This window comes from Corapipo altera, unplaced genomic scaffold (assembly GCF_003945725.1).
Source record: "Corapipo altera isolate COAL_440 unplaced genomic scaffold, ASM394572v1 22b, whole genome shotgun sequence".
Taxonomy (NCBI): Eukaryota; Metazoa; Chordata; class Aves; order Passeriformes; family Pipridae; genus Corapipo; species Corapipo altera.
Window position 1 is genome coordinate 16,309,348 of NW_020884876.1, and position 54,943 is coordinate 16,364,290.

The 54,943-nt window shown below is 35.4% G+C and overlaps 2 long non-coding RNA genes across 3 annotated transcripts; both read left to right on the top strand.

Moving 5' to 3' along the window:
- The first annotated feature begins 1,120 nt into the window (after positions 1 to 1,120).
- LOC113943914 lies at positions 1,121 to 7,842 on the top strand. Its single transcript, XR_003526502.1, has 5 exons — positions 1,121 to 1,209; positions 3,757 to 3,918; positions 4,231 to 4,347; positions 6,261 to 6,422; positions 7,678 to 7,842. It is a non-coding gene; the product is annotated as an uncharacterized LOC113943914 (long non-coding RNA).
- Positions 7,843 to 49,073: 41,231 nt separating this feature from the next.
- LOC113943793 lies at positions 49,074 to 52,122 on the top strand. Of its 2 annotated transcripts, none has more exons than XR_003526453.1 (3): positions 49,074 to 49,409; positions 50,166 to 50,252; positions 52,012 to 52,122. It is a non-coding gene; the product is annotated as an uncharacterized LOC113943793 (long non-coding RNA). The 2 variants fall into 2 exon arrangements; XR_003526454.1 differs by lacking the exon at positions 52,012 to 52,122 and adding an exon at positions 51,193 to 51,229.
- The last annotated feature ends 2,821 nt before the right edge of the window (positions 52,123 to 54,943 follow it).

Consider the following 54,943-nt stretch of genomic DNA (forward strand, 5'->3'; position numbering starts at 1 on the left):
TAACAGAGGACCACAAATTTTTTGCATACTCAACCCTCATAAATCAGGAACAACTCTTGTCACCCCGAAGTTTAGTAAAGAGAGACCGTCTCTGCAACAACAGGCAACATTGCCATGATACTGTGGAGAGATAAGAACATTTAAAATAAATAAAATTATATGAAATATTCTTTTTCATAAATGAAGGCAATTTAGAATAGGGAAGAACTAATGAAGTGTAACAGATCTGAAATTAGCAGTCAGATCACACTGATGCTGTGACTGGTTGTGGTTCAACTAAAACAATGTTACTAAAATACTAGCAGGAGATGTAACTGAAAATCAGTGCTAAAAGAGAAAAGATATCAAGAAATTTTGACTAGAGAAGAGCATTTTTTTCTACGGTAATAGTTCTCAAACAATCATGTGGCAACAGTTGACATTAGGCAAGCTGGTACACGAGGAAGTCTTGACACATCATACAGTGTGAGCTCTGCTGTCTCTGATTGATGTATCCACTAAGGCAGACAAAAATATTTTCCTGCTATCGCTTTTCTATGTAAACAGCTGCTGTAATTGATAGTAATGACAGCTAAGTTGGGAAAACATTCATGAAAATTTTCTATTTAACAATGAATCTATGTTGCTGCTAAATACACCTGTTCCTGCTGCTCTAAGTTGGTTTTCTTGGTGGTATGCTGATTGCAGGTACAACTTGAGAGGTTTGAGAAGCTAAGTTCTGCTTCATGTGTATTTTTTGTCCTTTGGAGTTTGTGAGAATAGTCACCTTTGACTCATTTCTGTGATTCGGTGAACAACATGCATTACAATATACCAATAGAGACTACTTACAAAAGGATACAAAATGTAGTTAAGTACTCAGCATGTATTCATTGTGCTTAGTCCTCTAAGCTTCAGGCTGCAAATAGCTCAAAAATAACAGTATTTTGTAGGAATTGTCCCTCTTTTCAGTGTCTCTATTGCTTTCTGATAATTACCGAAACAGCAAACCTGTTTGTCTGAAATACTGGCAGGATTTACTTTTGCCTGAAACGTTGTTGATGGATGCAATAGGTATCTAAGGTAATCTGCTAGTAACATTTTCTTGTAATATACTATTCTCTCTCTTTTTTTCAGCTAATTTCTCCAACCTAGTAGTTTTGATATTATTACTAGGCCTTGGGATATTTTACCAGTGCAAAATAATAGCTGCTGGAGAAAGAAAAGCAGGTCAGCTTGCTTCCAGTTGCATTTGAGGGGAGGGGGGCAGAAGCAATGCATTTTCTAGTGCTTTCATCAAAGTGTATTAATTAAAGGTCTCAAATGATATAATTTCTTCTGATTTCCTTAAGAGATTGTTTCAAAGCTAAATATCTTGCATGACCATATGTTTAGTTTATTTTCTTTCTTTTATTTTACTTTTCTTTTTTTCTCCTCTCCTGGGCCCTAGTCACTCTTCCTACTCACATGGTCCTCTTAATCTCTTCCTTGCCTTAAGCAATGAAAGATTTACTTCCTTCAATAACAGTATGTTATTGTCCTAAACCATTACTTTTTAATTTCTATTTTAGCTGTAGTATATGTGTCTTCCTTTTTCCAGTTTCTAAAGTAGCTTTCATATTTTGGCTTAATGTCATTTTTTGAATTCTCTTTGAACTGCTAATGACTTATTGTCAAGGTAATAATAGGATTGTACGTGGGATCCTTGCCATGCCACATATGCAATTACTATTGTAATCTGCACCTTATATTAAAATCTAAGAGATGTATCTTGCTTCTATTCAACAAAAGAGATTCATTGCCAGTTCTATTACAAATCTTTCAAAGTATCTTCTTCCTGTTAAATAGCCATTTATATTAGTTCTGTATAGTGGATCAATTCTTACAACACTGTAGAATGCATGGCTAATGGAGTGGGCCTTGTGAAAAGATCATTTATTCAGGTTTTACAGGGAATCTTGTATGTTTCTTGGTGTGTAAGATATTTTAAAATAAAAGTAACAGTAAATATTAGGAAGCTAGCAGAGAATATTTTCAGGACTCATGAAATTTTTCTGATAATATAATCAGTAAAGACTTTGCAACTGTGATTTCTGAGTGTAATTGTTAGAGGTTAGAATTAAGTATTTATTTTAAATTTATTGTACCTAACAACCTTATTTTTCTAATTATCAGTCTTCATGGTACATTCAAAACACTGATAAATACTTGCACCATATGGTGCAAGTACATACCATATGTATGGTATTACATACATATTCAAACTTGTATCCCATCAATTAATGATAGTTTTACATTACATGATAATCACCATAATGAGATTTTTTTTCCTCATTTTGATACAAGCCAAGCAATGTGAACTTCCATACATGCCTCACTTCAAGTACTATTCAGTTCCACTGATTTTCTTACGTTTTATTCATATTAGACAAGTACTTTTACTCTTTATAAGACAGATTTACTTGCATTTTTAAAAATAATTAAATAAATGCAATTGACAAGATAATTGCCATAGATTCCAGAACAACTATTCTACCATTATAAATAAATAAATATTTCCTGGTCCAGTAGCATTTTACAGAAATAGTTGTGTCTGGTTCCATACCAGTTCCTGGAAAAATCTGTTTTCTTAAGACCATTTTAAAGGAAAAAGGTCCTTAGGCCAAGATTCAGGCTGAGAGTTTAAAAGAAAAGAAAAAAAATTGAAAAATCATTTGTGGATTTTCTGTGAATTTAAGATGTACTCTTTGGATTGAACTGTGTAGAAGAGTGGTCTGTATATTTGTGGAATTTAGGGAAGGGCTATAAAGAATTTCTTATTTGTAAAGGAGACCTTTCATGATAACCATGCTAGTCTGTGAATGAAAATTACAAATTCCCTCCTAATGATCCTATTCGTCTTCATAAAACTACAGGTATTAAAGGCAAAGGGAAGATGAGCTGCTTCTAGATTTATAATGTCATGGAAGGAGACACCTAATGTCATGGAGTAATGGATATAAAAGGTTAATCTGGGTCCGGAAATCCAAGTAGCATAGTAAAAGCAATGATTGCTAACTTCAAGTATTTCAAGAATTATGTGTTTCAGAAACTTTTCATAATCTTCATCTTCTTGCAGTGCTCAGTAGAGAAGGCAGCAATCTTCTGTGTATGTTAAAGTAGCTAAAAACACTTCATGGTGAACTACAGAATAATTAATCGTACCACGGGATTTGGAGTTTTTAAAGGTGTGTTTCTGAACCAGTAATCCATACCTGAAAGATTTTTCCGTGGTTTTTTTCCCTCTCATAAGCTTGGTTCCTAGTGCTCCAAATCCACACATAAAATAATAGAACTTTTGTTTTCATCTTGTGTATTTTCTGTTTCAAATCCTTTTATACAACTATTTTTTAATTAAGTTGCCTATTGAATTACTTTTTGGCACAGGATGATTTTGGATCCTGGTTTTTTTCAGGTTAGTTTATATGAACATAAATAACAGGGCAGCACTGGAGTGAGTGGACACTGACTCAGGACTTTAGATCAGTTTGCTATTTTCTTAAAAACTCCAACCCTTCTAATATAAAGTGAATAAATTTATTTCTACATTTTCTGTCCTCAGCATATCTGTCTTTATTCCATTCAGTCTTCACCAGAGGTGTTCACCAGTTGATGCACTTGCTATAAAATGTGAGAATGTAGTAACATCCACCAAAGCAAAAGCTCTGATCCCTTCACTCTGTAATGGGTTGTTGAACTCAAATACTGTAAAAGGTTTCTTTTTTTTCTCTCTAAAAGTAATCGTGTTCCTTATAACTGAGAAAAGAAACCAACCTATGTTACAAACAAGCATAACTTCAGAAATTCACTGCAGTCTACAAGTCCAAAATCCCAAAGGGACTCAAAGTGGGCCTGGAGACAGCAGAGGACCAGTGAATTAAGATAGGAAGCATTTTTGTGGTAAGCAGTCATTTCAAGGTTTTCTTTCCATTTTTCATACTCTGGGTTTTACGTTAAAAAAAAATCCACAACATATTTTCCACTCAACAGATCTGATTTTAAATGATTTTACTGCTTTAGTGGATGAGATTTAAAAAACAGCCAGTACCAGAATAACAGAGGTGTTTATGCTCTCAGGCAAAATTAAAAAAAAAATATAGTATAAAGGAAAATTGTAATGTCACAATGTTCATATGAAAATAATTTAGGTATGCTTTACGTCTTTACTGTTTCTGTAAAATGCTTATAATTGTTCATCCATTGTTTCTGCAGTTTAAAGAGCAAAAAATTAATAAAAACTAGAAACATTTGTCTGGGGAAAAAAGCAATGCCTGGAACACTTCCATGGAATTAAATTCAAGACCTGATTTTGATGGAAGATATCACAAGGTAACCACAACAACACTGGCTAATTGGGAATGTGGAGATCAGAGGTGCAACCAAATATCTCTAAGCCTTCAGGGACATGAAAGTGTATGGTATTCACACAACCCTAAAAAATTTAAATTGGGAACTGGCTGAACAGCAGGTCCCAGTGGGTCATAATCAGTGGCACAGGGCCTAGTTGGAGGCCTGTCACCAATGTTGTCCCCAAGGTTCAATACTGACTCAGTAGTACACTTTAAACTGCAGAGGAAACTCCATACACTTAGAAGTAAATAGGTTTTTAACATCACAGAGTGATAATTAGTTTTTCATATAATGGAACCTATAGAAAAATAAGACTCTTAGATTGAAACTTAGATTTAAATTGAAACAACAGTCATGAATGCTGCCAGACTTCATCAAAATAAAAGTAGTAGGACAGATCTCTAGGACAGATTTCTGACAGGTTCAAAATCTTTTTTAAGCTCAGTTGATTTATTTTTTTTCAATTCAGGCCGCTGTTAATAGACTCACCTCTATGCTACCAATTTTCTCTATTAAGTCTCCCCTTTCATTATTTTTTAATAAAAAGTACGTTTTAATTAGGAAGTCCATTAGTCAGAGTAGAATAAGAAAAACTTCACAAAAAATTTTAAAATTAATCATTTAAAATTTGTAACTCAGCTATTGTAACTGTACCTATTTTTATTCTGTGTGCCCAAGGTATAATCTTGTACCTATTATCTTTGTGCACAGCATGTATTTCTTGTTCTCTTAGGAAAACCATTATAGAAACTTAGCTCTACTTTGACAAATTTTATTTTATTTTATTTTATTTTATTTTATTTTATTTTATTTTATTTTATTTTTAAGTTTAGAACCTTCATCTTTCCCAGCAGAGGGAACCACTTACCTGCTCTGCAATTATTGCCTCTCTTAACAGCCCTTACCTGAGATATTGTTGAATATACTTTCTCTCCCTCTCTTTTTCAGTTGTGTAACTTAAAATTGTGTCTCTCCTTGGCTCTTAATCTATTAGGAGAAACTGGAAATTTGTGGAATTTCAAATTACACTTGATTTAGTTTCAATTGAAGTTTTACTATAGTAGTTGTCCTGAGATGTTATAGTGAAGGTATATAAAATATTAAGCTCAAACAAATGGAAAAAAAAGGTAGATCATAGTATGCATGATTTATCCTGTTTCTTATTTTTCTTTCTGTTTTTTATTTGTACTACTGTTGCAGAAAGTTTTATCTCCATCTCCTATAGGCTCTCAACCTCTCCACTTTAGCAGCACTATTCTAATAGCTAAGATTGTTTACTTCCCTGTTCATTAGTTCTTTTTAAAAAGAATAAAATTATTTACTTCTTAAATTTCACTTTTACCTCAATTATCATCAATTCCAAATCACTGTCTTTAGCAAAATTCAGGCTAATTTCTCTTTATTAAAACCGTGCTTGATATTGTAATCTAAGGCATAAGCCTAAAGGCCAATCAAGAAATGAAGACATTTAACTGGATTGAATAAAGCTATTTATATATGTTTACACCCAACTATAAATTTGGAAGCAAGGATTTTTCAATGGCAAAAGTCATTCAGGGAGAATGTTTAATTTGAGTGAAAATACAGCCATTTGATTGGGGATAAATTATTCTAAGAACAAGAGTAGAGTACAAGCAGGTTCAATCTTTCGCTGTACTGCACCTAACAGAACAATGGTGGTGTGGTGGCAATTAATAGTACTTCCCACAACTCACCAAGAAGGAAATAATAACCTAATCTGACCTTTACAAAAGGAACAAATGGTCAAAGTAGTTTTGTTACAGTAAAACAGTAAACTAGACAATTGGAGAATTATGTCATGGCAACTATTTAGGTTGTTAATGTGATAAATTTTAATTATCAAGATTATAAAATTTTCCTTATTTCCATAGAGAAGGTGCAATGTTGAATACCAAAAGATACTCAGCTATACTACTTAATTGGCGATGACTTGGAGTAGAATATTCCTGGAAATTTGAAAAGAAATAAAGAAGCAGATGGAGATTTTCCTCTGCAGAGGTCAGGAGTTTAAGGTAAAAACCCTTCTTCAAAAGGTGAGAAAAAGTAGACAGGGTTTTCCTTAATTCTCTAACAAGAAGTGGCAGGGATACAGAGAGAAAAAGAAGGAATTTTTAGTGATAAAATATAAAGGCAGACTGAAGTCAATAACCAGGATGTACACAGCAGCAAGTGGCTTTCTTTATGGGTTTTATTTATGTCTTTGTTGTTAAACTGAATTCTAGATTATTTCCGGTTTTGCACAGAAAGGAAACACAGGTAAAAATGGTATTGTGCTTGTTGAGAAGATGAGAGAATGAGAAAATACAGCAGAAAATGGATGGATAAAAGTGAATTTTACTGTGGACAAAAACAATAGTCAGGAAGCAGGCTTGGCAACTTCATTGAACATAATGAAGTTACTAGAAAAGGATAAGAAGGAAATCAATGGAAATAGACAATACCAAAGTAAGTGAGGTTATCAAGCTAAAAAATAACATGAAAGGCATAAAAAACTTACAGAAGTTTGTCTGTTCTAGAAGCTGAAATCAGTTAGTAAGGTATTAAAGGGACTAATATTGTAGCTTTTATGCCAGAGTGATAGTTACGAAACATATATTTTTAGGGTAGTGAAAGTGCTAAGAGTGCTATTTCCAGTATGGAGAGTAGGAAAACATTACAAATCATATTTTAGCCATCCAGAAATAATATGAATGAGATGGAAGCAATAGAAGAGTGGGAGGAGTAAGTTGATTTTTATTCTATCTCCTTGTTCTGTGATATTAAGGTGAAATTGTCATTTTACCTGAGCATCACATTCCCTACAGAAACATTGTGATAGTCTCTATCTTCACTGTCATCATTTCATAAAGAGCATGATTTTTTTTTTAAATCCTTTGGTGAGCACATTGCTGCAGCTGTAGCCTTGGTCTGTACCTTTGCACACATAAACTATGAAAGTGATTCAGCCACTGCTGCAGGACAGAATTCCTTAAACTTTCTCCTAGAGAAATTCCCCAAAAGGACCGAAAGGGTTTAGATTAAAAAATAACTTTCTTACATTTCTACTTTGGAATAAAAGACTATTAACTTTCAAAAAAAGTTAAAGCAATGAAGAAACAGAACAGAAATAGTACGTTAATGTGCTGCCCATTTCATCCCTGTAGACTGCAACTTACTTTTGTGTTTCAGTTCGATTAACTTCTAACTGAACAGCAGCAAAATTTGATCATTTACCCTCAGCTCCAGAGAAGCTTTTTATTCTGTTTTTGTGGTCTTGCTGCCAGACTCATCCTCTATGCTTCCTCTTAGCCTCTGCATGAGCTCCAGCCTTCAGGCTGGATCTCATTTGCCAGCTCAGCAATTTTTCCATCCCTGAAGGCACTCAGCAGCTCCTGGTGCAATGAGTGGCCCTTCCAAAGGGCTCTGTTGGAGCCAGCCTTTCCCTAAGGCGAGGACAGACATATGCTTGAGAACACTGACATACAGATTGACCAAAGATGGTCAAGTGAGCATGCAGAGTTGTCTACTATGCATTAAAACACTGTATGTTTCTTGATGGATACTTGATGTATTTTAATAGATTTGTTTCTATTTAATTCTTCAGTTGCCTTAAAATCACATTACCATACCCTTTACTTATTGGACAAGGCTTGATTTGAATTACTGGGAGGTCATATTTTATTAATAAAATGTAGCTAGTAAGTGATTCAAATTCATTTTAGCTTCTGGCTAAAGTAACCCTGATTTCACGGTGGTAGTTTTGCACGCAGCAGCATTGAAATTCTCTTCCTTACTGGAAACGTATTCTAGGACATGTATCATAGAATTAAAATTTAGATGTCTGGGCAGGTTTTCTAATGAAGGGTTAATACTGTACTCTTTTATTTCTTTGGTTTGCTCTTAAATTGCATCCTTGCTAGTGCTCCTTTATAAATCTTTTATCAAATGCTATACTGGTAAACCCCTTCCCACATGTCCTTCACAGTTTTGAGTGCTTTGCTTGTTTTGTGCTCTTGCAGCTTCTCTTCCTACAGGTTAAGCCCATCACATAGAGGCAATGGATAGCAGTACATGATGGTGATGGGAGGACTCAGAAAAAAAGAACATTTTTGTAAAGCTAAGAATCTCAGGCAAGAATGTAATTTCACTGTTGAAAAACACCAGTACAACAACCCAAACCCACAAAGCAAAACAAACTAAAGAAATGGTAGCCAACTCAACAAACCAATACTAATCTAGATGAATAAAGAACTAACACTATATAGACTGAGAACAGTAACTTTGCTATAAATTAATAAACTACATTCTTTTAGTTTTCTCTTTTAAATTTTTGTTCAATGTATTCCTAAAAATGGTTCTCTATAAAAGTTCACTGAGTTGTAAATATTTGGCATAAATTGCCTCCTTTCATGGTTCATCACAATGGTGTAGTTGAATGGTGAAAAATAAAAAATTTCTGTTGCTTCATGGAACAATCTCCATGTAAAATGGCTGACAGTATAGTTATAAAAAAAGAAATAGAGGAAAATAAAAACTGAATTGAGTTGTCATTGCTGTTAAAAGTGTTGCAGATAATATTTATTGGAAAAATAAAAATATTTCAAAGGGTTATATTTCACTGCATATTAAGATAGTCCAATGGTAATAAGAGAGACATAGGAGCATGCTCTAATTTTTGTAGAATGAATAATTCCCTAAAACAAGTAGAAATTATAAATCTCTCTCAGCAGTATGTTTTGCATCTTGTAGATCAGAAAATGCTCTTTAGTTGGATGACTTCAGTGCTAAAGAAGCTGTAAATAACGAAAAACAAAAGGAGTCAAGGAGTAGAAGAAAATAATAAATAGGAGAAACTCATCATTTTTCCTTCTAAGCCTGAATGAGGGTTAGTGTCTATCTAGGAGTCAAGGTGCTCAAGTTCTCATGAGGCAAAAGAGAGTAAATTGCCAGTTGCAGACAATGTGAATGCAATTTTACAAGAGGTGGGTGAATAGGGGACTCTCTTTGTGATTGATTGCTTTCTAAACCATCAAAAGGGTCTGAAATAGGGCAGCCCAGGGGTACATTTTGCACTTTACACATTCTGTTTGTGGCTGTCTCATTTTCATATAAAATTCACAGTAACGTATATTCAGTGTTTTTGTTAATTTTGTTAAACTTTCCATTGAATTTGTCTGGGGTTTTAGTATTTTATTAATTTTCTTTCTCTGAGGGAGGATTTTCTGGAGTATGGTGGTTCTCTGCTCTTATTCCTGACAACAATGGGAAAAATGCAAGTATTGCCCAAATACTACATTTCACCTACCTGCATGTATAAGCAGCCAAAGTCTCCAGCCTGCTCCACAGCCTCATAGAATTTCTATAATGTTTGTAAACTTAGAAAATGTATGTTATTGTTTACAAATTCAAATATGAAATGCAGATCACACCCTAATTGTAAGTAATAGTGTTTAAAGAGCTATAAGGTTTATTTGTAGAAAATCAAGTGAATGAAATTGAAATAACTTGGACTAGCTCACTTTCACTTGTTTACTTTCTGCTTCTTCTTGGACCAACTGTTCCTGGAAGTTTGGAGGAGTTAATGAAATTTAAATTGAAGTACTATACTTGATTAAGCAAAAAAAAGTAGTCTATGTTTTCTGTGAACTGGATTCAGAGACAGTTGTGGTAAATATATTTTCACCCACTTGATCCAACTTTGCACATTGCCTTTTAGCCTGTTCATGGGTTTTTTTCTCTGTAATTAGGCAAGTGTAAAATTTTGAGGACAATTAAAACATTACTATAAAAATAGAACTACAGTTTACATTTCTGCACAATTTTAGACTGCTGCATAATAATTTAGAAGGAAAACTTTTATCATAACGATAATAACACTAATAAATGGGGAGAAACAATCTAACCTGGTTCACAAATTACAATGTGAGACTATCATTAGATTTTACAAAATATTCCTACCATGCTTTATTTAGTTCAATTCTTAAGGAAAATCATAGACAGTGATTTGGAAAAGCTCCCCTCAGCAGTATAAACACAATCAATTGTCTCCTAAACAGAAATAAGAGCTGTTAAGTATGTTGTCAATGTATAATTTGCATTTTAATAGTGAAAGTACTCTGAAAAATTACAGTTTTCTGTCCTTTTAAAGTATGTATATAATACTTAAATGTTGTATAGTATTATTACTGGATCATAGAGATTTTCAGTTTTCTCTAATATCATTTGTTATGAGCATTAAAATTGTACTTCCAGCTCTTGCTGATTAACAGTCATATTTCTTCCTTTCAACAGCTAATGTCACTATGAAAATAAAATTATTTAGAATAAGTATCCCTTTGAAAGAAAAAAAAGAAAGTATTTCACTTTGACATATAATTTTCTTCTTGCAAATTTTCCTTGATGCATTCTTCATGGACCATGCTGTTCTCTTTCTCTTGACACAATGCCTAACAGTTTTCTACTACAATATTTCACTCCGTAACATAAAATTAAAATGTATCTAGAAAATAGAATGCATTCTTCATGATTAAACATTGTCTTTCTCATCCTAGAATTTCTCCCTTTATTCATATTCATGCATTTGAGATGACTTCTACAGAGCCTATTATGGTAGCATAAGATAGTGTAAATGGTACAAGCACAGACTGAAAGCATTCTACCTGGCTACACATACTGTCCTTTTGCCTGTTTTACTAACACTTAAATTGAAAAAAAGATAACAAAGTAGAAAATCATGACTTTAGACTTAATGTAAATGAAAATCACCACTTCATCTAGAAAAGGTCAAAGCAGATAAAGTGGTGAATGTTTGGAGGGAGTGAAAGAACAGTTACCTCTCTCACAAGGTCTGACACATCTTTTGTGCTCATTCAGGAGAAACATGTAAGTGTATTTAAGTTGCTTTTACTCAGAGGGTAACTTTTCTATGAAAGTTTCTTTTAACACAGTTCACAAAAGGCAGCTTTTTGCTTTTCTTTAGCAGTTTGGGATGGGGAAATCATAACTGCTTGTAAAATGTAGTGATCAGCTCCATGTTCTAAGGTTGAAATGGTTGCTAGCTGCTCAGTGGAAACCTATAAATACAATACTTTCTTCATCAACATGTTCCAAATAGCTCAGGAAATCTGTGGCACAGCCATATTTAAGCTTTCACATATGAGACCTATAACATAAGAGTAGTTTTCTTCGTGACACGATGGTTTTCCCCGTCCTTATTGCCTTCTAAAAAGGTAATAATACAGAATATTTGAGAGAATGCAAAATATTGGTTGCTGCGCAGTTACACAAGAGTAGAGTAAATGCTTTCAAAAAGGAAGTGATGTTACAGAAGATATACCACTGTGTGTGTTTTTAGATCCTGTGTGAATTTAAAAAAAAATAAATAAATTTAAAAAAAAAATGCACATAGATATTTCACAAATCATATTTCTTTATTAGGAAAGTAGAGCCTACATTTGGAATAGTTAACAACACTTATGAGCAAAAATGCTTCTTAATCCAAAGAAAAGATCATCCAGAGAATATGATAAAAGACCTTGGATGGTACATAAAAACTGATTTATTCTTACCTGTTTCTAAAAACCTTGCAGCTACAGTTGTATAGCAGAAATATTAGTTTATTTTTATTCAAGAAATGACACATCTACACTCCACTTTATCCCCAGGCTTAAACATATTATGCTTTAACTATCATTACACTGGCTCTTTCATCCCACAGCAGACATTACACTTTCATTTTATTTAGTTATACTGAGTGCTTATTTAATGACGGGTTTTTGTTTTGTTTGGATTTTGGGGGGAGGCTCTAGAGGGGAAAGGAGGAAGTCATGAGAGTATTCTCCCCTGCATTCAGACTGTTCTGTACTTTGAAAAAGTGATGTTAAATTCCTTTTAAAGAAACATCATTTTCAACTACAAATAAATACTCTTTTCCATGACAAAATAATATTTCACCTAGGGTAATAAAAGAATATTTGTGATAGTGAGCTGCCTTAGAATGAAATATTTCTATTTCTTGTTATAAATCTGTGTGTATGTTTTAAAAATATATGAGTTTATTATAATAATGGCACAGGTATCCACATTTTTACACAGAAATTGACAAATATACTTGTGTGTGTAAACAAATTCATTCATCCATGCACAAAAAAACTTTAGATCAATAATTGTATCATCTTTTGGTTTGTCACATACACACATACACACACATGCAAGTGTATGTATAAAAACAGAAGACTGAATATATATTTGTTTGTTTTAACAGGTGGTTGGTTGTTAACTCAAAATTATATGTAATATGCTGCACTGGAGTTACAGTCAGCAAAACCTTGTTGTTTAAATGACTTTAAAAGTTAGGGAAGGTTCAAGTCCAAGGATACTTGCCAGTGCAGGCTGACAATGAATATTTTCATTTTAATGATAACTTGTTTATCATCTTGTACATATTTTCAGATATTAACAGGCACTGCCTCTGGGGAAAAAATTACCTTGAAGACCCTATGGTAACCCAGAATCTTTATTTCCCAGTACTTTTAATTTAACATCTTGAGGTGGATATAGTAAACAAGGACTCTAGCTTACGCTTACAAATTGTATGTATATGATACTTTGGAGCTGTTTTTTCATGATGTTTATTCTTGTTGAAAAGCAAAATTATAGAAAGAGGTCCAAATAATAATATGTTAATAATCTTTGCCACAACATCTAGGAATTCAAATATTATTCTCCTAAAGTCTCAAGACACAAATAACATCTATCAGAAATCAATTTTATTATAGACAAGAATAATAATCTAAAAATTCCAGGTTGTGATGCCTAAAATGGCAGAAAAAAAATCTCAAACAATATTAGTATAGATAAGGTAGAGAGCAGTTCTCTAATGATAGCTTTCGGGTACATAGAGTACATAGGTGCACACCCACATACAGAATTCTCACACTTTTATAACTGTAACTAATTATTCATATCTAGTGGGTACATCCAACCCAAAGACCACTCTTGTCCTGGTACCACTTCCAGAACTGTCCTGTTGGAGACCCTCCAAGGGTTCTGGGCCCTCTATCTTGTTTTTTTCTGCAATATATCTTATTATTCTGGTTCAGGTGCTTGTCTCAAACAGTCCTCGCTAAAATATCCTGCCTTGAAAATACTGTTAAACAGAAATTCATTAGAATGTTGCACAAACTGTGAGAAAAGACTTTAGGAACTGTGTGAAGAAAACTATTCAGCTAAATTAAAATCTACAAAATGCCTAAACATCTTTAGGCATCAGTTGCACTGTCTAAGGCTTGATAACAAACAAGCAATATCTCTGATCTCCAAATATAGTTTTTGCTCTATATAAAACTTTATAGAAATAGAAAAAACCAATCGTACTCCTCTTTTAAAGCCTCCAATCTATTTCTCTACCAAGTCTTATTGCCAAAAGTGTGTTAATCCTGCAATGAATAAGGACAACAGCATTGCAATGGTAATTGTAATTTGCATGGTAAAATATATGAAACAAGCAGTGAAATAAAAATAAATGGAAGTATTGTTTCACATAACACAGAGTCAAGTTGCAGGATTTATTGTCTTATGGTTCCGTAAAGGTCTGAATGTATAGGGGCTAAGAAGTATATAATCCTCTCAGTGACCATCAAACATGACAGTGTGGAAGAACCCTCCAGCTTTAGAGAGCCTTACAATCTGCTCATAATCAGTAGTGCATGGACGCTGAGAATCTATGTTGTTTTCTACCTTTATTACTTATTAACAGATGCTTTGGAAAATATCAGACACATCAATGGGCAACAAAGTATAGACTATAGTTTAAAAGAAATTATAACATAAATTTTAGTCCAGGAGATAATGCTAACTACTGTGGAATTTTTCCCAAACTGTTGTAAAAATGCTTCTAAAGTCAAAGATGCACCAAAAAAAAACTGTAAAATTTCCTCCTGGGCTTTTAACTTGAGAATGATATATATGTGGAATAATAAGGAAAGAAATTCATCCCTAAAAAGCAGAATGACAGACTGCAACAGGTTTCACATAGGTGCTATTACTATGGGTGAAGCCGTGCTGAACTTCATTTGAAACCAAACATTCATTATTTTATATGTGTATAAAGTGTATATATTACTTTATAGTAATTATTATATCCCAAATCTTTTTTCATGAAGCCTAACCATGATGATGACATAGATAATTAAATTAAAACAAATCAATATTTGCAAAAATTTCTAACTAAATATTTGTTTGATTGTGTGAATTTAATTTCTTGTAAGGAGTTGAGCTTGGACTGGAGCAAACTCCAACAATCTGCATTCATGGTCACTTCAACATGACTGGAAGAAACATTCAGTGAACAAGGCCTTCCTCTAAAGATTTTTTCCCTTTTTGCAAAAGTAACAGAGACACTTAAGGTGATGACAAGTATCTGTGGGTTGGAATGCTTAATTTGATTTTTAAATTTTCTTACACCATTACTCAGTCTGCTTGTTATTCCAGTCTATATTACCTACTCTTAACAGAATAACTCTGCTTTCCCTGCAGATTAGAATGAAGTGAGATATTGAAAACATACTACAGAAGAAAGAGAAGAGAAGAGAAAAGACAGGATAATATACAATGTTTCAAAGCTTATTTTTTTTAAAGAATGTTTCTTAGCTGTAAAATCATCATACCTACATGCAAACTGTGTATCACCTATGTTATAGCCTTAAAGCCCTTGTTCAGTGATTAAAGTTTTCTGGTTGAAATGACAAAGTGAGGTATGAAACAGCATTTTCCTTCAGACTGCTTCTTGGAGAAAAATTTATTGCATATTAGAAGTAGATTGCTAAGTTTACTAGTTTATCCCTATGCTAATTCAAAAAACATATTTCTCTCCATGCTGCTACAATGCCTGGAACAGCATACATTTCAAGTGAGTGAAATTAATTTCAGTATCAAACTTTCATGAGTAAGCCAAGGGGAAAATATAACACAAAATAAAATAATTTTTTTAAAGTTGAATGCAAAGACAACAGAGGAAATTATAAAGATTCATATAGGATACAGGTTCATTAAAAAAAAAATAAATTAAAAAGTTAACTGACTGAGACCAAACAGTATTTTCTAATTAAAAATAATAAACATTGAAAATTATCCCATATTGTTTTGTCCATGAAACATATTTTGCAATTGTGCTTTTCTTTTTCTTTCTGTCTTTCATATCGAAAGCAATTCTATGAATAAGGCCAGGGTACATTTCTTAGTTGTTTTAAAAGGCGTAAAACTTCTCATACAATTCAGAAAACACTCTGGAAATGTGCTTCTTGATCAAAATTTTAAACAATCACATTTTCATCTTCACTTATCAGTAAATTTCTTGTAATCTCAGAAAAATTTGATCCACCACATAGCATCCTGAGTTGATTAAATCTGTTAAGTATCCATAGTTTGTTTGGGTTGGACCTTCATTCTGCAGTTTTGGCACCACCGCTAAGATGAAAGGTGGTTTATAAACCTGCTATCATGCAAAGTTGGCCAAGTTTCTTCAGAACACTTTTAGTGTCTGTTCGTACTCACTCCAGTGCTCTTAAAATTTGGCAATAATAGAGTGACAGGTTATGGATACAGTGGTGGAAGACAATCTTTTAAAATATCACAATTGTTTTTACCACCTGCCTCATCAAATTTGTTCATCTTCTACAACACATATTCAAAACAGAAATTTCTAAGCAGACCATAAATCATATTTCTATTTATATAATTCACCTCAATGCTCTGTATATTGCAGCCTTCTCAGCTTATATTCAGGCTAATTTCACAAGGTCTTCCTTACAAAAATAAAATCCTTATTTCTAGAATGCATCAGGCACAGCATCACCAGCTGGTTGAAGGAGGTAATTGTCCCACTCTACTCTGCACTGGTGAGGCCTCACCATGAGTGCTGGGTACAGTTTTAGGTGTTACAGTGTAAGAAAGACATAAAGCTATTAGAAAGCATCCAAAAGAGGGTTATGAAGATGATAAAGGGTCTAGAGGGGAAGCCATACAAGGAACGGCTGAGATCACTTGGCTTTTCAAGCTGGAGGAGACTGAGGGGAGACCTCATCACAGTCTACAACTTCCTTGTGAGGGGAAGAGGAGGGACAACTCTCTCCTCTGTGGTGACAACTGACAGGACCAAGGGAATGGTCTGAAGTTGTGTCAGGGGAACTTTATGCTGGATATTAGAAAAAGGTTCTTCACCCAGAGGGTCGTTGGGCACTGGAACAGGCTCCCCAGGAAAGTGGTCACAGCACCAAACCTGACTTAGTTCAAAAAGTGTTTGGACAATACCCTCAGGAACATGGTGTGACTCTTGGGAATGGTCCTGTGCAGGGCCAGGAGTTGGAGTTCGATGAGGGACATTTTTAACTCAGGATAATCTATGACTCTATGTTTTTCATTTCTCAGTTAATTCTTTTCTCAAAATACCCCAGAAAACAGAATTATCATACTCTATTTCATTTTTACATAATACAATTGCTTTTTCCTTAATTTCAGATTTACTTGCTCAGCACATTTTCAGTCCTAGGAAGATGCTGCAATTATCATAGCAAGACACAAAAAATAATAATGTCACTGGAAACAGTGACATTATGAACAAATTATTTTATTCATACTTCTATGTGTATGATTTTAAACCTCAGCTTTGAAATCATGTTAAATTCATATTGCATGTCATTTGGATTGGGTGGACTTAAGAGTTTGTCTATTTGCAGATTTTTGTGAGATTTAACAGTGTATTTTATGATTATTTAAAACTTTTCCAGGTATATAGAAATAAATAGATACATAATTTATGACATTATGAAGGATGACAAAAAGACAATGAAGCCCATGCCCATCAACCCAAAGACCTAACTATAGTCAAGCATCATGTAAAGACTAAATTTTCTCATCCACACTTGTAAATTATACTGACAAAAGTATGAATAAGCTGAAAAGAAGAGAATATATTTACAATTTTTTGCCAATTTAATAGTTATTAGTCTTCTGGAATATGTCTCCATCTAACTCTAAATAATTTAAACATGATTACAGCTTGAAATAATAATCTCAGAGTTAACTAGTAATGCACAGTTTGGGAGGCCAGTCACTGATAAGAATGGCTTACAGAGAACTTCAGTTATGGACAGAAGCAGACTAAGTTAAATTACATTAAATAAAACTTATTATTTTTCTATCTGTCTAAATATTGTCCACATTATTTTAAAATTCTATCCTAAGACTCCATTTGAGGTATTCTGTGTGACAATTTTCATATCACTATATAAATCTTTTATTTGTGGAAAATAGATGAACCCACAGGATAAAAGGGCCTGTAAGTAACTACATATGAGATATTATTCTACATGTCATGACTAGACAAGAGTGGCTCCAGAATTTACAGTATGTAACGTCATACATGTGCCCAAAACTTAAAGCATAACTGAGAGTTTTTCTATGGATGATCTTTTTTTCATTTTCAAAGCTAAAGAAAAAATCAGATGTTGATGACATTTTGCAGGAAAAGTAAAGAAAGGAGAAACAGAAAGTGAAAAGAGTAACATCAGGGATTCCGATCAGCTTTACCATGGCATCTACTGTACCACAGAAAAGGTTGATTAACAAAAAGTTGGAGATTAGGATGGAATTACAGTGGTGTCACTAACTCTCTTCTTCCCTCCCACCAAGGAAGTTTAAATGCCAATAGATAGTTGTCACCAATAGATATCTCTTTCCTCAGAAAAGTTGAAGATGACCAAGAGAGATATAGAACCTTTTTCCCTATCAAAATACAGAGAACCAGAAAGCATTTTTCAGTCTGCCCCTGTGATGGTACTTGGGTCACTTAATTTGCTCTCTGCTGGATGTGTCAATAGAAGTCCTGCTATGTTCTATTTCTGTGAGCTATAAATTTTGACAACCTTCTGAAAGCTTGTATAAGTAAAGGGCAAGTTCTAGACTAAATCATCTTGAAGACTTATCTTGTCCAGAAAGGCTCCAAAGTTTCATCCAAGGAGGTAAATTGTTGGTTTTTTTCAAGACAGGAATAACCTTCAGATAAGAATGCATTTCAGTTCTTTTGAAGAGTTTGCTTGAAATAATTATGTCATACTTCACCCCTACTTCAGGCTTTCTGTTGGGTACTTGATTTATTTATGGTGATGACTGTTTAAACACCTTCTTCTACTTTTAAGAATTTAAAATGTTGGTGTAAAGCTAAATTTATATAATAGTAGATGAATAATGTAATATATTATTTTTACTATGAGCACAAATAAATGAAAAGATCTTTGAGGTTGATAAACGTAAATACAGCTAATATGTCCTGATAGTTCATTCATTTAAATAGATGATTTATTACAGCAACTGCAGGGACACATCACACTCTTAGAAGTGTTCTAGTTGCAGTGAAGGGTAAGGTAATGTGTTAATCTAGTGGAAGGTGTCCCTGTCCCCAGCAGGACGGAACGACTGAAAATGTCTCAGTTGTATTCCACTAGCATTTTAGGTACATGTGCATGGTTCTATTCCTGATGCCCTCACCTCTGATTATGTCTTTTTAATGATCACAGTTTGAACAATTCTGAATCAAGTTTACTGTTATGGGCCTAGTTCATAAATATGGGGTATTTAAGTCTTGCTAGCTTACATTTTCAAAGTGTAACTTAGAACATGCTGTATATTAAATATTATTTTTCTCACACTTTTAGTGGGGGAAAAAAAAGTAAATTCCAATAGTTAGACTGAAAAAAATGAGCGGTGTGGAGAATAAATATTTTTAGATTGCAGAGGTTTCAGGTGGATGCTGCAAGAATTTTGGCAGAGGTCAGAGGTACGGCAGCAGCAGTAGTCTGCTGATTACAATGTTTTCGTTTCTGACCCTTCAAAATGTATTTTTCTAAGCTCTTTTTTGCTGAAGTGCATCTGACCTGTTTCTTCCCCTAGATGCAGAAAGTAATTCTCTATAGAAAGCCATAAGCTATACTAGCACACGGAACAGAGGGTAGATGATAAAATACAGTGTTCCTGGTGGGCCTCCGGGGACAAAAAGAGCACAAAAAACCTAAAAAAACAACTGATAGCTTTCCAGTCCTAGAAATCAATAAGTACAATGCTAGTTAAGAAAACTGAAGTAAGCATAGAGCAGAAAGATTGTGTAAAAAATTATAGGTTTACTGAAATTACATGATTTCATATGCAAAGGTTCACTCCATGCTGCCACTGTAGATGTGAAAAAGAAGTGAAGGCACAGTTATAAAAATAAGCTCCCATTCTGAAATCAGAACATATCCATTGAACATATCCAAGCTGTTCAATTTGTCAAAAGCCACCAAAAAACTATTCCCTGCTGCTAGCCTATGCTTAGGCTTACATATAGCATCAAAGAGTTGGAGAATGATGCACAGGGAAAGAGACTTGGGAAGTGGACTTGAATTCTAATTCAGCCTCTCACCTTGTCATTGATTGTTTCATGGGATGGATAGGGCAGCTGAAGGTAAAACTGTGTTTGCTTTTCATCCAGCTCTGAGGACAAGCTCCGTCCACACTTGTTCAAGTTTCCTCAGATGAGGAAGACTTACAAAGGCTCCAAACTAAAATAAACTGTGTTCAAACTGTGTTAAGTCTTCTCCAGCTGGATTAGGAATCCTAGTAAAAGGATAACCTGACAAATTTTCTGTTGTCTTTTCCAGCAAAGCAACACCCCCTTCCCCAGACTGTAAAAGTTAAAATTAAAATGCTATTTAATTTAATTATTTTTTCTGTATTTTTATTTTATCTCAACCCTGGCTCTTGTGCCATGGTATACTGAAATTTTTTCCAGGCTTCAGAGTTATACAAGAACATCAGCAATGACTGAAAGTGTTTTACTTTAATTTTTTCTGAGAGCCATTTCACTTAGGATGACTAATGATGTTGTGGACACCTGCTCTGACCAAAAGACCTTCATTGAAATGAGGAATATTCTTGAAGTCTGAAAAGATGGAGTCTGTGATACAGGTGGAAAAATTTTCACTAATATAGTAGCAAAGTATAGTTATGCTTGTCATGGCATAGATATCCATGAGATACTCATAATCTGTCATGTGATGCAGCCCTTGTCAGTCAAGTCAAGGTGGTTAATTGGTATGGATGTATTTCAGAGTAGAATGATTTGGATTTAAGAGTAAGTATCTGACTGTGATGGGTTGACCTTAGCTGAATGCCAGGTGCCGACCAAAACTGCTCTGTTTTTCCCCTCCTCAAATGGACAAGGGAGAGAAAATACAACAAAAGGCTCATGAGTCAAGATAAGGACACTGAGAGGTCACTCAGTGATTACCATCACAGACAAAACAGACTTGACTTGGGGACAAGTCAGTTTAATTTATTGCCAATCAAATCAAATAAAATCAAATCTTAAAAACACCTCCCCCCATTCCTCTCTTCTTCCAGGCCAGACCTCATTCCTGATTCTCTCTACCTCCTCCCAGCCAGGACCACAGGGGGATGAGGAACTGGGGCTGTGATCAGTTCATTACACATTGTCTCTGCTGCTCCTTGCCCTCAGGGAGATGACTTCTCACACTCTTCCCCTGATCCAACATGTGGTCCCTCCCATGGGAGACAGTCCTTCATGAACATCTCTAAGATGACTCCGTCCCACAGGCTACAGTTCTTCACAAACTACTCCACTGTGTGTCCATTCCATAGGGTGTAGTCCCTTGGCACAGCCTGCTCCGGCATGAGTCCCCCACGGGGTCACAATTCTGTTAGTAAATCTGCTCCTGAGTGGGATCCTCTCTCCATGGGTACACAGGTCCCTGCCAGGAGCCTGCTCCAGCATGGGCTTCCCTCAGGGTCTCAACCACCTGTGGCCACTCACCTGCTCCAGTATGGGGCTCCTCCATGGGCTGAAGGTGTCTCTCTGCTCTCCCAGGGACATCCATGGGTCTGCAGGGGCACAGCTACCTCACCATGGTCTTCTCCACAGGCTGCAGCTGAATCTCTGCTCTGTTACCTAGAGCACCTCCTTGCCCTCCTTCTCCATTGACCTTGGTGTCTGCAGGGCTGTTTCTCTCATACACTCACTTCTCTCTCTGGCTGTTGTTGTGCAGCAGCTTTGTCCCCTTCTTTATCATGTTATCCCAGAGGAACTACCACTGCCATTGATGAGCTCGGCCTTGGCCAGTGGCAGGTCCATCTTGGAGCTGGCTGGCATTGGCTCCATAGGATATAGGGCAAGCTTCTGGTGGTTTCTCACAGAATCCACCCCTGTAGCCTCCTGCTACCATAACTTGATGTGCAAACCTAATACACTGACATATATTTATCTATTTTTAGGTATAGCAGTACCTTACAGAGAAATTATTTATTGATACTATATGGCAATCCCCCAAATGATCTCTAAATTAATTTATCTCATAAACGCCCCAATTTTTTGCCAATAAAAAAAGACTGAAGGACAGAAAATATTCCCTAACATACCTTGTGGGTTTTTTGGAATTGAGTTCCCAAGATGTTTAGAGCATAATTTAAGCTGCATGGTGCTACCATAAGGAAATACAGTTGAGGAACGCCTTTTTGCCAGGTGTTCCTAAGCATTCATTTTAATGCTTTTCTTTTAATAACCTCTTGAAGATTGCTTTGAAGACTTTAATCCTCAGAAATCTCTCAATTTCCAGAGGTCTATTAAAGATATATAGTAGACATCCGGAAATCTCTTAAAGATCCAGAATTTAGACAGAATGTATGTGCAATAAACTTTGTGATTCAGTAAAACAGTCTAACAAGAAACCCTTCAATTTAGCCACATATGGAAATTTAAGAATAAAGTTGCTTTAAAAGTATTCTATCACTACAACATCCCTACAGCATAAGAGGAAAAGAAAATATATTTCATGTTATGACTGAAAATAAGTACAAAAATTTTGAAGGATAATGACTTCTAAAATATTTAGATATGTCTTCTGAAAATATTCCAGAAAATCAGAAAGGGATGTAAAAAAGTACATAAAGGCCTATGTTTAGTTATTACTGTATTACATGTTATACCTGTGTGCTGGAATTGAGTGTTTGCATTGCAAACTGCCTTTTTCACTGTGCCTGGAGGTTAATTAAGGTAAGAGAACCCGGAAAATTCGATGCAGAATAGTTGTTTTTCTTCATGTGTTATGCAATTTCTTTTTCTAGTACTTAATATGACTTACTGTGTTATAGATACAATACTATTATGTTGATCATAATGATATCTTATTGGTTTAGGTAGTCCTATGAGCAGCAGGGACTTGACTTCATGGTCCTTATGGGTCCCTTTCAGCTTGAGATATACTATGATTTTCTATATAAAGTTTCTTAATTGACAATTGTGGGATATATGAGCTCAAATAAAAATTACATGAAATACCAAGTTTCTTTTTCTGACCTCCTCAAGGGAGGAAGAATGACAATCTGAAACTGGGACCTGAACAACCACTTGAAAACAATGTTTTAGTAATTATCTGCATTCAGTTTTCACTGTCATACTTTTATATTGATGCAAGTATTAGAAAGGTTAAAATTTTGATAGCCATTATTATTCTGCTAACCAACAAATAATATTCCAAACAATGAAAGGAAGAGAAAGCTTACAAGTCGCTTTCAAAAAGGAGAATATGTGAAAACAGTTTGTGTGAAGATTAGTTGCACTTAATATAAAACATACAATATAATAGTACAATATCATCAAAATATTAGGTACATTTTTCTAATGAATATCAAATTCTCATAATATCAGTGTTTCTGGCAAGTATGTAACAGTAGAAATCTAAAAGGAGGAAGCAAAAAAGCAAGTTACATTTTAAATCTGTTTTCTTCCTTATCTGGAGCAAGCTGCAGGAGTATTTTCCACTCTGCAGGACATGACACATATGTACCTTGCTTAGGGAGTTTGCCTGTCATATAACTCAAGGACAGTGCATAGCAACATCTGTTATATATGCCTAGGTCTATTAAGCAATTATATCATGCTGCAAAATAGCAAATCTGCACTACCATACATAAAATCTATTTCTTATCTTTCAGAAGCATGTTTTCCTAAATGTTTGCATAATATCACATTAATGTAACTAAGCATATAATTTTCTTCAGATAGCATAATCATATTAAATTTTCCCTTTTTTTTTTTCCTTCTTTCTTATGGTCATGGAATGACTGCAAACAGAAGATTATTTTGCTAACTTATTCCAATAATATTTTAGGAGGAGTGATGGGACACTGTTTTCTTTTATTTTGGAGATTTCTGTCACTTATTAATGGATTTGTTTTTCCAAATATAGTTCTAGATCTTGCCTTTCCTGAGTCAAAGCTTATAAAGAGAGTAATTTAGATGTATAAATTCAGGCAAGGAAGAAAACACAAGTCCTACCTCCTCTTAAACTTTCTGATGCACAACATACTATAGAATGTCTAAGTTTATGAAGGGCGGAAATAAAAAAGAAACTTCCTTTTAAACAATAACAGAGCTTCATGTACTCAGCTAGAAATGTTGACTTGATATAGCTGATTGGAAAGGCAGGTAGTTCTCTGATTCCCTTTAGAAACCAGAAACAAATAATTTTCATGATTAATTATATCCAGGATCTGAATTTACAAAGTGTTCTTGAAGCATAATTAACATACGCTGTAGGAAGTGACTCAAAGTTCTATAAAAGAAGCTTGATCTTGTAACTTAAGCATCTTGCCAAACATTAAGTTTTTGCATTTTCAATTCACATTGCAGGATCATGCTTAAGAGGTTTCTTAGATGTAAGCCACCCTGTTCCTCAGTTTGAAGAAAATGGAAGTGTAGCCCAGGTTGCCTGAGTTGTGGGGACTAAAAGGAAACATGGGAGAAACTCATTAAACATAAAATTCATATCTGACGACAAAAGGTCTTGACATTTAGATTTCATCCTTCACAACCATATATCCTAATCCCCTAAACCGAAGTTGAGACCACACCGCAAAAGAACCACAACCACCACTTTAACAAAAGGCATGAGGTAGTTGCCCCTGCCTTTTGTTTTAGCTACATTGCTTTCTGAGCAATACATATGGCTTCAGGCTCTACACAGACTCACTCATGTTCTTGCAGTGGAGAACAGTGCTTCACTCACAATCATACAACAGTCTGATATTTCCTACAAAGTGACTCTGGTCAGTGATGATTGCTATGATTACCAGTCCAGGTTAACTACCTTTCCTGCCTTTACCATTTCTGTAGCACAAATAAGCATACCATCATTGCCAATGACTTTCTGAGAGATAGCTACCCGTTTCTAGGTTTCACAATGCTAAGGATTACAATGCCAAAGTCCCATTTTTATATAAGACTTGTTGTTTGGTTGTTTTAAGCCATTTAAATCTGGCATTGTCAAACAGAACAGCCCCTGCATAACCTTAAAAACTAGGCCTAGGAATAAGCATGAGAGAAGGGCACACAGATTAGTCATGTTTCACATATAACATGCAACTATAAAGAATTCAAGATCTGTCATGTTCAGAACATGACTCCTAGCAACAGATTCTGGCAAGAGAAGGGTCTTATTCCTTTGATTATCTTTCTGATAAATGAACAGAAAGAGCAGGGGTAGCTGCTAGATTATTCTGAGTAATATGTGTGAATGAGAATCTTAAAGGATTAGCCAAGATACAGACTGCTCCAGCTAAGTGATTTACGAAGAGCCAGGATAGTGGAGAGCTTAGAATGGCTTGGAAGATCAGGCAAAACTGAGAACAAGCTGAGGATGGGTTGGAAGATTAAACAGACAGACTGTTCCAAATGAGCTAAACATCTTTGTGATGAAAATGAGACTGTTTTTTATATCTTTAATGTCTGATGCCAGGGTTTCCAAGAGAAAGCGTTTTGTATTCTTTCAGGGTGAAAACAGAAGATGCTTCTGAGAAACTCCATTGTGATGGAGGGTAACCTTAGAAAAAAATCTCCAGAGTAGGAACGGTCAAGGAGAGGTAAAAAAAAGATTCTGTTTTGATTTTAAACATTATGATTTTTATTGGCTAGGGAAAAACATTTTAGCTTGACTAGTGTCTATACTGTCACTATAAATAATGTCTCTGAAGAAGAGACTTTAGCAATGTCCAGAGGGATGTAGTTAGTCTTCCCTATCACAGAATGATTAAATGACCAGATCATGTCTTTCCTTCTGAACCAACTTGGTCCTGCATTTAGAAACAAACACCATGAGAAAAGTTCTTATGATTTATGAGGTATGGTTCATCTGTGTGAGATGCAAATCTAAGTAGTAGAATCTTTTCTACAGTTGTATTTCTAAGATGTTCCTTGTGTTGACATTTGCTTTAAAAAACTTGAATTCCTCAAGATAATTTTCCACCTAATGCTGGTAGTTATAAAATTGATCTTTTCCAAGAAGGTGACATTTTTCTTTGTAAAAAGAATAAATTTTTAAAAAGAAAGGTTTGAAGTGGTAAAACTATTAAAAAGTCATTAATATGAACTTAAACAAGCAACTCAATGTACATCACAGACTATGGAGCGACTAGTAATTTGAAAAATCATTACATATAATCATGCAAGAAACAGGGAAGTAAATTTTAAAGAGATATTAAGGAAAAGTCAAGGATGTTAAGACGTGTGAACACCTGCATATAAGTGAAATCAGAAAGAAAATAGAAATAGACCCAGAGAGAAATGGAAAGAAAAATTTAAGTAGTGGTCTTTACAAGATATAGATGAGAAATTATGAACTTTGTATTACATTATTCAAAAAAAAAAATCTAGTCTCCATCTGCACCCAGGAAGGGTAGAATGTATTTAACTGTATGACACTAGAATAAAGTCTTAGGGGTCTAACAACATGCTGCAGATATATATATATCTATGTGTGTGTGTGTGTGTATGTGTGTAATCCAAATATGTGGCTGATTTTGAAATAGTTTTCCTGTTATTTTTATGATGGCTAAAATCTTAAAGAACTAAGGCAGAGATAGAAATAGAATGGCCTCTTCTGTAAAACATGCTTTTTTGGTTGAACAGTTGTAGCTGGAAATTTCACTATCTGTTTCTCTACCCTGTTTAAAAATGCAAATATATATTTATTGTTTTGACTAGCAGTTTTTAACAATATGCCTAAATCATAAAGAATTTTTTTTTTCAGATTTCACAGGTTGTTTTTGCTGAGAAATTAATTATATTCCACTGTGATGAAATTTTTATTCTGATTCCCAGAGAAGCAAGAGCCAGGAACTATCTGATTCTAAATGTGTCAGGAAAATTAAGTAGTAATCTGGCAAAACTCTCAGAATCAGACCTTCCCTTACCACCTGAAGGCAGTTCTATAAAGTTTGTAAAATTGCTGATGAAATTAAGTAAAGTCAAAGTCATTAAAGAAAATATTTTTCTAAAGTGGAAAGAAAACATATTTGAAAGTAGACAAACTATTTGGACTCAGCTATTCCCTTTTAATATGCTAATTGTTGGTGTCTGTGAAGAAAAATTCAATTCCACTATTACTGTCAGGTTTATTTCAAGTTTAACATTTTCATGTCTTCAAATTTGACAGTTTTCTGCACAATTTCATAATATTGCTGAAAGTTTTTGCAGGACATTTTACTCCAGACTTCCAAACCAGTTATATAGTTAACAAATGTTCGTTGCTTGCCCCTTAGATTTCAAAAAGGACAAGCTTTTGCCTTCCCCCTATCAATGCCTGTTTCAATTAGACAAACGATGCAGACATCCCACTTTGATTTTCACTTTACTGGTAGGTGTAGGCTTCAACACAAGGATCACTTGCTGCCAATATGCCTGCTGAGGCCACCTTGTGTGTCACAGTTGGTTATTTCCTGATGGGGTCCGTCTGATCACTGTGTAAAAGATTTTCTCCAGAGTGCTGACCTTCACTCTCACTTTTTACTGCTTTTACGTGTCAGCTGAAGTTTGGCTGCGTATTTATTTAGTCAAGAAATTGATTCTAATCCAAAGTGGAAAATGCTCAGAAGACTTTACTGCCTGTTGACCTCAGATCAACTCATAATCCATATTTCCCAAGCTGGCCACTCTGATGGCATGCTTAGAGATTCATGTACACATTTATCAATCAAACTATATTGATATTTTATATTATTAATGGGGTGAGTGGGTAGTAAAGAGGAGTGTTTTGAAAAGACACTGAAGATTAGGCTGGTGAAGCTGGATAAGTGTGAGAAAGAAAGAGGAAAGCTAAACATACAGTAGCTTAAATAACACACCTATAGGTTTCTCATAGTGCTGAAGTCTTGAAATCACAGTGGGAAAAGGAGAAACATTCTGTAAGGAAAATCTGTAGTTTTGATGGCAAACAGGAGACTTGTCTACTCAGTCTTTACCTTTAGGAGATCCATATGGAAGGATTTACACACTAATAAGAAACAGAAAACCATAGGAGATAATGATGAATAAAGCTATATTTTCTGCACCTGCAGAAGTAAAATATGAACAGAACAAATTTGCTGTAAATGGCATATCCTGCGATATGTAACCACTGTTGTTATGAAGTCCCCAAATAGATGCATCAGAATGTTGGAATGAGTCTATTAAAACGGACAGGAGCCACTTCACTTTTCACCTCAATCATCTGCTTACTTTAGGTCTCTTCCTATCACAAAAATGAAGAGATGATCTAGACTCCAGCCAGCAATCTTGATCTTGGCCAGTATACATATGTATAAAAATGTATTTTAATAGTAGAAATTAGTAATCACATCACATCCTTTGTTCCAAGTCTTTACAATGTACTACTGAAGCATAGCCTGTTAGATGTGTCCTTAGTGATGTTCTTTGAGACAGAATCTGTTTGAACGTAGTAATGTCAACCCTGACAAGGAAATGCCCTTCTGACACTTCAAAATGAGTGTGTATGAATTACCCAAAGTAACAGGAGTTTTCCCAAGGTACCGTGATAGCTTTTGTAATTTGGGTTGAAATTTAAAAAAGCTTGTGTCTTTGCAAAGTCTTGCTGTAGTTCTAGTCTTATGACTAGGCTGACATTTTCAGACTGTTTCCTCTTTTTTCTCTACATTTGACATGACTGAAGATGTGGGAACTACCATCACTCTGCATGCAGCAAGCTGAGATTTTGACACTTCAAAAAGACACGTGCCAGAACATAAAATGAGGTCAGAACAAAAAATGAGGCATAAGAAATAGCTATGTTATTTTGTTAGCCTACTTAGCCCCAATATTTGAAGTGCTATAATCATCCCAATTTTAGTCAGGTATACGTATAAAAATACTTTATAACTATATTAGAAAAATACTTCTTTCTTGTTTACCACATCCTAAAGTATATAAGAAAGCTTGGAATTTAATTCTGAATTCTTCCTTAAAGAAAGGATGTCCTCTTCTTTTCTTTTTGTACAGGAAATGACTGCATCTAGTACATAATATAATGTGGTATAGCTAATTTGAAAATTTCTACTACAGCACATTTGAGTGGAATCAGCAATAGCTCATAGATTAAATGCTACAGAAGGAGGAGTTCAAAGGCTGCTGGCTTTCCTAAACAGTTAATAATCTAAGGATGGATGGAAAGAGAATAATTTACTAAAACAAATATATAGAGGGGAATAAGAAACCAATGACATTATACTGATAAGCATTAAAAACAGTGGGCACAGAACAGCATGCAACTTTCATGCTGTCATAACTAAGAATTGCAAGGTTTTTTTCAGTCTTCTCTCTACCTTTCATAAGAAACTGTTTACGTTGGTGAAATGAAAAACAGCACAAAGGGGAGATGAGCTGAAATGTGAATGTCTTAAGAATTTGATAGGTTGTGTACTAAAATTACTTTATAACTTTTCTCTAGATCAGGTCCTTCTATTTGCAGATGTCCACTTTAAATCAGCATAACAGACAAATTTCTTTTTCCTAGAGAGGAAAACAACTAATTCATGCAGTGGTTGAGCAAGAACTGATGAAAACAACGTATGTGCAAGTTATTCTCTCCTGCAGCGTCAAGTAGCCAAGAACACAGGAGCTCTGACATGACATATCTGAAACTGCCTTCAGTTTCTCCCTGTCAGTGTTAACTGAAAATGCATATTATAACATTTCAGTTATAGAAATGCAATGACATTGAAATCAACAGAAGCACTCAATGTGTCTGTAACTGCTGACTTTCAAAAGAAGTCTTAATTTATTAACTCTGAGACACTAAATGCATCTGTTTTCAGTGTCAAACCTTTCAAAAGAGGAAGTTTGATTGTACTTTCCTTTAGCTTAAGTTCTGTATTGATCTATGGGATCACTTGACAGGTTATAACTATACAAAATGAAAATTATTTTTCTAGTATAAAAGTAGAACAGATACTGTACTTTAGTAAGGTGATATAATGTCTGGCAATATTCATTTTATGATCAGTCTAAATGAAATCTGACAAATCTATCAAATATTCTTCAGTTTCGTATGTGGCGCTTGGCTTTTCTTGCAGATCTCAGGAAATGGGTATGTACTTACTTTACAATTGGTGGTGGCCAGAGCTGCTGCTGTTGTTGTGGTTGTTTGGGGCTTTTTTGTGCAAAACAACATAACCTCCTGGATTTTCCTGAAACATCCCTCCCTGTCCTGATTCCAGGAAGAACAGGGTTAATTTTTTGTAGTAGTCAGGACGAAGCATGGCTAGGACATGGAGGTTATTGAATACCACCTCACCTGGTTGCCAGGCATGGGGGAAAGTGATTCTCCCCCTCTTCCAGGGAGAAGGGTTTCCTTTTAGTCAAGTAAACATGATGGATCTAGTGGTGGGGTGGCACCAGCTGTGGTTTCATCGTGTTGGGTTGGGTTCAGTAAGCATTTTGCATGTGAATCACTCTCTCTTTTGTAGACTTTTGTTGTTAATATTGTTGGAGTCACTGTCTGTTTTCTTATCTCATTGCTGTTTCCAATAAATTGTTCTTATCTGGCCACCTGCGAGGGAGTGTGGAAGAAGTGGTGGGGGGGAAAGCAAGTGACAGCAGCATGGTTTGGAGAGTCTCAGTGGGAGAACTAAATTGAGGAGTACCATTCCTAAACCACAACACTCCCAAATGTACTCATAATTTTTTTAAGAAGTTTACTTTAATCTATTTTAAATATTTACTACTTCCACAAGGAAGAAATTAAATGCATCCAAATCTCAGTAAAATGTCAGAGAGAAGATAAAAGTAAAATAGCTAAAAGTCAACCCAGGAGAGGGGGAATTATGGCGTGGATTCTCCCATCTGCTAATTTTGGTGCACTTCCATATTTATTTCTCTTTGGGTCAAATGCAGATTATGAAAGCTTTAGATTTTACTTTACTAAAGAACTTTAGCAAACACAAGCCAAAATATCCTAAGTCAGGAGCATGATTAAAAAGTCATCTCTTAGCCAAAAGAAATCTTAAAAGGTTGTTTTCTTATCGACTTTCTTAAGTATTTTTTTTGAAAATACTATAATCTGAACAATCTATTCATTATTGTGGGTACATTAAAATCCTCGACCTTATCATAATTTCTGTTAAAAACCATTAAAACAATGTTTTAATTAGTTTGGTAGCACAGACTTCTCAAACTTGTTGTTCTTGAGGCTGACCAAACACTACATCTGCATCCCTGTAAATATGTCAAACAGCTAAATCAGATGGTGGGAACTGAAACTGTGTTGGTTGCAAATGGTAAGTAGAGACTTTGGTGATGGTGACAATAACTCTACTAGTGCTAATCCTAGACAAGAAACTATAATTTTCTTTTGGTACTTCTGATAGCTAAAGTAATAACAATAATATCTTTGTGAATAGCTGCAGCTTCCTGATTTGCCAAAAATGATGAAGTTTCTTTGAAGGTTTTCAGGATTGGTGACCTTCCACATAATGTGAAAACTCTTGCTTCAGTTCCAAACCCCTTCTAAGGAAAAAGAAATATGTCATTTTCAGCAATTCTGAACACTAGAGGTATTGTGTCAGATCAGCGGCTTTGTGATAGAAATCAGCCATTTTCCTAAATAATCCTGAATAATCTTGACTAATAAAGAATTTGACTATTGCAGAGATTGCTTTTATGGTGTGTTTAGCTCTTGGTTAGTAAGAAATTAGTCCTGGAGCTTCCAAAAGAAGTCTTCTTTTTTGTTAATAACTCTTAGGCCATCTGCATATTGGTAAGAGAATTAAAGTTTACAGGGTAGGAATAACTCAGGACATTTTCAAATAAGCAAACTCAAAAGGTAATTTGATTCATCAAAAGAACTTAAGAACAGAAGATTCCTAGAACCTAAATTGTAGTATTCACTTTAAAGACAAGTGCAGGATTGCCTGTACTTTGATGGACTTTATATACCTTTCTATGCAGGAAATATAGATTCAGCACCATGAGAAGTCTCTACCCTAACTGCTTTTATTTCTCACTTTTGTAAATGAATAGCACTTACATTGCCATTATGGTTTCTGGGTTCCTTTTCAAAAGATATGTAATGATTAAAAAGTATAATATAAATATGAGAACAGGTATTCTGTGTTATATTAGAAACCCATAAAGACTTGGGCTATTTCTTTTGTTTCATGGTTGACATTTCAATATGAAGACATATTGAAATATATTTTACCATATTTTTTGTCATTTTTTTATTGTGCCTTGTGCCTCATGCCTCCCCCCCAAAAAATTATTAGTCTTATTAAATGAGTTTCTTTGACATAAGAAAACCCCTCCATGATGTCCCACATGCACTCATGAGGTGTGGGTCCCCACTTGTTTCACCCTGGACTGAGAGTCCCCTATCTATATGTGGGCTACTCATAATGCCCCACCAGTGGGTAGCACTTTTCTGGCCTAATGCTAAGATGTAGATTTTGTTCATTTTCTCATCTACTGCTAAAAAGATTATTTTAGAGTTAAGTTACTGTTATGTTTAAATCTCACACAGTCAAAGGTAAAACAGTGACTTATTTCTCTGAATTTATAAGCAAAAAAAACCCAAACCAAACCAAAACAGAAGTGTATGTGAGCTTAGAATTTCAGGTTAGGACTGAAGATTTCTGAATTTCAGTTAAATTCAGGGTCTAGAGACTTATATATGTATAATATTTTCTGGGATTTAGATAACTTTAACTACTGAGAAGGATCCCAGCCTGATTTTTGTCTGACCAAAGACCACATGTTGGTTTTGAGGACGCACTTGGAACATAGACTGATGCTGGTTTCTTGTTCTTGGATAAGGGATGGGTTTCATTTTTGACTTTTTTTAAATTTTTTTCTTCTTTTTATCAAATACTACTGAGAAAAGGAAATGCGAACATAGATGAGAAAAGGGCACTGGTGAAACTTATTTCTCCTCTCTTAAAATGGATTACAGCTTTCTCAGGAAAAAGAACCAAACAACCAAACAAAAAGCTATACATTAAAGGAAGTGAATGTTTAATGTTAAGTTCTTTACATTTAATTTCTTTCAATCTAAAAATTCATTTCTAGTTTCAAGAAACTGGCATTTTTCAGGTGCAAACTAACCTAGTTAGGAGAAATAAAAAAGTTGGCCAGTCTTACTTGTTTCAGTTTACAGTTACTTTTTTCAGTCTTACAGTTTCAGTGGCATTTGATAGCATTGATATTGGACTGTATTACCACAGCTGAGTACAGCTGGATTGCTTCATAGCTTAGCTCTGCTAAGTACTGCCAGCTAGTATCAGTGGCAGTTTTTCTTTTGGGCATCCAGAAACCTATATGGTTCCCCAAGGAACCATGCTGACCCAATTATTTCTGAAGTTGCTCTATGCTGCTTCTTGAATAGTTCTATTAGAGGCTTAGACAGCTGCATGACTGTTAGGAAGGTGATCTTTAACTATATATCTTATGCTCTTTAACAATTGTAGGAGGCAATAGACCTCTCAGACTTTACACTAGAAAAATCCCAGAAGAGCTGCTCACAGGACTGAGGCTTTGAATTATGAGCGCTTCATCAGAAGATTACATCTTCCTAGAATCAGCACAAAATCTGGTCAATTCTGAGTAACATTAGTATTAGAGAATTATATGCTGCCCATAGAAAAACATTCTATTGGAAGTGCTTTCAAAACATTGTTTCAAAGTCAGGAAATTGTGGGATTTTCTGGTGAACTGTGAGAGACAATGTCATGCAACTGCATCAGTTGATAGAAAATCACTTTCTAAGAAGCATATACACAGAGCTGTAATTTTCTAGTTAAGTTGTTGGGGGGAGCAGATGTTTATTGTTTGTGGTGCTTTTTCTCCATCTTGATCACCTTCTAACTTATTATGTATTAGTGAGGCTTGTCCTAAAAAAATATTTACATACTATTTAATCTCTGATGGCTATTATTCTTCTGTTGCAATGTTTCAAAAAACACTAACTCTGATAAATGCTTCAACCAAACACAGCACTCCCTTCTTACCCTGCAGTCCCTCTTACACTGACTTTCATCCCACCCTCATCCTCATCCTAGTACCGCTCTACTACCTGATGTTGAAACTTCCAGCACAGAGCACACTCTGTCCTTTTTTCCCAAAGGAATAGTACACTGCCAGAAATGACACTAAAACCCTTTGCTATTCCATATCTTATTTATTATAAACTTACCTAATAATGAATGCACATAGTTATTTAATGACAGTGTATTACAGTATTCATTTCTTCAGGTTGCTCATTTCATATCCAGTTCTCCCAGTCCCCATTAATTCTCTCATCTCCTTAATGTTCTTACTCGATCACCTTTCATTACTAGTGTTTCCCTGACAGATTCCTCCTTCTTTGTTCAGACAGAATAATTTCTTCTTTCTTCCTGTTTCTCACCAAATCAGTTTCTCTCTTTTTTTTTTGTGCAACCTAACTCATGCCAGGACTTCCTCTGTCCTGTTTAGCCCATGCTCTTGTTTATTTGGGCACAGTTCTGTATTCACTGTCAGTGTCTGTGGGATCTCTCAGTCTTTATGCTTCCCCCTCTCATGGATCCACCTGTCTCACAGCTGAATTAATGCCCACTACCTCAATTGCAATTCTCACTTCTCTCTTACCATTTCCTCTCCTCTATAATGAGTAGCGTATTCCTGGCCAAATCCTATCAAATACTAGATATCTTTCTTATAACACAATGATTCTATCTATGCTCAGAGAAATCCCTAGAATTTCTTAGGACCATTAAAGCTTACCTTTCTCTACCTTACAGTGACTGAATTAATTTTACTGAAGTCTTACAAAAATTTAGTCCGAGTAAAAATATATTTGTGAAATTCCACAGAAAATAATCACTTTTTAATTACATTAGGATTCTATTTGCATTCTTACATATCACAGTTGAACAATGCTACAAATGGGTGATGCTGTAGACTACTGATAATAGAGACAATATTTGTAATATTTATAAACATTAAAATTTCCATAATTGCTTTATTGTATTCTAAAAAGAAACACAGAACTGATAATTACCAAGCAGTAAAAGAAAACTGTTTCAGAGCCTAAGAAATGAATATCAAGTTTAATGACTTTTGTTCTTGTTTTGACACATTTTTAATTTTATCATAGGTATTTTTTCTTTTTTTAACGTGATTTCTGAAGCATATATTTGTAGTAATAGTAAGAATAAGCATAATCAGAAGCATATGCTTGAAACAGTAGCAGTAAAAAATAATAAAAATAATAGATTTTAAAATTACTTTATTTGCCTAAAAATTCCTAACAAACACATGAGCATTTCATTAAATAAACATTTAGAGATGAATATATTAATGTTGATATGGTTCAAATATGTTCCTAACTCATGCCTCAACAAATATTGTAATTTTATTCTTTTAGCAGACTCCCATTATTGAAAGACCTGTTATTTTAAGAATTCTCCATATAAAAAATAATGTTAGAAAAATTATATAATAAAAACTCCTCTCAAAATAATTTATCATTAAAAGTAATATCCATTCAACTCTGCAGCAATACCATTACAAGAAAAAACATTCTCACGAATCTTATTGCTCTTTGTCTTCTAACACTTGGCTATATTTCTTCAGACAGATGTGAAATGCAGTGCTGCAAAAGCAAAAGGTAACATATGCCAAATATCTGGCAGGAAAGCATCAGGAAATAAAGCTCCTTAACTCCTTTCAAGACAATCAATTATCTAGAACAGTGCAGCAGAAAGAGGTTGCAGATAAATTAATCTTAAGACAAGTGGAAATAGTGTATAGATAATTGGAAAAAGAAAGATAAAGAGGGAAAAAAAAACCCCACACTTGAACTTTCCACAAGAAGGGGTTAGGAAAGGTTAACCTTCTCAAAGTTAAGCATGTCTTAATCTGATTCCTAGATAGTCAATAGAGATAAGCCACTCCTGAGAAGTGTCCAAGATATGAAAAGGTAAGTAGACCTGCAAGCACCTAGTGCTCTTGGAGAGGGAACTACGAGGGTAATCTTTAAGGAAGGATTAGTATTGGAGAAAAGTATTATATACTAATGCAATAGAAAGAGACAATAGATGCTTGAAACCTGATAGAGACTTGAACCTTATGCTGAAACATTAAAAGAAGGTCATGGTCAACTTAAATTTTGTGCATTGCAAGACTGCTATGATGCCACTAATGAAATAGAGTAAGTAAAAAATCTTAAAAGGCCCATCACCAGGAGACTTAATAGCAGGAAAAAACAGTTATCCTTGATGAAAAGAACTTAAAAACTGATCATTGCGACAATTAAAAACTGGTTTTATTTTGTGATGCATTTATAGAGATGATGCAATTTACAGTGCAATATCATGTAGGAACAACCATACGGCTTCAAGTGAAACACACCTCTGTTAGTTGAAATCTTCATTGGTACTCCCTTGTCATATCATTTATTCTCTGTGCTTCATGTCTTTTCAGGGTTTATTTGTACTCAAAATCAGTTTACATCCCCTTGTTTCCTTTTTACTTAATATCCCAAGAGCATGTTCAATGCTGTGGTTCCCCGTTTAGCTGGCCATTTATCTAACCTCCCATCGTGCTCCTGACTGGGTTGCAGTACCTGAATTTTCTACCACGCTTTGGCGTGCTTCTAACCACAGCCCTGCTGCTCCTCCTAAGTTATTGCTTTCCTTCTCTCTGCAGTTTAGACATTAGTTCATATATCAGTTGTGATGGCTAACATTCTCTTCAAAATAAACCCAATGCAGATTTAACCAGTCAAAATGACCCGAAGGTCATGTTACTTTCCTTTCAAAAAATAACATCCCTTTAATACTCTTGTGTAATATGAAGAAGCATTGCACTCTCCCATTTTAGCTCTAAAATTATTCTTGAAGAAATACAGAACATAGATAAAATATGCAGAAGAAAATTGTAGACAGCAGTAAAACTTTTTGAAGATTTGTTTTACCTTAGCCATAAAAAGTAAATAAATATCAGACACAGTCCTTTGTAAGCTAATTGCAAATTTTCATCTGGTTCACATGAATAAAGTGACGCATGTCACAAAGTACACAGTAAGTTAAGGGTCAAATTACATATTTTCACATATTAACACACTGATAATGGAATTAAGAGCTTCAGTAACTGAAAATCAAAAGTATAAACTAATTCTAAAAGGATAAAGATTTAGATCTAGTTTATAGCTACTTAGCTCTGAAGTGCTCTTCAGCCTCGCACTTACACATCTATATAGATAAATTGCATATTATCTATTATCACCTCATCTAAACCTCTGAAAATGCAATGAATTAATGTGTTGACTCTGAGAGCTGTTTGCATGAGTTACCTTTGTGTTGGCAGCTGATTCAGAGGAAAGAAAGCTTTTTTCATCACTAACCACTTATTATTAGAATAAAATTGAATGCATTTCACAAATGCATTGTCCCTATCTCTTTATGTTAAAACAAAAATATAAACTACTGAGTTGTTCTCCAGATCACAGAATGTAGCTTGGTAACTACTTAATGTACTTTAATAACTGCTTCCTAGCTAACCCTTACATCCTACAAAGCATCAGCCTAGAAATGGCTGCTTGTTTAGAGCTAGTGACACTTGCCATTTTTAAATAGATTCTTTTCATTTTCAGCCATATATTTCCATTAATAATTCCCACTTACATGAGTTATGAATGATATATGCTTGCTTGTTTGATTTTTTTTCCTCTTTCACATTAGTACAGATTTTAAAACTCTAAGTGCTCCTTTAAATTAGTTTTCTATGTAAACTGTGTTAACATTCAATGCAGAAAATCTGCAGTTACTGCAATTGGCCACAATCTGCTTGGAATAAAAAGGAACTAATCAATCAGAAACTCATTCTCCTCTCTATGATAAAGCAAGCTGTTTGCATACATTCAAAGTGGATATGCTCCACCTGTTTGTTCAATGAAATTCCCCAGATTTAAGTGGCAATTAAAACCCATGACTCTTGCCTCAACATCAGCTGCCAGGAAATGCCCCACCCCACATGAAATTTTTGCTTAATTAACAAAAGAAAAAATGTTCTATGAGTACTTAACACATGGTTACTTTGCACTGAGTGCTTTATATTTCCCTTTTTATGGGAACAAACCCATTCAATTTTATGATTTTCTTCACTCATGAAGCATTCAGAAACATGAACTTGGTCCTGGAAGACGCTGAGCATCTGGCCCAGGTCCAGAAAAGCACTCCAGAACATCTTTAAGTATGAAACTAATCTTAGGGTTTAACTGATAGTTATCCCAACTGCCACTGTGCTTTCATAAATCAATAGGACTGGGCAGGAATGATAACGCTTTGGAAAACAACATTTATGCTCTTTAATTTAGTTCCCTGCAGGCTTGGTGGTAGCCTGGACTTTTCCATAACCTGGAGGACTGCTCCTTTGTTGTTATGATTATCTTTTATTCCTTGAGCAGTGAAGCCCTGGCCTTATTATTAGCTGCGATGTGATAAATGTTGTTAGGTATAGCAACAGATGATGTGAAACCAGATGATTCTTGTAATAACTGGGAAATATGTCAGAGCGTATACATTGCATGGTGAAAAATATACCAGAAGTGATGATGGTTCTGATTTCCTGTGGGTCTAATCATAGTTCATATCCCAGTGAAAAACTATGGCAGTTGCGCTGTCCTTATCATATCACAAGGACTCCTTACAGACACCTTTGTCTAGCTTAAGAATAGTCCTACTATTTGAAAAAGAGTTTGATGAGAATACTTAGGTGTATTATTAATTACAGACTTAAGGATGCCCATTCACTGCCCATCTTTTTGCTAGTGCAGCGTTTGATCCACATGATTCACAGTCCTTCAAAGCTAATGGTTTTGCTAGGCTTCAATCAGGCACAAGATTATGAAAATCGTTTCACTGGCTGAGGCAAACAGTCAACCTAACCTAACATTATTTCTCCAAAAGTGAACCTCGGCAGATGTCTAGAGAAGACTAGTACCAGTGCAAACTTTTCACAGAATCACAGAATCAACCAGTTTGGAAAAGACCTCTGAGATCATTGAGTCCAACCTATGACCAAACCACCTTGTCAACTAGACCATGGTACTAAGTGCCACATCCAGTCTCTTCTTAAACATCTCCAGGGATGGTGACTCCACCACCTCCCTGGGCAGCCCATTTCAATGCTCAATCACTGCCAATAACCATTCTGAGTGAAAATATGTAAATGGTCTTTAAGGAGCATGTTCACTACTACACAAAGAGTTTTGATGTCATTCCCCTTGATATAACCACAAGATTGATACTCATTTTCTTGTTGCTATTCTTCACAGTTGGTGTTAGATGACCTCTGAATTCATCTAGGATGATTATTTTTCTTTTTCTTAGCATCACACCCGGTCTCCTGATCAAAATGATGCACAGCCAGTCCTTCATTAAATCTCCAGATATTTGTCCTTGGTTTTGGCACCTCACAATTATTCCAGTAGTCGGTTATTCCTTCAACATTGCTTTACGCTTCCATATCACATGCAGAAACATTAGCCCTCAAAACTTCTAACATTTCTGCATCATGTATTTTTTCATCCACCAAAGCTTTGATGGTATTAGATTTTGTACCCATTTTTTCAATGTTGCAATGGATGTCAGATCAAAGTAAACCAGTTTTCTTGTTTGGCTCAGCAGATAATGAAGTAAAGGGACAGATATGTTAAACTGAGGATCTTTGCCACAGACAAAAAAGTTCTGTTGTATCATTTGAACACAACACTCCTCATTGATCTTGACTTCTTGCTGTGAAAAGTTTTGTACTTGTGCTAGCTCTGATCTTTTGATTTAATCATTTCCCATGTATTCCAGTTTCCACCTCTTCTTTGACTATGCACAAATTATACAACTTTGTTCTTACTCTCCATAGCAGTATTCTCTTATTGGTCCAATTGGGTCAATTTAGAACATAAAAGCTTCCATTTTGATTGTTTCAATATTATCACATTTTATTCTGTCATTATATTTCTACTAAGCTTCAGAACTCTAATTTTTTTTCTGCACAGATTAGCACCATTAGTTACACAATACAACCATTAGTTGAAAATTTGCATCATACCAGCTTCCTATACCTTTTAGTACACTAACTTCTGCACTCATGCCTCTCATCTCCAGAATAGTTGCCCTTTCACAAACAAATTATAAAATTCAGGGAGATTCATAAGGCTGCTACAAATGCCCGTGAAATTCTTTGAGCTACAGCAGGTCACTCAGCTGCACCAGTGAGGAGATAAGGAAAACAGCAGTAATCACAGGCTCTTTCTATGCCACCATCTTCTTCTAAGCACATGTGATATGCATCAAGTCAAGGCATCAAGAGTGGCTAGATGGGATAAGGAAAATCAAACCTGAAGATTTAAATTATTTAATGCTTTTCTGTAGTCCAGTTACTGAAGTTTGAATGACAAGTTTCCTAAATTACTCTAGTGCCAGAAGGAAAAAAAAAAGATAAGTAAATCTACCTTTGAGGTCCCTGGATTGAATAGAGGAAGCTGTAAATTTCCCAGCAATAGATGACATAAATTGAATCTTCACTATGTGGTGAAGCTCTTAGGTATCTTGAAGTGGTAATACCATTTGACTCACCATTTAAGTTTAAAACCATTCTAGCTCCACCAACTATTTCAACAGCATAAATGAGGTCGAAGTAAAGGTCCTGTCTTGTGTATGTTCTGTAGAGTTTAATTCATCTGTTTTTATTCAATGTCAGCAGATAAGGAAAAGATGGTGGCATATATATTTGTGAGTGTTAATCAAACAGATACAAGAAGTGTTTTCTGGTGAGACTGGAAGCTATAACAAAAGTGAAGTGTTCTTAGCAAATCAAAGAGATTTCCATAATGTATGTTGTTTCTGAGTATAATAAGCAAATCTTTTTTGTTAAACTAAAGCTGATGAGTTGTCTCTCTTCAGATGTCTTCTTCAATCAGATGTTCCTCATCTGATGATTAGATTTATAGTGAGAATTTTATTCTCTCTAATGGTTTAGAGGCTGAATCTCTCACATCTTTCCCAAAGACATATGTTGCACTTAAAAAGACTACTGGCATTTGATCTGTCCTTGGGACAGATTAAAGACACAATAACCTGTATATTGGTTCATTTAAATGAATAAAACATTTCAGTATCTTTCTGGCCCTTCTGATATACTTCAGAAAATACTCATTATTCTCATTAAGAATTCAGTCTTATTGCATAAAAGATATAGTCCTGTTTCTTAGATGCTATGATACCTATTTGAATTTGAATATATGGTCTACTCTTCATACCAACATGATAGAGACAGCCTTTGCAGATTTCTCTTTTTCTTTTGTCCTTCCAAAGAAAAAGAAGGCACAGAAAAAGAATGGTAAAAAGGCATTACTGGACATTAATAGCAACATGAAATATAAAGCACTATTTTGTCTGCTGGCAGATAATTCTCTATTTATAGACTTGATGTCAGAGGTATATTCTCTGTTTTGAATAATTGTTAATAGTATAGACTTTGACAAAATGAACTGTCACAATAGAAAATGTTTCACTGGTTTGGAAAGACAGAGCTCAGCTTTGGTTTGTCTATTAAAAATCTCAGTCTTTCTTCTTCTTCCTTTTTTTTGGGGGGGTAAGAAAGTGACATTGATGTCAGCTAATACCCAATGTGTCAAGGTTGCCAAGTAACAGGCTGGATATATGTCAGTGAAGGTTATTTCTATGAGAGAAATTCAGTAGGTTACAGTTTCAAGTACTTGGAAATAAACTTACCCTGTCTGTCTCTCTATTGTGCTCAAACCAATGAAAATTAATGCAGTCAAAGGATACAATACATGCTTAAGACACAAGTTTGAAAATGAGTAGCTCTGGTAATAATTTGTGTTGCCTCTAAATCTTAAAAATAGTGAAATAACTAACATTACATATCCAGCTGCAATTTCCAGAAATTAATGCCTGTTGGAAAAATTATTTGAACATATCATCATTCCTGCGAAGCTACGTGGATTAGAGATCTACTATAAGCAAAATTTTAATTGAATAGAATAAAAAGGTGTCCAAAAGTCAGATTATGGATCTCTTTCCCCCCATGATGTGGGACGGCCCAGTTCTAGTCCCATTTCCATCTGAGAAACCATTTCCAATATCTTAAGTGGATAGGGAGGGGGGACTCCAGGCCAGGGGTTTCTTCAGCTCCTGAGCCTGGAGGGGAGAGGTGCTCTCCCTTCTCTCCACCTACGTGGCTCCATGGCAGGCACAGAGACAGAACACCGGCATGGAGAGGAGGCAAGAGGGTGTCTATTATTGGGGGGGTTACATTTATAGGGTTAGAAGGACTCACAGAGTAACCAATTAGAAGTCTCAAGGGGCTTACAGGAACAGCCAATCACAGGAAGGGGTTAACAAGGTCCAATGAGAACACCTCAGGACATCTTCCCAGGACATTCCTGCATGGGATAACACTTGTCGTGAGGGGTCTTGGGGAAAAAGAAAGCATGAGTTAGCAAAGAGACTACAAAAAGCCATTTTGAAACATGTTTAAACCACAGTTTTCTCATATACTGCAGATTTACTGCCACAGCAAATTTATTACGAAGAAATAAAATCAAAACAGTGTATTTTTTTCTTTTTCCTTTTTAGTTTCACAGTCTGAAAAAGTGACTTGGACAACAATGGGGAAAGCTATAGTCATGAAACCTTAGGAACCACTACTTTTTTAACATTGACTTTACTGATTCATAACTTACTCTCAGGCTACGTTAGAGGAGTTTTTCAGTGGTCTGTACTGGACAAGATAGTGGTCAACATCTCCATTAATGCTTTTCATTATGGAATAAAGTATTTCCCTATAAAATTCAGTGGGAATGTTTACAAGCACTTTGGAGGATAGGATTAGAATTCACAATATTCTTGATGGTGCAGAAACAGACTGAAATCAATAAGATAAAATCCAATAAGGACTAAAGACAAATATAAAGTACTATATGTAGGAAAGTAGAATCAAATATCTCCCCCCTCAACAATTACTTCAACACAGAAACAAAGAATTAAATCATACAATAAGGCAGTAGATTCTTCCAGAGGACCAGTTGTTTGCTTTGCATTAATCTGTGGATCCTTTTGCTGTAAGTTATGATGAGCAGTCTTTCTGATAAAGGAAGTTACAATGAAAGGTAAAGTACATAAAGTTGGACTCTTTACTAACAGCTTTGTTACTATCTGTTACAAGGAAGAGCTCATATCTAGCCAATATGGCCAGGATGGTTTTAGATCCATCCAAGTCTGAACTCCATGGAGAGACCTTAAATTGTATACTTATAATGAGCATTGTAGAGCCAACCACCTATGATTTATGCATGAAACAGCTAAATTAGGCAACCTGGATTTTTGCTGTGTATCTGGCCAAGAATGTGCTCTGTATACAGATATTCACTGTAGTGCAGGCCTGAATTTTCATAAGATTTAAATATATTTTATGTCAAACCAGCAGTGTGCCCAGGTGGCCAAGAGGGCCAATGGCATGCTGGTCTATATCAGGAACAGTGTGGCCAGCAGGACCAGGGAAGTGACTCTTCCTCTGTACTCAGCGCTGGTGAAACCACACCTGGACTGCTGTGTCCAGTTCTGGGCCCCTCAGTTCAGGAAGGATATGGAGGTGCTGGAGCAGGTCCAGAGAAAAACAATAAGGCTGGTGAAGGGACTGGAGCACAAGTCCTGCAAGGAGAGGTTGAGAGAGCTGGGGTTGTTTAGGCTGGAAGAGAGGAGTCTCAAGAGAGACCTCATCACTCTCTACAACTACCTGAAAGGAGGTTGTAGCCAGGTGGGGGTTGGTCTCTTCCAGGCAACCAACAGTAGAACAAGAGGGTACTGTCTTAAGCTCTGCCAGGGGAGGTTTAGGTTGGATATTAGGAAGAAATTTTTTACAATAAGAGTGATCAGACATTGGAATGGACTGCCCAGGGAGGTGTTGGATTCACTGTCCCTGGAGGTTTTTAAGCTGAGACTGGATGTGGCACTTAGTGCCATGGTCTAGTTGACAAAGTGTTGTTCGATCATAGGTTGGACTTGGTGATCTTAGAGGTCTTTTTCAATGTGGTTGATTCTATGATTCTATGCTTCTAAGCCACATTTGGGTTTACTGATAGTTTTCCTAGACTTTACAGAAATTAAAAATGGTGCATACCATCTGAAAAATACAGTAAAGTATGTATTTTGGAAAGCAGGTTACAAGCTTATTTCAATGTATTGTGAGTATGCATGTCTGGCTACTGTAAAATGAACCACCAAGGGAATAGATTAAAAAGGCAAACCCAGAAATAATATCCACAAAAGTTTAACTGAAATCTAGTAAACTCAATGCATACTATCCTTGCAAGAGGTTGTCTACATACCTCTAGCAGTAGAGGTGTTTTTTTTTCCTTTCCCTGAAAGAGTTCCACATCAGCATCTTGTTAGAAATGTGAATTATTGCCCTTCTTCAATGCTGCATATTGCAACTGCTGCTAAAAAAAAAAAAAAAAAAACCACACACAAAAAAAACGTGCCAAAATTAAAAATTAAATAAATTAATAAGGTAACTTTTTTTGAAAAAAAAAGATAGTACTATCAAAACTTGTATGGATGAAACAAAAGCTTTCAGGACATTCCTCCATTTTAAGAATGAGAATGACTATGGTGTAACACCTCATAGCTTGGTTCAGAACTTCTATTTGTCTGTGTGTTATCCAAGATTTATTCAACTCTCAATTTGCCTAACTCAGAGAAATGGTACACTTGAATTTTTCACGGTTTAGAGCATTTCCTTTGTTTGAGTTTTGAGTAGTGTTGTTTGGGGTTTTTTTTCATCCTTATACTTCGTTCTCTCTGTTTTCAATACATATCTCTGAAAACCAGGATACTGGTAATAAAAAAAAAAAAATCAAAACAAATCCCCAAAAAAACCAAACCAAAAAGAAAAAAATAAACTCACACAAACAAAATCTACCTGGATACACCAGTACATTTGCATACCCTTTCTTCTGGTATATGTTTTTCAGTATTGAGGGAGGGGAATTAAAAAAAAACATTTCACAAATGTGATAACCTAAATTTATCTAGAGCAAGGTTAGTATTAGCCATATACCAAGTAAATAACTTGGTTAAATACCTCTGTTGACAGTGCTTGTTTGCCTCTTCTAGAGAAGGAACTTGTTCTTTCAGCGGTGTCTGTACCCCAGACAATCACCTGTTGCCTCTTCCTTTCAGAATTCTCTGCTGCTGATGATCCTGAAGGACTTGCAAGAACCCTCCTATAAAGAGGCAGGGCAAAACTCCTGTGTTCTCTTCCAGTGTTTCTTCTTCAAACCCTGGCTTCCCTAAGGTTCCAGGCCCAAACCTGGTTTCTCCCAACCTCCCCCGTCCTTACATAATCCCAATCACTAACTTCAAAAACACACAGGAAAAATCCCTTTATCCTCCCTTTTTCCTATCTGCAGCCCAAATAAAGCCTTATTAACTTCTTCCAGTGTTCCTACCTGGTCTCAAAGAACTTCTCTGAAAATCTTATTGACCACTTGGGCAGTCTTGTTTCTCCACTTACCCCATTATAATCATACATGCCATTGACACTGGTTGGGAGATAAGACACCACCCACCTACTCACCCTCCCCCAGCTGACTAGAAGAATGATTTCAAAGGGTCAAAATGAGAAAAACTGGTTCAAGATAAGGATAGTTTAATAAGTGAAGTAAAACTATTTGCATAAACAGAGCAAATTAAGGAATTTATTCACGATTTGTCTTTGGCGGGCAGATGTCCAACTAATTCCTGAAAAACCTTAGTCCTGTCAGCCCCAGTCTTATTAACATACTAGTTTAAGCTTCCTCTGTTATGATGCTGACACACTGTAAAGCTCTATTCTCTGTAACTGCTGGAATCACTATACTAGCTGTGTGAGAGGCCTCCAGCCATCCAGACCTGTTGATGGCAGACGCAGCTCTCCCAGTCAAAGGTTGCCAGGAGTGCCCGATGCCTCTCTGTGCAGCTGGGGCAGACAAGCAGGTTTTTTGCAAAAGGTGTGCCGTGGATGAAGAGCTGTGTCATCAGGTGAAGGAGTTATGGGAAGAAGTGAACAGGCTTTGTAGTATTTGGCTGAAATGAGTAAGAGGGAGATCAATTATTTTCAGAGATGCTACAGTCTGAAGACTCTCAGGAGTCTTGAACTTCCACTGTAGTGGAAAAGCAGGTGGACTCGGAACCCTGCAGGGTAATTAGTCAAAGGACTGTTACTCAAGGGTTTGTTAAAGATGAAGGCTGGAAGGCGGTCACCATATATACCAGGAGGAAGGTTCCTCCTCCTTCTCAGAATTTGACAGGTAGGATGGCACCTTCTACAATAAGTAGAAGGCCAGACAATCACTAACTTCTGAAACTAGAAGGCCAGACAACTGATGAGGTAGGAGAAGGTCTTTCTGGGAGTAGTGGGACCACCTGTACCCAACAACAAGATCTTCTCTGTTAACAGGAAAGGAAGGGTACTTGTAACAGGAAGCTACAAGAGGAGTGGCTGAGGTCACTTGGTCTGTTCAGCTTGGAGAAGAGAAGACTGCAGTCTACAACTTCCTTGTGAGGGGAAGAGATGGGGCAGACACTGATCAGTTCTCTGTGGTTACCAGTGACAGCACCCGAGGGAACAGCCTGAAGTTGTGTCAGGGGAGGTTTAGATTGGATGTTAGAAAAAGTTTCATCACCCAGAGAGGGTGGTTGGGTATGGAAACAGGCTCCACAGGGAAGTGGTCACAGCACCAAGCCTGACAGAGTTCAAGAAGTATTTGGATGATACTCTTGGGCATATGGTGAGACTTTGGGGATGGTTCTGTGCAGGGTCAGGAGTTGGACTTGATGATCCTTGTGGGTCCCTTCCAACTCAGCATATTCTGTGATTCTGTGGTTTACTTGGGAAGGTGAAAGCCATAACCACAAATTATCCCCCTTCCTCCTGTTTTTTGTTTATGGCTGAGCACAATGCTGTATGACACATCCCTTTGGCCAGCCTGGGTCAGCTCTCCTGACCATGTCCACTCCCAGCTTCTTTCCCTCTCCCAGCCTACTACCGTAGAGGAAGGTAGAGAGAGAAAAAGAAAAGGCCTTGATGCTGTGCAAGCACTGCTCACCAGTAGCCTACAAATTGTATTTTTATCAATACTGCTTAAGTCGCAAATTCAAAACACAGTAGCATACAAGCTGCCATGAAGAAAAAGAAATCCATTACAGTCATATCCACTCTATGGCAATCTTCAGTGTTATCTATGTTGTTATCTATATTGTGGAGTGAGGTCTGGCCTGAAGTTTCAAAGTTCAGAATGAAAGTTCACAACAGTTCAAAACAAAGCTGTGAAAAACTTAGAATTCTACAAAAAGAACTGATACTTCTGCATTACCAGTACATTATAAAAAAATCTGATTATTATTACCAACCTTATCTGTTTCAATGAAACTTCTGCCAATTTATTTTTTACATTCTTCTAATTTATAGTATCTCAATTTTAAAGTATAATTCCAAAAGAAAATAGAATATATGTATAACATGCACATTATTAGTAGTGAAAATAAATATAAGGGTAATATATGAAAGAAACTACTGGTTTGATTTCCCAATTTAACTTCAAAACCTGTCAGCATATGTTTTTCAGCAAACAAAAACATAACAGAAGGCAGTTTATATAAGATTCTACTCTATTTCCATAGATATAAGATAAAAATTATATGTACTGAACAATACATTTGAAATAATGGCAAATAACTACTTCTGCCTTTTTCAAATATTCAAAAATACATTTGAGTAATGCTTTAACAGCTCTTTGTAGAAATAAAACACTTGTCAATGATATTTCAAAGTAGTCATAAGCTCAGCAATTACTTACTATGCTGTCATTCTAATTTTCTTTGAAATTTACAGAAACATCATGCCATTGAGTAAAGAATGACAATTTTTCATTACTTTAGCTAATGCTAAAAGGAAGTTGTTCTCAGCTCTCACTGCTGGTCGTTCTCCATTAGGGAAAACAGAACTTTAAAGGCAGCAGTTTGCTAGGGAACATGCAATATCTTCTCTTATTTAAAGTGTACACTGAATTCACCCCTCACAGCAACGGTGTGAACAGAGACAAATCATTGAAACCAGTCGACTTAGGAGAATGAGGAAAGAAGGGTGAGGAAAGAAGATAAAGCTTTCTTTGCTGTAACTCCTCACAGGTGACTATCCTCTTTCTGACTGAAATGCAGGATTTGCAGGAGTTAGTAACTATGCTACTATGTTCAGAGTGCTGTCTAAGGTTGCCTGAATTACCATTTCTAATCAAAACAAATCACCAAAAACTACTTTAAAAAAACACTCAAAACATTCCTTTTTCCCTATGTGTATGTAGTTATACTTGATCATTTCAGTCGTCACTGGATTTTGCTTCCTATGGTTATCTAGAAGATAAGGCAATTTAGTCAAGTTTCTTTTTGGTTCCTACAGTAATTCAGTGTTTAAGAAAGTTGGGAGAAAATAATATTTAAACTGGAGATTATTCTTTCTACCGAGTTCAATTATTTCCCAAGTAAAATTGTATCGTTTTATCTTTCACGATGCAAAGGAGCTATCACAGTTCTTACACATCCTTCTGTGCAAAGCACAATCTTTTTATTCATGGGGGTCTTCTTCTCTGATCCACTAGCAAACAGTATTTACTATTCTGAAAGACATGTCATATTAATCCTTGTGAAGGCTGCCAGTATATGAGATATCAAAATATAATGCTGAAAAAATAGCTCATTTGCATGTTCTTTTTATGCTCAGTGTATTCAAATAACTTTCAAATAACTATAATGCTCAATAGTTGCATATCACACAGCTGGACTTTCAATTCAGCTATTACAAAATCAGCAAGCCATTTGAAAACCGTGACTTCCCATGCCCAACTGAGTCCATATTCCCAGTTGTGTTTGTGTTAATTGCTATGTTATTCTACATACAGTGTTTATTCTCAGAAAATGTTCTGTAATCGGTAAACCCTCATAGTTATTCAGAGCTTGAGGTGCATATACCCTCCCTGAATAAAGACTAGCAAAGCAACTGTCCAGATGGCTTCTCTGTATCCTGGGAAGAGGATCTATGAGAAGGATCTATCTTCCCATCATCTCCATGTTGTCCTTAGGACGTTCTGTGTTCTCAATCTGACTAATGCTAGTATTCCACTGGAGAACACAGGAAAAAAGCTTCAAATGTCACAGAGACTGATTCCTTCTCCTTCCATCAGCCTATTATCTCCAAGTTGATCTGTAGCTTTGATGCCTTTGGCAGGAAGGTGAAACTTTATTAATCAGCTCAGTACTGAAATGATGGGGGGGCATTTTGTAACATTAATATTTTCAAACTGAAAAAAAAGGTTGGAATGCAGGGTTTTCTGCTGACCTTCCATGTTAAGAGCACTCTGCAGAGCCTATTCCCCAGCACCACACGTTGGGAGAAACAACTGCAAGGTATCAACAAGCAACCTGCACATCACCAGGGCAGTTCTTCCTTTAGGCTCTGCTATTTCAATTACCTTAATAAATATAGATAACATAATTAACAGAACACCTTTCTGTGCCAAAGATTTTGAGATGTATGCAGCAGATGACTGGGTTTTTTGTCATCTTTCCCCCAGGTACACTCATTTTTTCATCTGTTGTGCCTAACCATCTACTAGTGAATTTCTAGTTCTTATATCTCCTACTGCTTTTAGTTTCTGTTGTTTCTTTTTCATTAGGCTTCTAGGTTGTCACCCAACTGATATTATTTATTATATCTCTGTCTTTTTCTCGTAAATTGCTTTCTATTTCACTTTATTCTGGTCTCCACTATTTTATTACTTGATCTTTCACTTTCAAAAATTATAATCTAGTTTTCCCACTCTGTGAAATTCTTTCCTCATATAAAACCCAAATATGTCATCAGTTGAATTCAAGAAAGTTCTAAGTTTCTCCACAAATTCATGATTTGAACATGGGAGTGAGGAATTGGCTGCTTGGTGCCTACTTATTTAAAGGCAGGAGACCAAATGCCCCAGTGTTCATTTAACAAGAGTATATTCACTTATTAAGTTTCTATATCAATAAACCAGAGTGGTATCAGTAAATTACAAACAAGTGCATGTCCAAGACATATATGTTTTGTCCTCTCTTTTGTTAGACTGTTGGGGCATAAGACTGAAATCAGAAATAAACAACAGAGTTAAGCTGTTTGAGCTAGATATCTGAGAGATTTTAACTTAAAAAATTCTTCGTTTGGGTTGGTTTGTTTGAGACAGAACTAATTTCTAGGGGAAATGAGCTGAAATGTTGATTGATTGGGAAAATGCATAGTTTCCACTGAAAACAAGTAGAAACTCTCCCTTTTTCTTCCTGCTTCAATCTGATAACAGTGGCAAGTCAATATCATCCCCAATAAACTAAAGGAGTTCAAGTGATCTTGAGGATCTTGAGGATAATCATCTTTGAGTGGAATTCAGGTATGTCAATATATTTTAAAAAATAAATAGTAAAATATCTCTATTAGAAGTATTATTTGTGCTGTACTGCTTCTAAGAAAAAACACATGTACTTACAATGTAATTGTATTTAACATAAAAAGCTTAAAGGAAAAGAAATAATAAATCAGACTAGAAAAAGTTACTGTTAAAAGCACATTGGTATGTTTCCCTTAGTCCTTCTCAAATTTGAGCCTTACCTCTGGTAACAGATTTTGTAGTTGACTGAGATATTGTTAAGGAGACTGTATTGTAAATGGCACAGAATTTTCGTCTATTTTCCAAGAACACTTTTCTTAGACTTTAGGATTCTCAGACATTTTTAAAAGGAGATTAAAAAACTATCAGGAACAGTTTTGATGTAGTGGATCACATCTTTTGATGGAGAAATAGCTCAGGCAGAATCTTAAGGTGCCTTCCATCTCTATTTTCTAATTTTGCTATCTCACAAACACATACTTTAATTTGGAATTAGCCTCTCTTTTGTGTACTTTGTTGGTTTTCTTTTGGTGTTTTTTGTTAAGGAACTATATTCTTAAACCATGCTCTTTTCTGACAGGCAGTGATTGACACATCTTTTTTTAAGCCATCAACTGGTTCTTGACACATTTTTAATCCATTTCTTCTTTCAGACATTTGCATCTTTTCAAGAAATTACCTCTGAGGTTACCTTGGGTCTCACTTCATTATCATATTTCTTTCAGTTTTCAGGATACCACATTAGGAATCAACCAAACCAGTTTCATCTCCATTTGTCCCCTATATACCCTACTTAGTATTTTGCTTCTTTATTTTTTGTTTGCTTGTTTGTTTTGCATTTCCCCTTTGTTATAAATGCACTGTATTTTATCTGTTTTCTGGTATTCTAGCACAAAATTTTCATCTGAAATAATGGAACTGGTTGTTTTTATTTGTTCTTTAGGTGGATGAGGATGATGTTTATATAAATAAAACAAAAGATTATCTATATATTACACAATTTAATACTGTTCCCAGTAATCTTGGAGTGGGGGGTGGGGGTGTGGGCAGGGAAAGTATCTATTCAGCAAAGTCTTTGAAACTGAGCTAACATACAATATTCCTCCTGAAGTATTCAAATGCACATCAGTAGATCTAGCAATGACACACAGTCTTTGACATTGAAGAATTGAAAAAAAATCCACATAGCTACAGAAGGCTGTCTCCCACACAGTAATTATCTTGTCATTTTTCTTTTAGTATATCAGTACCGTTTTAAACATAACATAAAAAAATTACATTTTGCTGCTGTGTTTCTGAGTTAATGGAAATAAGTTTTCATGGAGTCCCCTGGGAGTTTAGGTCTGTGTGTGCAGAAATGGTAAGAGAAATCATAAAATGGGATATTTTTCAGATACTAAAAAAATTTTTCAAATATTATTGTTTAATGACATGGAAAAAAAGAAAACCAAAACAACTGCAGGAAAAGAATCGCAAATATCCTGTACTAACATATTAATATTCCAGGGGATTTAATGGTCTGACTACCGACTTGATTTCATTGTATGTGATTTGTAATTGACACCTAGAACTTTATTCGCTAATGTGGACTAGCTCTGAGAGTTAGGACTTACACATACAGGAACTTTTTTCCCTTTGAATAGTTAGCAAGGATACCCTCAGTTGTTCTAAAGAACTCTGTTAAGGGATGTGAGATATAAAAGAACACTGAGTGGAAGGATGGCAGAAATGATCTGACACCCCTTTGTATGGTTCTGGACAGGAAGCCTACACGTGGTCCTGCTATGTCTCCCCACCCAGAGAATCACTGTTTTCAAACTAAACCAGATTGCAGAACAGGGCTGCTTCTTGTCCTGTATGTCGTATAACAGAGGGATTTTCTAATAAAGTACTTCAGAGCCAAGGACAAGAAATAATTTTTCTGACTGAAAGCATGTGGTTTTGATTTGATTTTTTTTTCTCAGTATGAACAGGTATTAAAAAAGATTATACTATTAATGTTTAATTCATGTTGTAGAATTGTGCTTGGTGCTTCTTAACAGGAAGTCTGTCCTAAATCCATTTTCTGAAAGTAATTAGGAACTTGAAGCAGGGAACCTAAAGGAAGCGAATCATAAACCAGTTCTTAGTGTGGTCACAAGTTCCCCTGAACAAGAGAAACACAGAGTAGTAATACTGTACTAGAAATATTTTTCTTTTATAATGCGTGTATACAAATTTTTATTTCTATTTAGAAATATAGAGCAGGTCTGTGGTTCAGTTATACAGGTGCAACATAGCAGAAAGTTTCATTAACTCTTTCTTTTGGGCCTGCTACTCAATCATGTCAGCAACCTGTTTATTCATAGTTTTCATGTGATCACTTTCAGGGCAGACTGCCAGCACTACTTAACTTCTCTAGTCTAAAAGCACTTGAAGAACAGATGGTATTGGAATTCATCTTTCACAAAAGTATTTTTTCTCTTTTTTAACTTGCATCTTCTTAATCCTTGATTGTCTTAAGCATCAGTTGGTCTTCCTAAAAATGGAAATCAAAGAAAACAAGATTTGCTCTGAATCAGACATATATTATAAAAGACTATGAGAAGATTTACTAGGATACTATAATGCTTTGGTCTGATTAAAGACAAAAGATTAAGACAGCAATTTGAAAAAGACCTGAATCACTCACTTCAGATTATTTATCAAACTGACACTTCATGCATTAAGGGTGGCTCTGCTCTGTGAAATAATGTATTGTGAGTACTTTGCATTTAAATGTGTTCACAATGATTTTGAAACACCTCTAAAACATAGGAAAAGAAAATATTATTGAAATTCTTGGAAAAAAATAATGAAGAATTGAACTCTTAGGAAAATTTTCCTCACTCAGTCAAAGATATGGTTTTCAGTAAGAACTGTTAACATGGGACAATTAGTCCTAACTGTTGATAAGTATAGAGTAGATTAGAGTGAATTATTTAAGAGATTAATGGTCTAGTACTTTTCCTTAAAGGCTATTAACTACTGCACTAATATTAACTAGTCAAATTATCAATCCTAGTATGTGTTAACCCTCGGCAAGTTGATGTCTAGAAATACAGTCCCTATGAAGGAGGAGACAAAAAGGGCTATGAATATTAGAATCTCATAGAAGTAAAACAAATATTTCTAAAATTATTTTTTATTTTAAATATCACCGTGTCTAAATTCTCAGTATTGTATGCAGCATCATGAGCCTACACATGTTTTTCCCACTAGCAAAATCTGGGGTTTACCTCTTTCAAAGAGGTCTAATATATTGAACTTTTAAACCTATAAGGTGATGGTAACTGCATGGATTTAAAGATATTTAACATAGTTCAAATACAAATGTGCAACACCTGCATAGGATATTTAGGAATTATATAACTGATTATCCTCTTTGTCCTCTTTTTTCATTGTGATTTTGTTTGGGAGATACCAACATTTGAAAAATGTTGGAAATAATGTTTTTGCCTTTGACTATACCTTGCTTTGCTTGATCTTCAAATAGTATTTAATGTTCTTCATCACTGTCTAATTGCTCACCTATCCTGGACTGGATTGAGTGGGCAATTTAGGCTTGGAAAAGTTTGGAGCTGTTGTTTTTTCTGTAAAGTAAAAAAAAAAATCGTCTGCAGGTCAATAATGAAGTTAATTGATTAAATTAATTAAAACAGATTAAATAAAACAATATAAAAAGTTCTACAATGGAGAGTTCTGTTCTACTTTTTGTAAGTTTATGTGAAATTTTGCAACAATTCTCATAAAGAAAAAAAAGGAATATTATATAAAAGAATAACAAACTAAACCACATAAAGTAGTTAAAGAAAAGAGGACTAAAGTAGAAAAATAAAAACTTGCAGCAGATATCACAGGTTCCTGACAACAATTAACAGATTTCCTTTTGTAGGGGCTTTACAGCCTCCAAGAAAGATGCCCTCTTTTCAGGTATAAAGGACAGATTAGAAAACCATCACAGCTGACCAACTTGCTTCTTATTTACTTCTTATGTTGATGCAGGTCTCCATTATGTGGCTGGATGCTATCAAACTCTGGTTGACAACACCTGTAGAACAATATCTGGAAAAATATCTATAGAAAATTATAATTGGTTTGTGTATAATCTGAATGGTTAACTATTGACCCACTACCATTTCATTTGAATGATGTAATTTCATGTGAAACTCCTTACAAGCCCCTTGGTACAAAGTGTAAGGGTCCAATAACGCTAAAACCATCCCAGTTCAGGGGTAAAAACACATGAACCACTATTTAAGGGTCTCAGGGGCTTAACATGCTAATAAAGAGGCAGGGTTATGCCAAATAGGGGATTCCACAATCTATTAACATTTCCAGTAGCAGGGTCGGCATAAGGGAAAAAAGGGATTTACATTTCTTGGATCCAGTATTTACATTTGGGGGGAAAAGGATTTGATATTTCCAGTAAGCAAGATTATACTGGCGAAGAGTGGTCAGCTTTTCCCGAAATAAGGATTACACAGGAAGGGGAAAAAACAATGGTATATCTGATAGCATCACGCAAAGTCTCTCCACATCCTGGTGGGGGAGGTAGGTCAATGGATCTTGTCTGGTCTTTTAGATGGTGGGTTTTTCCCCAGCCCCTGTGGCCCAAGGTTTCCTGTTTAATCCTAGCAGTTCTTTTTCTGTTGGTATCCAAATTTCGGACTGCA